General features: G+C 40.0%; 3 protein-coding genes and 1 long non-coding RNA gene across 9 annotated transcripts in view; all 4 read right to left on the bottom strand.

Annotated features, from left to right (window-relative positions):
- Positions 1-35,520: 35,520 nt before the first annotated feature.
- On the bottom strand, positions 35,521-48,476 carry SMPDL3A (sphingomyelin phosphodiesterase acid like 3A). Of its 3 annotated transcripts, none has more exons than XM_027891789.1 (8): positions 48,256-48,476; positions 46,543-46,756; positions 44,971-45,115; positions 41,957-42,053; positions 40,551-40,729; positions 39,275-39,455; positions 37,194-37,318; positions 35,521-36,044 (listed from the first exon to the last, which is right to left on the bottom strand). In XM_027891789.1, the coding sequence occupies exons 1-8, from the start codon at positions 48,341-48,343 to the stop codon at positions 35,739-35,741; spliced, it is 1,335 nt and encodes a 444-aa protein (XP_027747590.1). In that variant the 5' UTR covers positions 48,344-48,476; the 3' UTR covers positions 35,521-35,738. The 3 variants fall into 3 exon arrangements, with proteins under 3 accessions (XP_027747590.1, XP_027747589.1, XP_027747588.1); XM_027891788.1 differs by lacking the exon at positions 48,256-48,476 and adding an exon at positions 48,017-48,115; XM_027891787.1 differs by lacking the exon at positions 48,256-48,476 and adding an exon at positions 47,008-47,214.
- A 1,802-nt stretch (positions 48,477-50,278) lies between these two features.
- LOC114061361 lies at positions 50,279-63,171 on the bottom strand. The gene is made up of 3 exons (XR_003572101.1): positions 63,159-63,171; positions 60,357-60,359; positions 50,279-50,450 (listed from the first exon to the last, which is right to left on the bottom strand). It is a non-coding gene; the product is annotated as an uncharacterized LOC114061361 (long non-coding RNA).
- FABP7 (fatty acid binding protein 7) lies at positions 50,835-54,501 on the bottom strand. Its single transcript, XM_027891778.1, has 4 exons — positions 54,366-54,501; positions 53,487-53,659; positions 52,747-52,848; positions 50,835-51,198 (listed from the first exon to the last, which is right to left on the bottom strand). Exons 1-4 carry the CDS (start codon positions 54,436-54,438, stop codon positions 51,148-51,150), a joined length of 399 nt encoding a protein of 132 aa, XP_027747579.1. The 5' UTR covers positions 54,439-54,501; the 3' UTR covers positions 50,835-51,147.
- A 3,864-nt stretch (positions 63,172-67,035) lies between the features above and the next one.
- Positions 67,036-72,089, bottom strand: part of PKIB (cAMP-dependent protein kinase inhibitor beta) — a 56,319-nt gene continuing 51,265 nt past the window's right edge. For all 4 annotated transcript variants that reach the window (XM_027891782.1, XM_027891780.1, XM_027891781.1 and 1 more), the window contains exon 3: positions 67,036-68,465. In XM_027891782.1, the coding sequence (XP_027747583.1) occupies positions 68,380-68,465 (86 nt within the window). In that variant the 3' untranslated portion in view covers positions 67,036-68,379. The remainder of the gene's footprint in view (positions 68,466-72,089) is intronic.

Genomic DNA, 72,089 nt, shown 5'->3' with positions numbered 1-72,089 from the left:
TTGTTGCAGTGAACTGACTTGCCTTTTCTCTGTTGTCATCTTTCTCTGTGTAGATTTACTCCTTCTCTTCCTCTTTTCCACCTGTACAAATCCTCCACTCTTCATCTTTCTCACATTATAACTGCTCCTGAATCCAGCAAGCTGTTGCACTGAGAGAATGAACACTGAAAATCAGAATTCTTGCCTGCCCAGTAATCCCATGGCTCTGGCTCTTGGACCAATGCAAGAACTACCCTTTTGAAACCCACCATCTCCATGTAGGCTTAACTTTGGAGGAGGAAAGAAAAATCTTTTTCGTTGTACTTGGTGATGGAGAAGTAAAAGAGTTATCTCTCCCTCTGCACATCTGCAAATATTGGACTGGGAAAGAAAATAACCCATTTTCAACACCTAGTGCTTCAAACAAAGACACTTGGGACAAAACAGCCACACTGACACTAACACAATATGATTTATTACCACCATGTAGGAAAGAGGGGCTGGGTCACAGTATAGCACTGTGGATGTCATCCCTGCTCAGCAGCAGTCAAAAAATCCACTAACAAAAGGATCACAGCTTGTGACAGCCTCATATTTTAAGTACTGGGTGCGCCCCAGATTTATTTTATAATATCACAAAAATACATAGTTGATTTGAAAAGGGGCACCCAAAGAAAAAGGCAGCAAAGGCAGTGGGAAGTGTGGAATAGGTGTTTAGGGGAAGAATTTAAAAGAAGAGACCACACAGAACATGACCACACAACCTAGAAAAGAGGTAGGTGAAATAAAGCCAAAACTGAGAAAATCGCTCTTGATGCCAAAAATATTAGTGGACTTAAAAGTAGATAAATAATGAAGGGAGGGTTAACTTGTAGTTGTTAAATGTAACAGTCTTAATAAAACCTCAAGAAAACCCTATGCCACAAACTACTGGGAACCGGGCAAAGACCAAGGGAAGGAATGCTGCACATTTGCTCAGCTCCAGAGCATCTGTTTCATGGAATTGCAGGAGGAAGGATTTGCAGCTGAATGGAGCTTTGATGTAAAGGAGCAGGGCAAATATTGCACTCTTGTGAAAACCCATAACTGACTAAGTGCTTCTGCTGAGACTTGTTTAAATTCAAAACAGTATGTAAAGCAGCCACCTGCTTCCCTTTTCACCATAATGGTTGTGGTGACAATTGGAAGACTCAAAAATGAGCCAGATTATGTTTTATGCCTTTCCCAGAGGCCCTTCTTTCTCAGTGCAATAGTACTCCTCAACCTATTATGATATTCCCATCTGTCTTAGTCATCGTGCAGCCAAGCTATTTGTCTTTAGCTCCTTAACCTTTCCTCATGAATCAATTTCTCCAACATGGTAATCAACACTGTCTGACAGAGAATGAAAGTAAATCTTGGATTTAGAAATAGGGCTTTAGACAGCAACTCCTGCAACAAGAGATGCAGAAATTCTCTACGTCCCTTGTACGACTTTTGTTTGGATAAACTTGAATATTTACAGGAGGAAACAATGAAGCAAAAAGGATTGACCATGTTTGGAAAAAAAATTGGACACTGGATAGGAAAGACCACTGAAAAGTCTAAAAGCAAAAGGCAGGATTATGATGTGTTTTATTCTTTCATGGTAGACTATGAAAAAGCATCCATCCATCCATCCATCCATCCATCCATCCATCCATCCATCCATCTTTCTCTTCTGGTTCCTAACATCCTCTTACTAACTTCTATTTTGACTTTGATCTAACCAAAAGTATAATTGGGATATTCAGTTTAATGTTCATTTAGTGGACATTAAGTACTAGTGAACTAGTACAGTCTAGTCAGTCATAAGGGTCATCCTGTACAGTCTCTTGTTTATCATTGTGCTGCCAAAAATCATGAGTGACAGCTTTCAAGAAAATTTTGGGATCAAGTTGAAAGCCAAAGACATGCAAATGAACTAGCAAGTATCTGTCACTGCCCAGTAGTGTGACGAGTCATTGTTGAAGAGTTAATAAAGCTCAGTTGCTTCTGACTTTCCCAAGCTTTACTCTTCCGCATTTGTGTTCTTAGTAAGTCTGTGCTTGAGGGCTGCTTTTATGTAACTTATGGAAAAAAAACTCATTAAGTTCCAAACTGAATTAAGGAAATGGTACAAAATTGCTCTGAAGGAATTCCTTGTGTTTGAAGCAAGATCTCCTCATTTTTGCCTTTCGATGGACTCTTTGCCTATGTTATGTTTGTAGTTGTCTCAACAGGTAATGTAAGAACACTCAGGGTGAGACCTTACAAAAGGAGAAGTGATAGTCTGTCACAGATGGCACTTGCTCATATTCTCAAGCTGAAACACAAGAAACAAGAGGCATGTATCCAAGTTGTCTGTTCAGCATTTCTTGTATGCAGCCCAGGGTGCAAGAAACAAGAGCAATGGTGATTCCTCAGTGTGTCCTTTGGCTTCCTCTTGCATGGCAGTGACTAATTGGTGTTTGTGTATACCTTTCAAGGCTCCCTCTACGAGCCAAACAATTATTACTGCGGGGTCTTTCATCACATTACTTATCTCATTATCCATAAATCTTAGAGAAGGTTGCCAGGCACTACCTTTGGTTGCTTCTTCTGTGGAGCTTTTTGGCCACTATCTGCCTTTTGGTTTGGAAGAGGGAAGCATGTGCAATGTGACCTACAGCCTGAGTGTAAAACCTGTTCACTGAACAAGTTCAGCTTAAAATTGTTACACATCTCATCAGAATGAGGACTAAAGAGCATAAGCTTATGTGCAGGGTCTTCTCAACCTCTATAGATTGATCATCACATTACTAGGACCGTGAGAGTCCAGAGAACAACTGACAAGGTATCATGCTATGTTCATAACCCCCAAATGGAACAGGAACGTAAGAGACTTCATGCTGTGTTTTACTGTCTCTCAGATGCCCTCACTGAGAAACTGATGACATTTAATATATATATATATATATAAAATAAAATGTTTAGCCCAACAGGAACCCATCCTTAATTATGGACTCTCTCACCTCCCTCAGAATAGAAATAAGAATCTGATCCCACTTCATACAGATTTCTCATCCTTTAGGAATAGGCAAAATTTCTGGCATTCTGAAATGAAAGAAAATTTTATTCTTAAACCTGTTATTCTCCAAGGAAATCAAAAGGATGTCTTGAAGGACCAAGACATAAAAAGCATTTCAGTGTTAGAATTGACTGGTTTTGGCAATGTGAAAACTAGCTTTTCTTCACAACGTGCTACACTGAAGAGAACACTGGTATCTTCACAGAAATCAATGCTGCTAGCACTACTGGTCTGTACTGCCTCCCTCTCTTCTAACAGCATGATCACTGCCATAATCTTGGCAATTTTACCTGGATATTACTGGCGTAATTAGCTCTTCTCTAATGCACAGAATGAATTTGAAAATTAGTATCTATTAGTAGGAAGCATACTGTGGGCTGGGGTGATTTAGTTTACTGCAGCGTTCCTGAGATGCATTTTCTGGTCATTTCATGTGACATAAACTGCTCAATAGCTGAAAATCCATTTATTTCAATATTAAGAAATTTCCCCATTAATAATGAGTACGTCTGATAAGAAGAAAAGATGATTATATGAAGGCCAGAAAGAAAATAAAGCAATAATTTCTTGATGATAAAAACAAAATTTAAATAATAATAAACTTTGATGAAATTTTGTGCATAACAAAGGAGGAGAAAATGTGTTTTATAGAACAATACACCAGGAGGTTGAGGGGAATTTTAATAAATATAGCTTTATAAAGTAAAAGTTTAGTAATTCAGCTTGTGACAGATTACAGCTTTTAAAATCTCTCAATATTCTGCCTCACTTGCATTATTTGAACTTTCATTTGCCACTGAGCAAACAATAACGTACTAATGGACACATAAATCTTTTTTTCAGAATTATTTCAAGACACAAGGATTAGAAAGATCATTAAATACTTGATGACAGTTGCAATATCTGCCTGATTTAGAAGCAGATCTATTCCCAGGAAAATACAGACAGAATGATAAAAACAAGATCAATAAAACTCTGTTTATAGTTATCATGTGAAGGAAATAAAATGATGGTAAACTAGATTCAGTGGATTCATAGATGAAACTGCAGATGTGATATAATTTGTTTGTTTCCCTCACTTTTTTTTTTTCATGGAAAGAACAAAATCAAACCAAATTAATTAAAAACATTCTAAAGTAAAAATTTTACTCTACTAAAGTCTATGGACATTTTATCACTACCTTCAGCTGGGATGGATCATCATCATTTATTCCTAGCTCTTGCTATAATGGATCTTTATCTTTGTGGGTGCAAAAAAATTGTTGACATAATATAATTTACCTACAGATCTCTCAACAATTTTTAGTTATTTAGCCCAGAGTAGAAAGCACTGTATCATACTTCACCTGTTTTGCAGTGGCATAGCTGCAGACAATGAAAGTTGCACTACAGGTAAGATGAAGACACATCCGTTGTTATTTCATCTCATTATGCTGATGCAGCTAGATGAGATTAATATTCTTTTAGTCAGAGAAGCATGTGTTTCAAATCTGTTAACATTAGGCCTTACATTTTATTTGTTCCAGCTGTACTGAGGGCAAAACCTGAGGTAGGAAAGCAGTGTGCCACAGAGCAAATGAGCACTGGGAAGGAATCAGAATTTGGTTTCCTCATCTACAGTAAACCCAAATTTCAGAGCTCTTTCATTCATCACTGCCCCAAGATACCATTTTCAGAGTGCTGCTGGTTCATTGTTTTGGGCTTGGCTTTTTTTGCACAAAGAAACATGCTTGTAGTACATGGCTTGAAATGTTTTCTTCCTCTCTGCTTCCATTTCTCTTTATTTACCTGACCCTTCTTCAACATGGTATGTAAGCATCTTCTTATGAATAACCCAAGCCACAAAATAAATTTGTTTCCTATCTCCTAAAAATAGCAAGATTCTCTTCTTCCTTGAGCATACAAGCACTTTAATTTATTTTTCAAGTTTAGGGCAATTTCATTTGGCTGCTTTGGTTCTCAGATAATTCATAATTGACTTGGAAAAAAGTCAAATTCAGCTTGGACCTAATCCATATCACAAGAAGCAAAATCACAGCTGACACTCTTGTTAGCACAGACAGCAGAGAAACCCAGAGCCTGCTCTTATAAACAATATTCAAGCAGAACTCCTGTCCTGAGGAATTTATTGGTAAGAATTTTGCTAGCAGGAGGACACTAGAAATTGAGACCGTGCCCCCTTGAATGAGACCCTGCCTGTTCCCAAAATTACACCAGTTAAAAAAAAAAAAAAAAAAAAATTCCGTTTTTTAAGCAATTTTTGTTCAGTGCTTATGTAGGAGTTGAGGGGTTTTTTTGGTTAAATATGATTTCTTTAAATAGAAGCAAACATAAATTAAATATTTGAAATAATCTGCTTTCTATCTGAGTAACAGTGTTCCCAGTGGTTCTTGTATGGACATTGGCTGTAAATAAAAGCAACTCACCAAGGTAAGCTAAGACAGGACCACTTCCTCAGTACAAGGGTTAATATCGCCAGGAAAAGGATGATGCTTGGCCTTGTACCTAGTCAAGGGCACTGGTAAGCTCTTATTAGTTTTACTTAACCTGTAGGAGAAACTGGAAAGCCAGAATCTGTGGTATACCCAGCTGATAAAGTCATTTCTTTCCTTTCTGTGTCTGCTGTGTCTACTGTGCAGTTACACAAGCTCAGCTACATCAGATGTCACAGGAGCGTATGTGCAGCACCACTTGGTGCTAATGCAACGGATTTAAGCTCCTTATCTCCCTTCAATCCCTAACCTTAAATCCATGCTGTATTTTTTATCATTCATGTTTATTCCTGTGGAAGAGTAGAATAAAATAGCAGGTTTTTTCACTAATATGTCTTTTTTCCTTCCCTCTTCTGGTTTTAGTACTGTGTCCTCTAATTGTTGTCTTTCATTGCAGGTTTCCAGGCTTCATCATGTCAGTAAATAAATCATTTTCATCATTTATAACTCCAAATAGTCTGTTCATAGCTGTCACTAACTAATATTTATTTGACTCCTGAAAGGGCCCAAGACCAAAACCTAAGCGATATTTACGAAGCAGCAGAAGTGGAAGAATGGAATGGAAGAAGCATTTCTCTCTAGCCTGCATAATGTATACTTGTTCATTTTGCCTTTCCTGTTTCTCTGTCCTTTACCCATATTTGAATGGATTTGTCATAACTCCCTTTTCTTTAAGCATGGCACATACAGACCCCTATTTCCCCACAGATGCCACTGAGTAGGCATTCTCCTGAGAGCAGTGAGTATACTATAGGCATGGGAAGGCTTTCCACAGGTCTCAAAATTCATTGTGAGCAGACATGTAGAGCTGTGGCCCAAGCTACAATCCTATACTTCTCCTCCTGATCCCATGGTCTTATGTTTGGGGGGTACATTTAGTACATCGAACTTGGTAGTTAAAATTAGGATCTCATATACTAGCAGAGGAAACCCTTCTCTGGTGGTTCAGACCATTTGAAACTGTGTTAATTCCGTTCTGGGGGGCATCCCTCTCACTCCACTGAAAAGGTATTTTTTATTCCCTGACAGTGGACAGTAAATAACCTAACATCTTATCCTAAACATCAGACAGATACAGGTCAAGTGTACTGCATCCCATGGTGTAAATGCATCCATCACAAATCAATATATCCCCTACCACTCAGCTGAGAACTTCCCCAACTACACAGTTTCTCTGCTTGGGCTCTGGCAGCTGGAAACTTGGTCTGTCCATGCTCCCACCTCTCTAAATCTAATCCTAACAAGACAAATTCTCTTAGCATTCAATATGGGAACAACGCAGCTGAGTCTTCAATAATTTGGCACTAATTTGATACCAGCTCTCTTTGTTGGAGGGGCCTGGACTTTCTGTTGTGAGAAAAGCTTTCCCAGACTGAACTTTGTTCTCCTGCCAGGTTTTTTGTTTGTATTTCGTTTTTGAGAGTTGCTTACCAAGAAGAATTGATATGTATACACACCCACTTTGCTCTTTCACAGGCAGAATTTGTCCACATGAGTGTGAGAATATTCAGTGATCTCTATTCAGTATCCAGCACCTTGGCTAAACTTTGAACCAAGAGCCTACAGGAGAACTTCCTCACTAGACCTTAGTGCAGCCTTCCAGTACCTAAGGGGTCTACAAGAGAGCTGGAGAGAGACTTTTTACAAGGGCATATAGTGACAGGACAAGGGGGAATGGCCTTGAAAGATGATGGGTCTACATTAGATACTAGGAAGAAATTCTTTCCTGTGAGGGTGGTGAGGCACTGGAACAGGTTGCCCAGAGAAGTGATGGGTGCCCCATCCCTGGAAGTGTTCAAGGCCAGGTTTTATGGCGCTTTGAACAACCTGGTCTAGTAGAAGGTGTCCCTGACTATGGCAGGGGAGTTAGAACCAGATGATCTCTAATGTCCTTTCCAAGACAAACCATTCTGTGATTGTATGAAATTAAGCCTTTTCTGTGTTTCAAAGCTGAAATTTGTTTGTACAAGATACAGCAAATATTTTTACTGAAGCAAGCTAATGCCTTTTTCCATTGGAATGAGTTAATTATGATACATTTTTAATTCTGGTAAAAGATCCTATACTAATAGGATCAATAGAATTTATTGATTATTTTAGCATTTAAACAGATCAGTATCTTGTCTTGCTTATGCTGGAAGGGCACAACCCATATGACAGCAGACCACAGATGAAAAGTTCTTTCTTGCTTTTCAGTGAGATTGGTCATTGAGTTGTCATAAATCTGTGAAGTTCAGCCCTACTTTCTTTATGAACCTTGGACCTACTGTTCCAGTAGCACAATTATTATTTAGTTTTTTTATTTACATATAAAAAGAAAAATGTAATAAAACTGCTTGCATCTGAATTTTGTCATTCAAAGGCGTTATCCCAGAGTGAATCTCTTTGTAACTGTTTAGAAATTAACTACATGGGTATTTTTAAGATACAAGAGCAAAGAAAGAAGCTAGTATTTCTTTAACTTAAAATATTTTGTCAGGGGTTTTATTTCAAAAATAATATAAAACCAAATGTTACAGACAGGGTTTTTTTATTATTGATTTTACTACTGTAATGTAGTGAAAGGGTTCTTTCAAATAGATAACTTATTAAAAAAAATTTTTCCCATGCTGCATCTAAATAATTTATAGGTATCTCAGGCCTGAATTATCAGTCAACATGCAACAGTGCTGGTAAGCAGGTGTACCCCATCTCTGTGGGACTGTTGCAACAGGTGTTATTCAGTTTTCTGTTGTAAATTGGCTTAATTTATGCGCTTGAACACCCTTCCCTTAATAACACCTATTTATAACAAGAGCAGAAGGGCACTCTTATAGAAACACGGCGATACGCCAATACCCAATACTTTTGTTTCTATCAAAAGGTGGGTATGAAGCATCATGAAGTCAACAGCAAAATTATTTTAAAATTAATTATTTTTAAGTGGGTGTTTACAGTAACAGTTTGCATGTTTTCTTGAAGACCTAAATTTTAATAGCACACTTAAATAGAGAAAACGATATCAAATGGATTCCAGGGAGGAGGAGAAGGTACTGAAGCAGAAGGGAATAAGGACGGCACTTGGGAAAACTCTGGGCAAACTGATTAAAGCTGGGATTCATTTTCCCTACTTGTAAGGTACTAACCAAACCGGTTGTCTAGAATCCTGGTGTATGGGAAGAATTACCTGAGGGCAATTCATCTCAATCAACTATATTGGAACTGAGACATCTGGTTCAAACTAAATGTAGAACTCTTAGACAGCAGTTAGGTGAGATGCATGGCTTTTAAAGTAAAAATTGGAGCAACATCAACAACTGAGAAATAAAAGGAAAATAAACTGAAAAGGGCTTTGGGGTAACAGGAAAGAATGGGGAAAATGGGAAATAACATTATTAGGTAATCAAGTGGGGTCACACAAAAGGATTTGAAGAGCAGGACAAAATGATTTTGCAGCAATCAAGTAAATTTGACTGGGCTATCATACAGGATAGAAGCAAATAGAGAAAGTGGCTAGGGAAAAGGTTCATCTGCATGAGGACAGCATTGAAGGTGAAAATAGGTTGTATTTTACTGTAGCGGAGATGAAAGATAGGTTACACAAAATATAGTGAGAAAGAATTTTTTTTCTTTGAACCCAGTCTAGACTTCACAATGAGAAATAGTTTATTGCATGTTAGTATGGATTTTTTTCTGGTTGCCTATTGTGGCAGAATTGCTGACTGAGATACTAGAGATACTTGAAACATTTACATTGGAAATCTTTATTTGTATGCTATCAAAGGGAATCTATTTTATTGAAAGAATAAATAAAATTTACATTATTAAATAAAGAAATTTGCTCTCTGGTTATGCATTATATCACCTAGCCTTAGCAGTCTGACTATACATTAAAAATTCTCAGTCTGTAATACAACAATATATATTACATAGTCCAGACTAAGTAAGAGTGGATATTTGATTCAACCATAAATCAGAATTATGAACTGATAAATATTGAGTGCAAAATGGCTTTCATCTTGTTTGGGTGATTTTGGAAATTGTGCTAAGGTACTATAAAAGCCTGGTGTGATCATCAATAACCCGTGTTATTTGAAATCAATCACAGGGTAATTGAAGGCACTATTAAAGCAAATCACTGCTTTGTGACTCTTATTTACTAAAATATTTTTGTATTTTTCTTGTCCATCTTCCCAGCTCAAAATCTGAGCTGTACTTCTTTATGTTTTTTCTAGGAATTCATCTAGGATTCCTGTTTGTCATATTTTTTGACTGTATTTTAAGCATAAATATTATGAATTCTTTCCTGTAAACTTTTGATTTACCAAACATTTGGCCAAGTCAATGAACACATTAAGCTCACTACATAATACCAGATGGCTTTATGGGCTTGTGTCCTCTCCTGGGCAAGTCCTGCTGTCATCTCTGAGCATCTGCACGAAGCCACAAGGGAGATGAGCACTTTTCATTCATTCGGCTGGGTCACTCATCATTAATATTCGGAGGAGGAAAGGAGGTGTCAGACAATAGAATTGGTTCTGGCTTCTGTTACACATTGACATGTCAATCATTCACCCTAGAGGCTGCCAGGCCCAATTTAGAACAAAAGTAACTGCTGGGCTGAGCACATCACAAAAGGAGATGAAATTTCTTTGTGTTAACCAGTCCCTTCACAGGGTAGAAATGTAATTAGCGTCTTCCTCGCAACCAATAACACATGAAACCCAGTCATTAGAAGGACAGACTTTGAGGTAAAATCTCTGACCTCAATCACGTTATGAATGATTCTACTGCAATTGTAGGGTGCTCTCAAAATGAAATTGTATTTAAAGTGTCTCTCTTAGGAAAGCAGTCCGACCCAGCACAGTGATAACTTGAATACATTAAGTTCCCTGCAATTTCTTACATGGCAGCTTTGATCATTCGTAAAAGGTACTGTTGTTTTCCAGATTAATATAGTCACCTTTAAAAGGAAAAACAGCAGAAACAAATCAATCCTCAAGCCGTTTGATCTCAGTGCAATTCTTCAGCAGCTGCATGTGCAATAGCCTCCTAGTGCTCCCTACTGGAGTCCCTCCAGAATGCCTCCTGCTTCTGCGAGTGTCTTTAAGGGGAAAAGGTGGATATGGTGGCAAAAGCCACATGGGCTGAGCTGCTCAGACTAGGAAACAGGAATTCCTCTTCCATAAACTCTTCAGCTTTGTCTTGCAATATTTTGATCCTTTTTTTTGAACTTTGAGATAATAAAAACAAATCTAAGCATCATCAATAAGAGCATTTGCTATCACAGTTCATACCTGTTTACCATCAAGGTGCAAAAAGTTTCATTTTGCTCTGGTAGGCAGCTTCTCTTTCAGCAGATAGGCTGACATAGAACAGCCTTCAAGTTACTGCCTTTATAATAGCAGATTCAAACCCCTCAGATGCGAGGATCTGAACGTTAAAGCTGGATTCCTCTCTGGCATAAGTTGAACCAACATCCAGGCTGCAAATATTCTGAGACAGGTTAAATATTTATTGTATTGATCAGCTCCATCTCTGTGTGTAAAATCTCCTACCACCCAGTGATAATCAAAGAAACATTTTCTCAGGACAAGCTGCATGTAAAACAGTAAACCTCTGTCAGAATCAATAAACAGACACCTTTCCATACCAGCTGAAGAACTGGTTTATTTAGTTTTATTATAAAGTTGTCAAATACATGTTTTCCTCCACTGTGCTTTTGGCCATCTGCTGTTTACTATATGTTACACAAGCAATCCACCCTGAACTTCTGTCTGGGTCGGAACATGGGAAACCTTTCACTTCCATCATTTCTCATAAAAGATAGCCATTGTTTCATATACTGAAATTGTTTCCTCAGGAAAAGAAAGAAAAAAATTATTTTAATGTCTTTAATTTGTTTATCTCCTTTGGCCTCACTGTCTGTACCTGACTGCATCATGAAAAGTGTATTCTAACTGTGGCCCGGTTTTGCAGTGAAAACTTTACAGCCAGCTAAATTTAACCCAAATTATGAACCCCACATCTCTATTTCAGATCCTGAAGAACAAACACATCATCAGCCAAAGGTTGTAGCTAAACTGCAGGAGTAGCAAACAATGACAGAGGGAAACAATCAACTCCTTCTCTTTAGCTCTCATAGCTATTACTCTGCTGTTTAGTGATAAATGTATTGAAAATGGCTGCAACTCAGAGGCAGGTGAGAAGAAAGCTTGGCCTCCCTGGTCACATAGCCAGCCTGGATACAAGGAGTGAAATATCACAAAATATTTGGCTTTGGCTCTTATATATACCGCTACTTTATCCATACAGTTATTTGCTATTCAAGTACCTACAGACTGATTGTATGGCTGACTACACCAATTCAGCATCCCCAAAATCTGTCACCATGCCCACAGAAAAGAAGACAACCAAGACAGTGGTTTGATGAACTTTTAATAATGCATTTTGATCATTAGCATAATACCATTTCCCTTTTATAGTCTAAGAGACTAAATAGGCAGTACAGTGGCACTTTAATAAGTGCTAATATTATGTAAATTCCATTATTCCTTCTAATAATATCACCTTCAAATAAAATGCCTATTTTATGTAGTGTTGTAGTTTACTGAAAGGATACAGCACGCAAAATCTGACCAAAATATCTGGCAACATCAGTGAAGCATATGTCATGGCTAAAGAAAGAGATGCAGAGGAGCTTTTGTGCTTTCTCACAAATGGCCAAAAGTCACTGTGTGTCAGTCCAGCATCCCTTCTGAAGCTATGTCCTCTAAGTGATGTGAGGAGCCAAAAGGCTAATGCTCACCATTTTATTGAAAGTATTTCTTCATCAAAATGCTGATCCTTCAATATTTCAGACAAAAATACTGTGCAAAGAAAATATGTACATCTTAAGTCATCTTTAAGCCTAATTCACAACATGAAGAAACGGAGTAGAGTTCTAAATAAGCACCATTACTGATAACGTAATAGTTTTTTGTATGGTAAGTAACTCCAAGTGTAGTTATGTCAATATATGTCAAAAATATTTTACAAATACATACGTTTGGATAGTGTATCAGAGAGGAAGAGCACATCAGTGGTAACGTGTCAGAAAAGACAGATGCAATTGTTTGTTCAACAGAGAATTTTTTCTGTTCTTCATCTCTAAAACTGTATTGACTGTGGGTTTTTTTACACATTACAGAAATGTGTGAGGTCCTCAGAAACAATATTAATAACATTGGCATAAATGTCTCTGATAGATTGATTTTTGGGGGTGTTTTAATTGAAATTGTTTTTCCATAAGCAAGATGCTGTTACAGGACAAAGATGCTGTGATTTTCAACATGCTGACATTTTGATTAGTAGCATTGTATTTTCTTGCCCTTGTTTCCATCAGCATGGGTTTTACATAAGACACAACTGGTGCCTCTGTAATTCATCTCCATACATAGCATTTTGACACATAATTTTATGAATTTAGAGATGAATAGTTTGAGAAGGCTGTCTGCTTTCATTTGCATTATTCTCTGTGTGCTCTCTGTTCTAAGGATAAGTTTAGCAGCTGCCTAAATACTACAGTCCCAAGACTGAATTATTTCTGTTATTTGTAAGGAGGACAAGAACTCTTTTTCTTACAAAATATTCTACCTATCACAGGACAGTGGCAGATACATACAAAACAGGGAGATGAGCTTTGCATTATTGTTCACTCCCAGTTTTAGGGAGTTATTTTCACAAGTAAAGAAACTGCACATGCAAAGGAACTGTATCAGAGTACTGAAATAATTAAGATTTCTGAGTCAAATTTTAAAGAATGGAGTATTACCTAAGGAAACTCAGACCAAAGCTTCCATGAGAGTACACACTATTTATTTAATGTTGAAGACAAGTTTAAGAACATGTCCAATGGAGACTCCTCAGCCACCAAACAAAGCTTATGTTGAGAAAGCAATGATAGAAATAAATTGAGGAAAATATACACAATACACTGATTTTCAAAGGACTATAAACTGATTAAACCCCCTATATGACAACAATATTTAAAATCAAGTGTTTCTTGTTGTAAAAATCAGTTAAAATTCATCTATGGGACTAACAAGAACACAGCTTATTTCAGCTGGGATTTAAGAGAAAACTGTCTCTGAGAAGGCTATGCCTCTCAATTTTTGATTAAAGACATAGTCGCAGCAATCTACATCCTCATAGCATCCAGGGTGGATTAATACTCCTCATTGTACTGCTTAATTCACATGCTGAGATTAAAAAGAGCTTCAGATGATGTAAATCCCAGCAATCTCTTTTAATGGCACTAGCCATGAAGAACATGACCCCCTATCACTCTACTCCATAGCCCAACTCCAAAGCAAACAAAGAAGCCAATTAGTCTTCTGTGGTGCAGTGCTGAGCTCTATGGTGAGCTTTCTTAGCAGATGGTCCAAGAGCTCTTTGTTGGAAGTATTGTTCAGCACATTGGCAGAATTACAGGCTATATTCACAGAGGGATTTCAGCTTGGAAAGTCCCCTTCAGGTCCTTAAGTTACTGGACTTAAACACCACTAGCATTCACAGCTCTGGCTAACAGTAGGTCTGATCCCACAAAGAACATTCTCATGTAACACTGTGGATGGACTCCTTGGATTGTTTGCTGTAAAACAAACCTCACCTCAACTGACATTTCAGAGAGATTTGTGCTGCATTAAGATTGTCCTTAATCCCAACAATGCTTAGTATAGGACGGTCCTTACTACCATAAATAACTTATTTTCTTCAACCCCACTCTTTTCTTTTTAAAAAGAGAAGACAGGAGATGGGCTGTAGCACTAGTAAAACACTGTAGACCTCAGAGCTTAAAGCAGTGGGGGGCCTGTGAAATGCCAACAGTGAAATACCAACCTGTGGCATAAACCATTCAGGGAACCCAATCCAGTCATCCCACCTCCCACCATGAGGTGCCTCCCACGGGGCTGGGGGCCAGCTCAGACAGTATCTGCTCCTCAAAAGATGGGGAAGAGGGGCAGAGTGGAGTGCTCCCTTGTGCCTAACCACTGCAAGGGTCACAGCACTCCTCTTCCATGGGGATCTTCCCACTTGCCTGACTATGCCACCAGTTCTGGATGAGCCTCTTGTGGTCCTTCCCATGCACGTGCAGCTGCAGGCCTCTAGGGTTTGGGGTACAGGGGGAAGGCAGGTTAAGAAACTCAAATCCTGAGTGGAGTAGAAAGGTGGCAGGTGCCGGCAGAAAGCCCAGAGCAGTAGCCTAAAAGGAAGGGCACAAGGAATCTACAAGGAGTGACTTTCCAGAGGCCAGGCTGAAAGAAATGGCCTTATGAGAGATGAGATGGCAAAGACCGGCACAGGAGAAAGAAACCATGCACAGGGCAAAACTTGAAAGATCAAAGTTCTAAGGTAAGTACAGAAGTTTTCATGAAAAACTTCTGAGAAAGAAGCAGATCATGGAGAGGGATACTACAAACTTGAACTGTAATCTGTTCAAGATTTCAGTCTTTTGAGAAAAGGTCTTTGAAAGAAACTGAAGGGAAGAAGAGACAGGAGTTGATCCAGCACAAAAAGACAAGACACAGGAACCTGAAGTGAGTTAATCACCAGGCCAAAGCTGATGAGCTTTAGCAAAAGACTTGCTGTGGAACAAAATCTTCCAAGATCTCAAGACATCCTGGATCAGTTGATGGAGGAAAGGATTAGGGAATCAAAAGAAAAAGCTCTAAAGGAAGAAAAATGAAATGTTATGGCCGAACTCAGCACAAAAGAGAACGAGGATAAGAAGACATATAAGTATATTGCTAAATATAACTGACATGAAAACTCAGCAAGCCCCAGAAATTCTGGCCAAAACTATCCAACAGAAAGTAAAACACATCCAGGAAATTGTTTGAAAGAAACCTCTGCTCTCAGAGACAGAACTCGATGGTGGTAAAAAATGTCAACCACAGGAAATAGAAGAAACAATCAGAAGAAGAGATCAGAGAAGTGATTTAGTGTTAAGAGATTTAGAATCTGTCAGAGAAAAAGTTAGAAAAAAATACTCAGAGCATCATATGGCCTGAGTCAAAAAGAGAAAAAAAAACAAACTAGTGAATAGCTAAGCCAATGACCTCAAATACCTCTTACAGTGCAAATATTCTTGAGACTTAGAGAAAGATTACAGATATTTTTGTGTCCAAAAGATAGCTTGCAATTTATTTTTTGTGAGATTTGGCAAGAGCTCTGGGTTGTATTGAACTAAAATAGCTCTATTTTAACCTTGTTGCATCCAATGAATATGCCAATCACCATCACTCCTGGCAGCCTGGCCTACCTTCTTATTATTCTGATGCCCCTTAATGGCACAACACTTGAAATATATGTTATATATATATAATTAAAATAAATTCCAAATATATGTAATTAAATTTTACTAGATAACCTGATTTATGCATATAATAAACAGAGATCTCTTCACAAGAAATTGTTACCCTTCATTAACTTTTGAAGCTTTGAGGAGAAAGAACGACTTATATCTGTGTGGTAGTTTTAATCTAGGCCTTCCTTGGTGACCAGTTTGTAATCAAGGAAGTGGCCATGTACCCAGTATTCCATAAGATTTTTATGTAAATCAGGGTATAAATAAGAAGGGAGGGGGAAGGGGGGGCTGCTACTGTGAGTTCAGGCATTTGGCAGGGAGCCAGGTCCGAACCATCATAATCTGTTGTGCAGGTGTTTTTGCCTCAATAATGCAACATATAATACAGAAATATGCTCAGGTTATTTCTCAAACTACAAGAATAAGTGGTCCTAAAACAAGAACACAATTATATTTAATTTAACATGTAACTAGCTTATACAGAATCTGAAGTGAAATTCAATTTATTATCAACTGTCCAGTCACTGAATTAGATGACTCACTGTAGAAGCATTTCTTATTATATGATCGATATTGAGTGCCAGTAAATTATTTTTGCAGTATGTGTAATTTTCATTTTGAAAAGTTGAATTGCTGTATCATTCACAGTATGCTAGGTATAAAGCCAGCTTTTAATTTTTGAGAAAAAAGCAATCCCATGGACTTCAAACAATCAGTTATAAATACAATGGGTGGAAGGAATTCTGTTAAATTCACTGAGTAATATATACTCCATTTCAAAGGTTCCAATACAGACTTGTTTGATTGAACTCTTTTTTTTTAATTTGTGCTTATGTTGTTGAATGTACCATTAGTCAATAACCTAGGACAAGCAACAGTGTAAGAAAAGATGATGTTACCTCTTTCTGGCCTGATCAGAGAGCCAAGAATCTGGGGTCTTGTGAATTATTTCAAATGGAGGAGAAACTGGCAGAGTCCAGCTTACCTTAGATACAAATTAGTTTATTACAAAAAGTATTCAAAGTCACGTTTCCTGAATGCAAGAGAAAATAAAAAACAAGGGCAGGTTTCTCAGCACACAGGTACACGTCCCTTGTGAACAACACTTACACTAAAAATTCTCTCTCTGTTTTAACACATGCCTGTTTATAATTGTCTTTTGTAGGTTTTTCTCTCAGCTATTTCTATCATTCTGCATTCCACAGATTTGAAAAAACATCATTTTCAAAACCCATTCGTGCTTTGTCTTTATTTTAGATGGAAACTGTTTTTGTTTCAGCTCTCTGAATACCTACAGAAGCATAACCATTTCTTACCTTTATCCCTCACAAAGACCTATTGTTAAACCCAGAAGCATTTAATGACTTTTAGCCAGTTATAACAACATCCTGGTTTTGAACACTTAGCAACAGCTACAAAATTTCTCATTGCTGTGAGCAGCATCCATATACAGTTTTGTGTCCCAACATCTATCTTCAGCAAAAGACAGATAAAGATAAATTATCCTGGTCTTTGGAGATAAAGAAGTGGCAGAATAATAGTTCTCATATGTTTCAGTGCTTCAGTTTCATAGTGGTGCAGTCACAGAAAAGGAGTCGACTCAGAGTGGCTGCAGATGAACAGCACAACGGGACAAGCTGGGTGCTAGAGGATGGAGAGCTCACAGTAGTGCTGCCTTTGGAAATCCTCTCAGTGGGTGACTGCTGTGAAATGTACAACAAATAATAGTATGGATTCATGCACAGCAAAACCTTGAAATGTGATCTTACTTGTCTTTCATACTGCATTTCTGGAATAATGCTTTTCTTTGTTTTGCAATTAAAAAAAAAAAACTCTTTTCCTAATTAGCCTTATTTGAGAAGGGAATCCACTTTTCCTTCTTTTTCAACCACTTTTTCCTTCCTTTCAACCACTATGGGCAGATACCCATCTAGATGTCTGTAAGTATGTCTTCAGGGCATGTGAAGGTCTTGAAGCCATGGTCCTGAAGTGAACTTTAGACTGTCAGCCAACAAGCTTTTTCTTGGGTTTCTTTTTTAACTGAGACACAAAATTTTTAGAAAATATTTACCAAAATATTTTGAAATATAAAATCCATGAGGAACTTCAAAGCAATATTTATAATTGATTTGGATAAGCTCAGCTTTTAGGAATACTTTCTGCTACTTTTTAAAATATCTGGATTAGCTAAAGGATGAAGAAATCTTTGACCTATATACTCCAGTTACTGTCTCTTTCTTTCATTTACTTGGCTTTAAAGCATATTAAGACAAGCTAACCCATATAAATGTCTTGCGGGACATAAGATCCAATTTTAGTCATGCAAAAAGTACCTGTATACCAAAGGAAGACAGATGGACAGGCTCTTATTTTAGCACACATTGCATGGCAGAAGGAAACCAGTGGAGAGCAGGATTTAAATTTCTCTTTACCCCAGAAAATTATAATCAGAGAATTATAATGAAATAAGATACAAATAAAACCAAAAAAAAAACCCAAACAAAACCCCCACAAAACAAACACCTTCCTGCCGCCTGTATTGATAGTCTCTTTTCAGTGTTGGTTACAATTTTCATCAAAGCTATAGTTAACACATTATCAAGGAGAAATGAGAGAGTAGAGTGTGGCAGCTTAATTTATCAGTGAATTCCAGTTCCTGTAGAGAGGATGTGACAGGAAGGGGAGAGGGTAACACATGGGGAAATTTTTCTTTCCAAGAAAGGAAATGAGATAGGCATTGTGTAAGGAAATATTATGGAAGCACTGGTCCAAGGATGCGAAGCAAAAATCCTTTTGCAAACAAAGACTATTTCAGATAACATCTCCCAAAAGTCTATGGAAATCTGAGTCTCTTGACTGTGCATCAAAATTTCTTGCTCTTGCATGGGATTGGCATGCAGTGGCATACAATGAGGCTGCAGGGATGTGGTCCCAGGGCAGACAGGCAGTGGAGATGCTGTCCTGGCTATCCACAGTGCCAGTAAAACCATCTTAAAGTATGGGTGAGGTGAGTCTCCTGCACCTGCAAATACAATAGACATTTTACTTCATTCTCCTGTATATTCCCAGAATCACAGAAAATGCCAGCTCGGACAGGACCCACATGGATCATCAATTCCAACCCTTAGCCCTGCACAGGACCACCCCCAAGGTTCACACCATGTGCTGAGAGTGTTGTTCAAATGCTTGTTGAACTCCTTCAGGCTTGGTGCTGTGACCACTTCCCTGGGGAGCCTGTTCCAGTGCCCAACCACCCCTCTGGGTGAAGTATCTTTTCCTAATATCTAACCTAAACATCCCTGACAGAACTTCAGGACATTCCCTCAGGTCCTGTCACTGGTCGCCACAGAGAAGAGTTCAGTACCTGACCCTCCTCTTCCCCTCACAAGGAAGTTGGAAACTGCAATGAGGCCTCCCCTCAGTCTCCTCCAGGCTGAACAGATCAAATGCCCTCAGCCGCTCCTCATATGGCTCCCCCTCAAGACCCTTCACCATCTTTGTTGTCCTCTTTTGGGTTCTCTCTAATGGCTCAATATCTTTCTTATATTGTGGTGCCTGAAACTTCACACAATACTCAAGGTGAGGCCACACCAGTGCAGAGCAGAGCTGGACAATCCCTTCCCTTGGCCGGCTGGCGATGCTTTGCCTGATGCCCCCCAGGACACAGTTGGCCCTCCTGGCTGCCAGGGCTCTGCTGACTCATATTCAACTTGTCATCAATTGGGACCCTCAGGTCCCTTTCCATGGTACTGCTTTCCAGCATCTCATTCCCCAATCTGTATATACATCTGAGGTTGCCCCATCGCAGGTGCAGAATCCAGCACTTCCCCTTATTCAATTTCCTATGGTTAGTAATTGCCCAGTTCTCTAATTTGTGGAGGGCCTCCTGCCTTAATCAGCAGCTCCTATGAGTTTTGTGTCATCTGCAAACTTGCTTATTATCCTTTCCAGGCTCCATCACCCTTACATTCCTTCTTTCTTTGATTACTGCGTTGATTTAGATAGCACACAGAGCACACGTGTCCTCTCCCTCACGCAGGAGAAATGCAACTACGTTCAATGCCAAATGACCCAGATGAAATAATATCTGACTAACCTAGAGAGTGGTGAATTTTAAATGTTCATTTATTTTTTTTCCACTTGCCTCTCTGACATACTTCACTGAGAAGTCACCATCATTACGACCCCTAGAAAACAATATAAAACAGAAAGACGGTACACACACAGTCCTTTGTGTATACTTTGATTTCTTTTTCTCTAAATAAATTAAATGCCCCCTTCCCCACTTTTAAGACAAACACAATGATTCTGGAGAGAAAATAGGCAACAGTAATATTTAATTTTAGTAATAAAGTTACAATATTATTTTCATAACCATATTTAAAGTTTCCCTATCAGACTCGGGCATTTCCAAATTGGGACAGGGGAGGGCACTAAAGAGTTACACATGGATCTGAAAGCTGAAGCAATGCTTTGTCCAATATGTAAATTGGCTCCACAATGATTTCAGGCTCAGCATGAATACTTCTTGAATGAAAATGAAGCTTTGATACAGCCTATTTTAGTTGCTTGAACCACGTCCTTTTGGAAAAGCTGCTAAAGCCAAGCCTTGCTTTTGTGTTTAATCATCTTTCAGCCAAGTAAGGAAAAATGCATCCTTATCAATAGTTTTTTAAAAACATGTTGGTCTCTGAGAGAAATGTAGACTTGGTGTGAACCAGACTAGTGTGTTTAGGCAGTAGTTTTTTTTTGTGTCTAGTCAGTCAAATTAAATTTTAGGATAAAAAAAATATGATTATAAGGTCCTTGCTCTAACTAGGCTAATACCACGTGTTTGGTCAATGGATTGCAACCATCACTGCACTTCCAAGAAATCTGCTGAAAGGTGATTTGAAAATTTACTACACTTTTTCGGAATTTGTCTCCTATGGGAAGCAATGATTAATTTTCATGTGCAAAAGAAGTGTGTTTTGTCGACAGAAATGAACAACACATATTTATTTACATAATTAATTACCATCAAGCTCACAGCAGCCTATGAAGCTGAGACAATTCTTCCCATTTTCTGCCATTTTCTGAGATCCTTCTTTGTAAAAGTACATCTGAATGAAGACTCTTTTAATTATAAAAACTTTTTTTTTAATTAGTGGATAATGCTGTAACCAGTGGTAATATTTGTAATGGTGCAAGGCTCTAATCAGATCTCACGCATTAGTGGACAAATTTATCACTGCGGAGCTCAGGAAGGCTTTATGAACAGCCTTCAATAGTTAAACAAAGGTACAAGTTCTGTGTTTTTCTAGAGCCCTTTTATGCTATCTTTCTTACCACGCAACATATAATAAAGCAGTAGTAAACGTGGGTGTGTTGGTCAGCCTCAGGATAGTTATGAGGAGACAGTATGCAGTGCACGTGAGGAAAAGAAATTCTAACAGAGATGGAGAGGTATGAATGCCACTTTACAGGTCACTGATACAGTTCTGGTCCACTGTTCTGGTCAACCCTGATCAAAAACAGGAGATAAAAAATGGACATCAGAGGATGACTGTTAAGGAGCACTGAAACACTTGAGCTACTGGATCTCTTGTATGTAATGAACACATATATAACACATTCTTGGACTTGATATACATCCAACTCTACATCATAATTTTCTTTAAAAGGAAACCCATATGCATGGGCTAGACAAAAACCCCATTGCATGGTGGTTTATTTTGGATGACTCCAAGAGAAGTCAAGGAAGGAATGATTGCCTCCTATATATAAAATAAGAAGATAAACACTGGAAAAAGATCAGACTACTTTAACTCAGGTTAACTAAGTAACTTAGGTTACTTAACTTAGCAAAAACATATTTTAAAAGACTGATGATAACAAAAACATGGTTGTAAATCAGAAGGCATCTTCTAATAATTCTCAGAATGAGATCTCAATTCACAAATACATGTTTACAATGTCACTGTCACTTGTACAACTGCTCAACAGTAACAAATATGTTCTAGGGTACATGGGGTTCCTCCTAGCCACCCAGGTGACATCCTCCTTCTTGACATTTTAGAAGAAATATCATAGGCAGCAGAAATGGAACTAGGGAACAAAGTAAGTCATGAAGGACAATGCTCGCCTGGGGAGTCCTAGAAGACCCCGGCCCATGCAGAGGTGTCCTCCAAGAGCTCACTGCCCCATGGCCAAGCTCTGCTCTGATTTTCAGAGAAGTACAAGCTTACTTCCTGCCCTTATGCTACAAAAGGACAAGTTCCCTAATGGGTTACAAACCTTGTTTTTCTCTCCATGATTGCAGTTTCCCATGACAACCATGTTTCTCCATAGGGACACTACGCCTGGATGCCAAGAGATGGATTTTTGTGAGAAACAAAAATTTCACAGGAGCTGGACCTGTCCCCAGCAGATGGAAATGGTTCGGATGCTTACGGTGTTCAAAGCATATACAAAGCCAATCCATTTTTCTACCTTTGAAAGAAGCAGCAACCAAAACATATTGCAAGCAGAAAAATGAAGCTTCTTTTGCATTTCAAAACAGAGCAAAGAAGGAATCACTTTCTCTTAAGATAATATGAGGAGCTTGCAAAAACAAGGACTAGCTGTGCATATGTACCCATCTTGACTTTGTGGGTGTAACAGAAAACTGGAATCACAAATGCACACCATGTGTTACAATATTTTTTTTGAAAGAGATCTGGCTGCTTTGCTACCATACTGACACAGACTCTCCAAATCAATTGTAAGGACGTTGCCATGAAAAACAGGATCAAGGGAAGTGCTTGGCCTTCCCAGGAGCTGCAGTGGGCTCTGCGCTGGGGGTTACTGCAGGTTATTTCCTCCCCACACTGTTCTGCCCTCGCCCAATCCTTCCGATTACACACCCCGCTTTTGTGCGTCCCGGCTTACCAGGGGGAGAGAGCTCTGTGTGTTTGTGGTTTTGTTCCCCTCATTACCATGCAGACAATATTCGGCTGTTCTCAAGGAAGGTCTGGGATCCCTGCTCTTTTCCCAGGCTTTCTTCTCGCCCATGAAAAGAGGAAAAACAACGAGGGGCCTGTTTGGCTGCGTCTCGCCAAGCCATGGGCTGATGGTGATGTAACAGCAGGCCCAGCAGTGAGTGGCTGCGGCCAAACTGGTCATGCTCTGTCCAGGCATGGCGCGGCCATCCGCTGGCAGCCGCCTCACACCTCGCCCCACCGCCGCACAAAAGCTCCGAGCGGGGAGCATTCAGCTGCAAACAAAGTGCCAGCCAAGCATGAAGTTGAAGGGGATCTCCCCCCTCCGCACTGAGATGGCTCCCAGCCCTAATCCGAATGGCTGCCCGGAGCTCGCACGCTTCCTGGCTCGCACCCGGGGCTGCGGATATGGTGATGATGATGGTGATTATTATTAGCTAGTGGAACGGGATTTTGTAAAATTGGGGCTGGTTGGGGAAGTAATCAACTAAGGAAGAAAACTAAATTTTTCTTGCACAGACCTCAACTGATGTAAATCAGCATAACTTCATTGCCTCCAGCAGCAGATACATTCAAAGACATATCAGCACAAAAGTTGGTCCATGATGTCAGATAACCGAGGGCAGTTTATCTCTTCAACTGTTGCACAGTTCCTTGTTGGAAAATTAGTAAGCTAAATGTCTACTAACATATATTTAAACAGAAACGTTAGGACAGTGGGTTTAAATCAGTTTGTGATTTTTGTCATCTTACGAAATTTGATTTTGCCTAAAAATTCATTCATTATTTTCAAGGGGAAAATAAAATCTTTAGTTAATCCTTTGGTGATTGCTGATTCCTGGGGTAATACATTCAAACATTTTGTGGCTCACACTACTCGCAGCCTCTTGACAGACCCAGGGGAATGAAAAGCAATGGAAGTTTGCAGCTTGTTTTCAAAGGCAAGACACTGAAAGTACATGACCAGATTTTTCTGAAAAAATATTCAACCTAAGTGAAGGGGGAGGAGGATGAGGGGCAGAGATTAAACACTCCATGTTGTCTGAAACATCTCCCACCTTAAAACTGGATCAATTTTGAAAGTACCAATCAATTTACTTTTCAGATGCAAATTTCCAAGACATTGTGGTATCATTTAAACTTGCATGAGGTGTCTGAGAGAATGCAGTCTCATCCTTTTAAAAGCCTTCCAGACCCTTGAGTTTGAAACTTGCTGTGTTTAAATTTAGTTTAAGTAAAGGTTTTAAAGTAATTGAGTAATTGTTAATTAAAATGAAAATAAGTATCCAGATACTTAAGCTGCATGCCTTTATACTTGTTAAAACACAGAGTCAAAGCACAAACAGTAAGGCCATGCTTATCATCCAGCAACACAAATATTCACTAAACAAAGCCCTCCCCTCAAGTTTGTCATCAGCCTTTTTAGGAGCTTCACAATACATTTGCAATCTTCTTTCCACTACAGTCCATTTCTCAAGAGTATGCAGGTGCTGCCTATTTCTGCAGTTCAATGACATATAATGCATGCACATGAAGTGTAATGAACATTTTCATTCAGGATCAGAAGTTGTCTCACAGGCAATTCAATCTGCAGTCTCTCATTTCCAGGTATTGGCATTTGGAGATTGACACATAAAAATGATGGAGCCTAAACTGAGATATTACAGCAAGCCCCTGCACCCACCAGGACATTCAGGGTCTGTCTCTACCTTGCTGTATCTCATACATGCACACTTACACATTTTCAGGAAAGCAGGAAATGTGTGCTGTAGAGGGGCACTAGTAAAATCAGAAATTAGAAGTTTTTGGAAACTGGAAAGGATGTATCTATGAAAAAGTAAAATTAAAAATAGATAGTAAATTTCCTGAGTTTGCCAGCTTATGTTTTCACACAAAACAGAGTTGGGGAGAAGAACGTTTGGGGTTGATTTGTTGCTGAAAGAAAAATAAACAAAACAACTCACAATCTAGAAAATTTGAAAGTATTCCCCCAAGCAGTTTTCTCTGTTAATTAATTTGTCTTCATCATTAGGTTTTTTCTCTTCCTATAATAATAAGCTATGTTATATGACCTCTCCCTTTTTCTTCATGGTACTTTTATTCTCAGTGCTCTACTCCTCACTGCTGCTGGCTAGCAAAGATTACAATTAGCACAAGGAGTTACTTGCAGTCCTGTTCTTAGAATTGTCATTATAACTTGGCAATTCACAGTTCAACCTGATTTTTCCTTACTGCCAGTAATTCCTTGACAAAATCACCTTTCATCCATGAAATCCGAAAAAAATCAACAACAGTGATTTCTTGAAGTCTTGAATCTCTAGTGGATGGATGCCCTATTCCTGGAAGTGTTCAAGGCCAGATTGGATGGGACCTTGAGCAACCTGGTCTGGTGGAAAGTGTCCCAGCCTGTGGCAAGAGAGTGGAACTAGATAACCTTTAAGGTTCCTTCAAATCCAAACCATTCTGTGATTCTGTGATCTCTTGTATTTCTTCAACTGCTCCCAGTTTTCCTCTGGGTCCTCTGTGCAAAGTCAAGAATTGCTTGAGCTATAATTTTTAACATCTTAACTCTTGGAGCAACATACAGAAAATGTGTCTAGAGAGAGGAAGAGGTGAGCTGGCACGCGGCTTTGTTTTTAACTACTTTGATGTAGTGGTTACAATTGTCTTCTGTATTGTAGCAATACTTCCCAGGCAAAAACTACCCAGTTTTGATACTGATGGCGACTGAAGAACAGCAGAACAGACGGAAGGTCATGAAAACATTCAAACAAACCACAAAAGATAAATAGGTCCCTACGCCACTTGTGAATCCTGGATTGCTTTGGTTAAATTTGTAAACAAGGTTAAAAAAACAAAAAAACAAACAAACAAAAAAAACAAACCCATAAGTAAAACCTACACAGGTCTCCAGAAAGAAAAAAAAAAAAAAAAAAAAAAGGCATCTATCTGTACTTATATGAATGTGTTAGGTTGTTTTGGACAACAGTGAGCTCTATTGTGGGGAATAAACATTCTCAGTTCCAGAGGAGAAACCTTCACACTTTAGAAAGGCAGAAAGAAGAGGCTTTTCATTCTGCTGTGAGATGTTGGATTTTGTACTTGTTTTGTGTATGGGGACCCAAGCTTTCATCCTGATGGGGAAGTAAAATAGTTCTTTATGGAGTATTTTATAAAGGACTATCAATCATTCCAGTATGAGTCTGAAGCAGAAGGGAAGCAAAGGAGAGGTCATGCACAAAAATGGTTGTGTTTCAAGCCATGGAACGAAAGGAGATTTGACTGTGGGAAACCAGATTCACATTCATGCACACCCTGAACTTGGCCTTACAGAGCAGATAAGTGCTGCTTATGCCCTCAATATCCTCTCGCTGAGGTCTACCACCTATAAAATAAATCCTGTAATGAATGCAGATTACCTGATAATGCAGTCCTGGAAGGGGCTGATTCATCTCATATCTCTTGCTTACAAATGTACCATGGGGTTACCATAGTTCAGGCAGCCTCATTAAAAGCAGTGCAAAACATGCAGAGCCTGAATGGAGATGAAATAAAAGCCCTATAGATGGCTGTTACACATAATCCATTTGTTACTATGCTTCAGGCAAACAAAGGAGCACATTGTTTATAGAGCTGCTCTCTGCCAGCAGCAGGATAAATTCTTATATGATTCTAGTGAATATTTTACAACATGCCACAAAACAAAGTGTGCCTCCTTCATAATGCTAGTAATTCATAACTGGGAAAGAGATGAAGGCAGAATGGAGAGAGTAAAATCCTGACATCAGGTAATTTGCAACAGCTGTACAAGGAAACCAAAATTATTACTAATTCTGTGCACTCGGGAGACCTGCACCGGAAAAGAGAAGGAATTTTTCCTGATTTTACATGCATTGCATACAGTATACATAAAGGTTAGAATCCATTCCCTAACCACTAAAGTCAATGGTTTGTAGTTTTGCATACCAGTAGGTGAGAAGGTCTCACTAAATTTGGAAGGGCAAAAATAAAGGATATTTTTGAAATAAAAGTTGGCCAGACACCAAAAAACACAGTTGAAAGTAGAGAATGAAGCAATGAATTTAACAAGTAGAGGATCTATCCAGTTATACAACAGGAGAATTTAAAATAGAATTGCTATTTCTAGTTCTGCATTTGGTATGTATGTTGAAGGCTTTTTTCACCAAATGAATGGAAAACATAGTTTGTAGTCTATATATTATTTGCTTTCTCACATCCTGGGTCAAATGATGTAGATGATGTAGATGTAGACTTCATCCTGACCTCTCTGGATTTGCACTAAATTCTAAGCACGCCAACGTAGGTGTGCCTAGCCCAACCAGTTAGCACTGGTTAATTCACATCTTTCACCACACCTTGGTTTTTTTTACAGGAACCATGTCTTTAAGAGTACACTCTCATTGTTCATACACATGAGCAAACCAAAATTCCCGAAGTTGAATTTCTAAAAAGAGACTAAACACTCCTTATGCTGGCATAAACTGAGAGATGGACCTTGTACCCAGACAAAGGAAATGTGTGGAGATTATTCTTCAAGCTGAACATGCAATACACTGCCCCGAGCTAAAGCCTTTGCAATTTAAGCATAGGACACTGGTCTGTTACCCCACCTACACACAAAGTGTTAAGAAATATTTATCACCTGAAAACAAACCTAAGAAAAGGGGTTTCAGGGACAGAGCCAAAAAAACCCAGCTGTGAGGTTTTGTTTAACGGAAGTAAAATAGTTGTGCAACTGTAGCCAGAGATTTTTACCTCTGGTCATGATATGACTTACACAGCTCAGAGGCAAAGGGGCAGGTCTCTCTCAAATGGCCTTAGCTATCCTTCAGGAGGGAAAGCAAAGCAAAGAGACTCTGAATGCAGCTAGGGGCCTCAAAAGGGAATCAACATATCTGCAAGGAAATGGCACACCATGAGGCCCCAACTGTTAATACTATCTTTGTTCAGTGAAGAGAAGTGGTGGCAAAAAATGGCCTGGTGAAAAGACATGAAGACAGCACTAAGGCAGATATGCAAATTTCTGTGGGAAAACATCCCCTCGGAGGCATTGAGAAGCACTGACGTGTTTTCACATAAATCATTAGGCAAGACAGGATCCTATTTTCCATCCAAAATCACTTCAGAAGATGTGGGGACCTGAGAGTCACTCCTCTTCCATACACAAACCGCTTTTGCCTCTATCCACACAGCTTTTTTGCTCACATGGAAATTGCACTTCTGTATAATTGTAGGAAAGTAGCAAATATGATTAAGGTTGTAAGGAATGTATTGTTTGTGTGTACGGGGTAAATACTCATGACCTTGATACGGGAAGAGCCATGTTCAGATTTCCCAATTGCTGATTTTCTGGATTCAAAGTTCCCGAAGTCATTTGAGGCAAAGTGACATTGTTTGTGTCAATGCAGCTAATATATTCAAGAATACAAACTCCAGTGGGATGGATTTCTGCTGCAGCTGGAAGGTCTTATGGACTAAGAAAGCAAGTAAATGAAGTGAGTGAATGGGAATTTTTTGACTGTTTTAAAGCATCAAACCTTAATTGCGGGCATATTCTGAAGGACAGAACCCACTGAAAACTTAAACCGATATTATGCAAGATGCTAATAATTCATAGCTGACATTTAGCAATTAAATAAAAGAGGAAATATGATTGGGTGACAGAGACAATTGCCCAGAGAAGCTGTGGATGCCCCATTCCTGGCAGTGTTCAAGGCCAGGTTGGATGGGGTTTTGAGCAAACTGATCTACTGAAAGCTGTCCCCTGCCCATGGCAGAGGCACTGGAACTAGATGACCTTTCAGGTCCCTTCCAGCTAAACCATTCTATGATTCCATGACAGGGGAAAACATATGGCCTTAGAGGGGTGACTTTAAAATCCTGAGCAGAGAGACAGGCTGAGGAGAGTGGTGGTGGCTGCCCAGCTGGCTGCTGAGAGAAGGGAGCTCATGTTACCGCCACGAGCAAATGGCATCTGCTGAGCAGCTAGCAGGCCTCCAGCTCCAGCACTTGCACCCAAAGGAGAACTGCAGAACATAGGCCCTGAGGAGTCCACTGAATGTTTTTGCTCTACCCTGATGCTCCACTCGCCTGCCTCTGACCCTTTTGCCGGCAAACTCCCTGCTCCTGCTCCTCCTTCCCCTGACCAGACTGAAAACTCCGGTCTTCTGCTAACAGGAATCCCTCCGTCCATCCCTAACGCCTCACACACTACCAGTAACACACTCTGCTTCCCCCTGGGTCACACTTTGAGGGAAGTGCTTCACCCATACAAATATTTCAGCTGAAAATTCCCAGCATCACTGTGGGGTGAGGAGGATGTAAGTGATTAATGGGTCCTCTGCAGAACAAAACCTCCTCAGCTCTGTCACAAGATAGTTGCTATGGTTTTTTGACACTGCTAACAGAAATTTACTCTGGCCAGGGGATTGGAGGAGGGGAGTAGTACAAAAAAATACTATAGAAAAATCCTCCATTGTACACTGGCAATTATTCTGAGCAAAACCCTGTGCCTGTCTAGAATTTCAAGCTCTATATAAATACTTTCAATTAGATTTAAAAAACTAACCAAACAAAAACAACAACAGCAACAAAACACAAACAAACAAAAAAACCCCCACAAACCAAAAAGACAACAAATGAGGAGTCTTTTTTAAGAACAGACAGCTTGAAACATGTCTTGTGATCTATCAACAAGGTCTGTTAGAAATGCTGGTAGGTTTCAGCTAGGTTGATGTAAAAACAACATCAAATACCCCCTCCTGTGAGAGATTAAGTTAAATGTCTTTACAGTGACTCAATTAAGGAAGGCTAGGTAACAATGCAGGCTTCATTGCAATCAGCTGGAACAACCTCGGAATCTTTTAGCATGATATTTTACCAAAATATCAAGTTTCAGCTGGCTTAAAAAATGCTCGGTGGCAGATGGCAGTTTTCATAGGTGTAAAATGTTCTAATATATCAGACAAGTTCTGCCTGAAACATCCAGCAAAACAGGAATGAGAAACTGGCCAAGCAATGTTTTTCAAAGTCTCTAAAAATGAATGCTTCCCAGTTCATGAAACATAAAAAGGCCAGAGCAGCACGCAAGAGTTTAAAGGCACTTTGCCTATCTGGAAAAAGAGTCTTTCTGCATGTATTTTGAATGGCACAGCCATAGGCTTTTATCACCATTCCCACTTGAAGAAAGATCCTGATAGACTGAATACTGGAGATTTGGGCTTCAATGCTTGTCCAAGATTGTAGAGAAACTGCTCTTCTTTAGCAGCCTCAGGCATGCCTATATTGTCTTGTAAACTCCAAAATCCTCAAGATGCAGAGTCCCCCACCTCCCTAGAAACAGTGTATAAGGGGTTTCCATCTACAGTCAAAAAATATCAAACCAGAACACAATTCTGGGAATACAGTTCAAGTGGGTTTGTATGCTTAAGTCTGTTGGCATGTCTTTACATGTCATAAATCAACATTATACAGGCAAACACTGAGGGCAATTTGGAAGGGAAAACAGGATAGCGGTGTTATCACATCATTCTGGGCTACAGGACCAATTATTCCAGGAAAAGCAGTATACTGATACAAATACTCTGCTACTGCTACCTGAGACTGCTTGTTCGTTTCCAGGCAGGACTGTGTTATGTCACATAGAAATGCTTTTTAGGTATATTGGAAAACCCATTCCTGAATATCAAGTAGGATTATTAATTACTTTATTAATTCATCACTTCACTAATTTCAGTGCTCTGAAGGCAGTTTTTACCAGCAGATCATCTGGTCCACATGAACTATCAAAAACCTTAGACTATATAGGACTGAAAAAGCTGCTACAGTGTATCCATTGGCATATACTGTGTTGGACAGGCAAGATGTCAAACTTTATAGCATGTGGGAGAAGTTTTTAGAATTGCTTAACATTTTCAGTGGAAAATGATGTGCCACTACCAGATTTTTTTATATAAATGTAGAACTAACAGTGAAAATTTTAGTTTAGAAAGTTGTTCTGTTCCTGAAGGAGAAAGCATAGTCAACATCACAATAGATGCACACCAAATGCTTGAGGGAGAAAGGCGACAGGCTCAGGTGTAAAACTCCCCTTTGTATATCTCCCTGCCTAAAACCTCGACAAGGTCTTGGTTTTATTCCAGTGGAGAATACTGGAATCTCAAGATGCTTTTCAGGATGGGAAAAACTTTTTAGCACACCTCTACATTTGCAACTTCTCCAGCTCAATTATTCTTTATGTCTGAGTGTTTGCTTTAAAATCTATCAAAGAGTTAACAGTGTTAGAGAACAAAGTGTCTAATTTTCTTACCCAGTGCAAGGTGGAAGGCACGGTGGGGGAATATTTCAGTAATTACATGTAACATATTTGACAAGCAGATTCAGATAAAAGTCAATAAAATTCAGATAAAATTCGAAAAAATACAGATAATAGAAGGAATTTTCTAGACAGTCCTTAAATACCACTCTACCAATGAAAGTTGCACTTGATAAGCTACCATTTGGCCCCATCTGTAAGCATATCAGTTCTCTTTTCATTGCTTCATTAAATCCTTGAGGCTGGGCTTTGCCGCATTTTGAGTAGTTTTGCTTCCAACATTTTTTTTAAGTGATTCCCTCATTATATTTTCATCTGCTGCACGTCCTATTCTACATGTGACCACTCTCCTGAAACCTACTCTGGCAGGAATCAATGCACAGTAGCACACTACTAGGTTCAGTACAGTGCCTTTGCCATTCCTACAACTATCAGAAACTAATTAAGCATACATAGGATGGTTAACACTTTTGGTTATCTTTTCTCTCTGTTTTCTTTGAGTTCCTTCAGTTGTGATATTCTACACACAGTCTGAAAGCAACATTCATTTACACTAGGATTCTTTGCAGACCAGAAAACCATATTCCTTCAGCAGAACAAGAAAGCTAGGATTGACAGATGATAAGTGAATTACCTAAAGCAGTATTTTTTTGGTTGAAAGCTGTAGTGGTGAGCAGCTGTAAGCTAGTTTTCAGCTTTTGGAAAATAAAGAAGGAAAGCAATTAATCTTGTTTAGACAGTTACAGTTACTTTCTTCATTGACATTTTCATAGTTCCTCTTAACTGGGCATAAGAGGCACTTCCAAGAGGTTTGTTTTATTCTTACACCAATGTGACAACTCACCTCGAGATTGTTGTTTCCACAGCAGGAACTTAGATACAGCGTTAAACTAGATATTTATCCTTGTACATGCTGTGTGCTCATCATTTGTCCATTTCACCACAAGGGAATACATGTACTTAGTTACCTCTTTCTGGTTTTGGACAACTTAAGCTCATCAATTTTACTAACAATATGTTACTCACTGCCAGTTTTCTCCAGCCATTTCAATTTCTTCAGGCTGGCAAGTGAAAAACAATAGAAATTATGAGATCACATACAGACACTAATGAGTGCCCCAGTATAAAACAATTAGCATATGCTTCTGGGTAAACCTTCACTTTTGTTTGGATCTGAAGCACACCTTTGAACAGTTTACTGATCATCCTCACTGTGCTTTTATTCATCTTGCAGAGTGCTCTTGGAGAGAGTCCTATCAGATGTAACTGCAGTTGGCAGCTGCGTTTCAAATGTACATCTGAAGTCCTTCAAATGCTACTGAAATGTGCAGCAGTGACATCAGCTCCCCAACTGACCTGTTAAAGAAAGCACTCCTGTTATGCTGCAGTACCCATTAAAGGTAGACATAAGCTCAGACTCTTAACTCCAGTAGAGAATAAAGCACAGAAACTAATCGGAAGGAGACATCAGCTTGCTTGTAGAAGTATTTTCGGTTTCTGTTGCACCCCTTTTCTGCTGGCTAGCTGAGCTAGACTGAGGATACTTTCCATATGATTCAGTTTTCCTCGGATATGGGCTAAGACCCGTACCTACCACAGGGTTCAGGGTCCATCAAGTGCCAGGAGCCTCTAGAAGCCAGCAACCATTTAATACCCAGAGAAAGTGTGCAACAGGACAATACTGCTGAAGTATACAAAGAAGTAGTAGTACTTCCTTCAAAAACTACTTACCTTCAAAAGCTAGAAGTTAAATCCTACAATATCTGAAAAATTACTCTCCTTGTTTATATGCCTCGAGTTTTAAACTGTAGATAAATGAAAAGCTTTTTACTCCACTAGGTGGTGTAATTTGTCTTTCTGTAAAATGTGGCTTTACAAATATTCCCCCTAACCTTCATTCAAGATGGGACCATAAAATACCATCTGAAAAGTGAAACGGAAATTTGGTCTACAGAAGCCAGCTACTTTATCAGGTCATGCCTCTTTAGTGTTTTCTATGATTCCTTAAAAAAGCTTCTGTAAGGACAGGAAAACTTTTCTGTAGAACATTCCTAGATCCATGAAGGAATAAAGTAGGAACCCAAAACAAAACATCATGGTCTCCCTCTATTTCTACTGAGGCATGATGCCTGGTTATCTAAGCTGTTGATGTGATCTATCTCATATATTTTAAAGTGTAATATCTCTAGAAGCTCTCTCTGTGGTTTGTGTCCAAGTTACAAGAGAATGCAGTCAAACATATTCCTGGATCTTTCTTGGCCAGTTAGGCTAGAACTTGCATGGCTATAGTTACCTATAGGAGAGCAGAGAATGCTGGCTTGCATAAAAAGATGTATCTCAGAGGATATACCCTGGCTTGCATAAAAAGATGCATCTCAGAGGATATACCCTGGCTAAATGTAACCCTGGTGGATATAACTCTGTGGCTAAAACAAAAAAAAAAACCACACATTGGCTGGTGCCATCCAACTCTTGGCTTCAACTGAAGTCCAGATAAAAAAAAAGTATGCCTGGATCATATCTTGCTGTTTAGACATTTGCAGACGGTTATTTGTTCATATTCACTGAATAACATCTACTGACACACATACATCAAAAAAAAAAAAAAAGTAAGCAAGATGTCCAACACCCCATCAGCAGCATAGCTCTCTTCCTAGAATTCTGTTGCTACTAAATCATCACATGGCGCAGCTCTGCCTAAGTTTAGCATCAAAGGAATCCATAATGGAAAAATACAACTTGATAATTTTATAGTGCTTCCAGGATGTCTTGTAGGTATTAAGCTTAAACAGAAGCCACAAAACTCACAGAAACCAACCAGTATGAGAAAAGAGATGGCTTAAAGCTCAAGACTGAACTGAACAAAACCCATATGGCAAACTGGAGGAAGCTCAGCTACCCTGTTAGCTGCAACTGCTCTTATGCTATCCACCCACAACTCTGTCTCCTTGTCCTTGGAGAACTGCTACTGGTAAGAGGCATTTTTTTTTAATGAACACACCCATGAGAAATGCTACCAAAGAACACATCCAACACAGACAGAATCATCAGCTTTCAGTGCTGAAACTTTGTGGCACTTCCTCATAGTCTGTACAGTACCCATGTTAATTCAGGTTATTTACATATACAGATACATTTGACAGCAGCCAGAACAGTTTACATGCTCACCATATCTTCTCCAAGCACTGAATTTAAAATATAGGAACTGCCTACCGTGCATTATTAATGGCATTTCTAAACATTAGTGCCACTGAAGGATTTGTTTCTGAATGCAAATTTAACAAACCAACCATTTCCTCTGTTGATTGATGTGCACCAAATCTGAGGTATCTGCATCTGCAGTTGTGCATGACTCAGAAACTTTACCTGAAAATTTTCCGCCAAATACTTCAAGCTTGAGTGGAAACAAACCCAGAAACTTTCTCAAAGGCTACAGTGAAGGCTTTAATCTCATTAAAACTGGATTTGTCTCACAACCACTTCTACAACTCCAGTTACTCAGGGATAATATTATCTAGAGTAGGGTCTGTGCTGCATTATACTGACCAAAGCTTCCAAAAGTGTAGCTCTTGAGGTGACAGAAAAATGGGTAAAGGTCCTTCTTGGTTATACACATACCAGATAAAGGGCCATCTTAATGGCATCATCTTGTGCACATATTTAACCAGAGGAAAAGGAAGGAGCAATTCTGCAATTGTAAATTCATATGTGATAATTTTCATATTAAGTACTAGACTGTTCTGTGAAAAAAGAAACATAAGAAACACCATGACAAGTGCATGACCTGTGCCACACAGAGAATGAATGGATCTGCTATGTCCAATTACTGATGTTGATCAATTTAAACCTGATTCACAGTCTGCTGCAAAATCTTAAACCAGGAGACTCCTTGATGGCTGTATCAATATACATAGCTCTATCATGAGAAAAAAAGCACTTCATACTGGGCAAACACACACATTCTGAAAAAATTAGATTAAGCATTTACAGGATGGAGGTTTGTGTTCCATTAAGTCACTCTTATGCCATCATTAGAGAATGCCCCTAAGCAGAGGTGGGTTTGAGGGATTAAGAAGGAAAACTTGGCACAAGGAGACACCTAATACTGGCATCGCATCAACAACATAACTGCACTCAAGTCTCAGCAAATGCGGGTTTTGCTGACTTCAGTTTGCAATTTGTGACAGCAGATGGTTGAAACCTGCCCCTATGAAAATTCCATGCCTGAAATGGCATTGCCTATGTTTACACATCCTGAGAAGTAAGACTTGGATTTACAAAGAACCTAGTGAGTAACTTCTATTCCCACATGCTGGGATGCCTGTTACACAGGGTACAGGACACTTGAAAAAACAGCAAAGTATTTGGCCACTCTTACATAGTCAATAAGCTTTTATTTAGATGATAAAGGGCAACATGTTTGCAAGAAGAAAGATCTAGGTAGATTTATTGCTCCCCTGAAATTCAGAGAAGTCCCAGTTTCCCTGTCCACATATCAATGCTTGAACGAAAGAACAAGCAGGTTCTTTAAATCACAGGCAAAGTCACTATCTGCATTAACTGCACAGAGATTTCATCTTCACGTTGCCTCCCGCTGGATACATTCTGTGTATGAGGAGGAATCTAAATATTGGATGGCACATATTTGGCAGGTCTTGCACCCCTCTTCACAGACAATGGTTTTGTCATAACTCACAATGAAGTTACTGTAATACTGCTTAAAGAGTGTGCTGTGTGGCATAGACAACTGTTTGGCCATTTCATATAGGCTTTCTGGCTTCAAGTCTTCAATGCCGTAAGTTTTAGTCAGGATGTATTCTAATTTCCAGTTGGATTCATTTTTCTTATTGGCATCTCTGAGGTCCAAGTAAAATTGCCAAAGATCCTACAGTTAAAACAAAACAAAACAAAACAAAACAAAAAAAGAAAGAAAGAAAAACAGAAAGAAAGAAAAAATAGTCACGGCTGTATTGCTTTCTTCCCTGCTTCATTAAGTCTCTGGAGTGATATATTGATTAGGAAGCTGTCACTCCTCATTATTCACAAGCGAATAGAAGGTCATGTCCCACCCCAAGAGCTGGGCTTACACCCAAAGCTGGTACTTGCAGTGCGGTAATGGTGGGGGGATGGGGAGGAGAAGAAAAAGGAGACACAAAAGTATTGTAGGTCTTTCCTGTCCAAACTCCTCTGTGCTCATGCCTGCCTTCGGAGTGGGGCAAAAGGCTAAGAACCAGAAGTCTCCTTTCTGCAGGCACTCATTGAGGGGCAGAATGGACAGAAAAAGAATGGCCCAGGGAGAATTTAAAGGAAAGGAAGAGATCTCAATGCAGGAGTGAAATCCACACAAGAAAGGAGCAGCCTGTATTAGCATAGGTCTCCAGAGAGAAACCCCACTCCCAAGTCAAGCAGCAGGGCACATTGTCACTGACCTCAGTGGAGTCAAGATTTTATCCTGAATTACAGAGAGAAAGCCCAAGTCATTCAGAGTCAATATAACTATACAGGATTCACTTTATCTCCAAAAATCACGAGACTATGGAGTAAAAATATTTTATTTTTTTTCCTTCTAAATTTATCTATCATTTCCTATAAAAAGTATAAACTCTATATAGGGAGATGCATGATTACAAAAGACATCATATGGTTAAAAGCGCTTTTCTTCCTCTGCCCTTCTACACCCTTTAAAAGCCTTTCATGGACTGCATCCCAAAGCTCAGGCTATCTTCAGCAAACAACAAGCCTAGGATTTGAGGTGAACCTCTTCCACAACTGCAGAGCTCCCTGGATTTTGCCTAGAAAAATTCTGATTGTCTTTGATCTCTATCATAAGAATATGCCATTGAGAATAGAAGGTACTGGATAGTCCAGCAGGCACAGAAAGACAGATTTCCTTTCCTTTGTCCAGGAAGAATAATTAGGAGTAAGCACCAAAGTTCCACCAATAGCCGTGATACTATAAAGGCTGATATCTCACTGTAATTTTCAATGACACTATATTTAAGGTCTTAAACAACGCTTTAAAATATTTACTTACCAGCAAGCTATAATCAAGAATATCATACTGATACAATCTGACACCAGGGTTATTGGACTCCATTTGCCATACATTCTTCACTGGGGTTACAGCAGGTGCCACAAACAAGGAATTGACTGGCTTTTCTGCAGGAAAAGGGAAGGTGAGGAGACAATTTTCCTTCAATCATTTCTTTTTCAAACAAATGTTTTTGTAGAGAACCAACAAAGCAAGATCAAGAGTGACTGGCTTAAGGACATTAGCTTTTTTTTTCCCCTGAATAAGCTATATCACTGTGAACTCCTTCTATACTTTCAACAGATAGAACAACACCTGTGTCAAATATGACAGTACCCACTCCAGTGTGTACCACTTAAGTTTGCCTATACTAGAGGCTTCCCAGCCAATTCAGCTACCTGTGCAAAGTGGTGTTGCCTATATGTGAAGCCTCTGCATTTTGCATATTTCTACTGAAGACATATTCAAAATCTTTAGCTGCTGTTTCCATACTGTATTTTACATGTCACTTTATGTGTTTATGATATTATTAGAAACACCAGAGTCTCATCACCTGACCCTGACTTCACTCAGCTACATTAACTCAGCACCCAGTATATGAACACTGATCTTCACAGCAACTGAACTGTGAGGATGCACATGGGTTTTAATGAGACAGAATATGCAGGCAAGCACATTGAGAGATTCTCTGCCATTCTCTGTGGAAGAAGAAAGAAACCCTAACTTTTCCCTTCTCTGACACTGTCACAGCAGTGAAATCACAAGGTCAGTCTCCACATATGAGCAGAAGCTTTGAAAGCCTGGAAATCAGTAGAAGATAAAAGAGAGAAGATAAAACTGGAGAAGATAAAACTGAGCTCTTTCTCATTACACTGATGTTGGCTGCAATATTGCATTTATATTGAATTCTCTGGAATTTTGTCAAGAGGAAAATGTCATGAATAGAAGACAGTCTAAAACTGTACAGATAAACACCATCTGTATGTAGCTACATGCAACTTCACTGTTTAAATCTTGTTAAAAGACGCAAAATTACTAAAATAATTTGGAAGCAGTTGCACATATGAACTGTAATGACAAACACCACGATCAGTCTGTCCTCAGTGAAATTTGCAGTAGAGATGATGATTTCAAGCACAAATGGGACAAGGTACAAAAGATGTAAGTATGAGACCGCCTTAAGCACCATCAAAAAAAAATTACGAAAAGCTAGTTCTTTCATTAGTCTGGATTCTTTTTTACTGGAGATTAATTCCATGATAACACCATGTAAAAAGGCAAAAGATTTGGAATAGTGTTACCCCATTCATCATTTTGGGTATTGCTTTTATAAGTTTATAAAAACCACAGATAATGTGTTTATTACCCAATTAACATTTGTGTATTTTACATAAAGCAAAGCAACGGACCTCTCACAGTTCTGTGCTACAGGCACAACTTGTTACATATCTTCTGTTAGAGATGTTAGAGTGCTCCATATGGCCATGCCCATGCTTCAAACCAAGGGATTTCCAAGCAATAAACAAAAATTTCAGTGTGGGTGATTTTCTTGAAGGGAAATTAGCTGATCTAAGAGATGCAACAGGGAGAGACTTTCTTTCCCCTGCCTCCTGCTTACCCTTATCTTAATTAACTTTGAAGCAGCAGGGAACTCAGCAGAGAGGCACAGTAATGATGCAGGAAACACAAGAACATAGAGCATGTCTAGCTGGCCTGAGAACATTCCCTTTGACACATTACACAATAGCAACTGGCTAGTATAATTTGCCCATGTCACTGCTGAGAGTAGAGAGGAAAGACTAGAAATTCTTGTCTAGGCACAAGCATTTATTAAAAAAATAGATTAGGAAGCTCGAGGAGTCTCTTCTGACTTCAATAAAAAAAGACAGTCTGACTTGCAAGATTCTCTTTGGAAAAAGAATGGGAGTGTGTGAGACTTGAACTCTTGCAGATATAGAGCAGTATTTCCCAATTTCCTTTTCCAATTATTTATAACAGAGGTTGACTAGGAAAAACATGCAAGAAAGTATTAATTTGCTTTTAATCAGGAAGAAAAAGATTCAGGAGCCAGCAAGCATCATTACCTTCTTCATCCAGGAGGACCATGATACTATCTCTATGTGTATGTCCAAAAAACTGGCCCGCAATAACACTACTGTATTTGCGAAAAATCTTTACCAGTCTCTCATTGTAATACTCCCTTATAGCTGTAGTATTCCTTGCATATGGCAAGTATCCTACCGGTACATGACCTATTATATACACCTAAGGAATTAAATACAGAAAGCACAATTAGCACCTTCACTTGAAACTTACACTTTTCGCTGTAACCTAGAAATGGTTACTACAGTTTCATAATAATGCTGTCTCGGTAATGGCATTCTGAAAGGTGTAAATCATGACAGGTTTTTTTTATATAAAATACAAGCAGTAAGAATGTTTAAATTTATATTATCACTTAAGTACATTATTAGAGGAAAATATTTCTAATAAATCTATGTGTGATTTTAGGCCTAAGGAAAATGTTATCAATTACTTCAAATGAAAAAAATTAGTTACTAGGGCAAGACTTAGAATTTGGCATTTCAAGAGGATAGAAGGAAAAACTTATGTTCAAGTATTACAGTGCCTGCATGGTTAGAGAGCCACCAGAAATATGGAAAAACTAGTTAAACCCCCTCTGTCTGAGGCAGAGACTTAGTGGCAACTGCACACACCAGTTAATATGCTGCAGTTTCATGAGGAAAGGAAATCTCTCATTTCTCCTGACTGGACTATAATATTTTTTAAATTACAACACTGCAGCAAAATGTAAACATGTTTCAAATTAAGCACATCTTCTGCTCAGATGATGATCCAATCCCTGCACCAATCAATCAATCAATCAATCAGGAGCCAACAATTCACTTCAAAACCTCAGTAATATATGACAATTTACTATAACACTCAAAACATAGCAATTGCTGCAGCTTGGCTAGGTTTCATGGTTGACAAACTCCTTTCTAATTTCTATTTTTGATACTTTTAATTATATGAAAATGTAAATCAAACGTGCTAGCTTTTCTCTTAGTCTAAGACTGTAGATTTTAAAATTAAAGGCTATGGGTAAAAAAGGTAAGAAACTGGCTTCTGCAGTATTTTACACAATACGAAAGTAAAGGTGATTTGCTGTATACTTTGAGAAACTTCACTGAACTATTTTATTAATTGTTGTAGTATAATGTAGCTATCCAAAGAGGAATTATTGAAAAACAGATTTTAATTTTTTACTATCTTTGGCAGCATTATTATTCTTCTAGAAGCATGTTTATATTTTCATTGTATCTACTTCTTCTGATGGGTTGTGTTCACGGCCCCTACCTTTTCCTTGTTTTGTGAAGAGGTTTCAAGTACTGCCTCTAGCCAGGCAAACTGGCTGGCTGGGTCAGTGATATTCACAGTTACGCTGTTGGGACTGTAATATAAATTTGTGTTCAAACTGATTATCCTGAGTGGTTGAGAGCTGTCACCGGATTCGAACAGCTGTGTGTAGAAGCCACCTGTGAAAACAGGACCAATATCCTATGAAAAATGAATGGTTTCAAGGCACAACTTTACAATCAAAGTACACCACTGACAAATAACCCACCTTACTCTTTCTAATAGACTATGCATGCCTATTCAAGCCACATATCACCTTATCACAACAGAACATCTTAACAATGTTTTCAGCCACATTTTAGTACAAATTGACACTGGATTATTTATGAATTATTGCCTGTAATTGTCTTTGTGTTTATTTGACAGTATTCAGACGCAATTATCACAAGCAAGAAGTACCCTGTAATGTTTCTTCCACACTGAGATACAATAGTTGTTAAAAGGTCCACATTTATTGAAATACTGCAAACATACAGGCTCCTCCAGGAAGAACTGTTTGAGTTTAGTAGCCTTGTACTTTGAAAGTCATTTAACTTCAGATTGATAACATGATGAAAAGATCACATTTTTCAGTTTTAGCTCCCAAAACTCTCGACAGCATGCTGAGCTTCTTCAATGGATGTAACCTCATAGTTCAGTGGAGCTATAGCAACAGAATTATATGTGAACTTATGATCTGCCCTTTGAGTTTTATTATCCTTCTTCAAGTTTCTACTTCCATTCTTATCCCGAGTTTGTTCTCTTTCAGGGCAAAATCCACAAATTAAACTTCCAAATCCATAATGTTTGAGTGGATTGGAAACTGGGTTGCGCTTTTCAGTCCTTTGCTAAAAAGAACAATCCTAATTAGGATATCAATATTCTACCAGTCAGTAAGTCGGACACAAATGTTAACAGTATAATCACTGTGACTATGTGCTATCATAACCTGAACAAAAATGTACCTATTCAATATGCTCTGAAATACATATAGCATTTAAACAGAAACAACATTTTAACAGTTTTTTACAACCAAAGTTAAGTTTTCTTGTGCATCCATATGCCTTCATCTAAAAAGTATTAAGAGATATTAAAGGCAGAAAGGTATTTCACGTGCATTGGTACAAAGTCAGTAACACTGTACATCTCTACAAGAAGCAATAATTATTGTATCAGAAAGGAATAAATATATTCTGAATAAAGGCATTGCCATTCAAAAAGATAAGTAACTTCTTCCGGGAGAAGCATTACAGATAATCCATTGTTCTGATTCATCCTATGAGGCTTAGCTAAACAAACAGGACAAATCCATAAAAACATTAATTTCCTAAGCCCTAGCTTCACAATGCATTACTGCCATACTTTACCTTTTCTGAAGGTATTGATTGCTTCATCATTTAGCCAAGGTTTCCAGAAATCGGCAACAGCATTGTAAACTTCACTGGTAGTTACAGGAAGCTGATCCTGTGAGAGAGGAGAATCTGGCTAAGTCCTAGCATTCAGACAGACAGACAAAAAAATCACTAAATTATGCTACCTGGTCTCTTTCATAACACATAAGTGTATCCAGTCATCACCAGGAGGAATTCAAGAAAGGAAAAAAAGCAACTTCTGAACATCCAGTACTGCTGATTAGCTTCAAATGCCTAAACTTAGTCAGAACCGACTGCATGGCCTTGTTAATGCATTGATAAACTAATGTCAGAAATATGTCAAACTTTAGGAATACAGCAGAATGGAAAACCACACATTCTGCAAAATTAATAAACATATCAACTGACAAGTCAAAGTCTAAAAATAAACTCTCTTGGATGACAAGCTTGAATGTAAGCTCCTTTTAAAGAAGGTGATTTTTTCAAGAACTTGAAGTTCATAGCAGCTCCCCAAAACTCCGCTACAGCTCTCAGACACATTTAGATGAAATTGGCAAATATTACTGTGGTGTCCTGTAGTTCTAGTAATGAAGCATTTAAAATATAAAAGAAAAAGTTTTGTCAATGTTTTCTCCCACCAGCTTTAATTAGGACTGTAGCATTCTTCATCCTGAGCCACAGCCTGTTAAGAGCTTGGATCTAACCCTGACAGGAAGATACCAGCCTGGCCTAACAGGGGTTGAAAAACAGGAACAGCATTGCAGTGCATGTTTTCTTAAACATAAAATTTGACCTTTCCAAGATCTTCGAAACTAAACCTACGTTGTTAGAGGCTTAGGCAGTAAGTCTCTGTCTAGGAGCAGTGCAATCAGACGTCTGTTGAGAAATTTGTTTCTTGCAGTGCACAGACATCAGTTATTAGGACAGCTTTGAGCCAGACCTAACAGTCACTAACAGACGCAGCAAAATCTGATCTCAGATAAGAGGCCATGTTATGGACTGAAGGTGGTTTGGACCCAGGCAAGCCAGTGTTCTGTGAACTGCTAAACAGCAGTTTGTGAATTTGTTTTAAGCAGAGGTAAGGGTGTGAAGCAAATAAGACAATGCAGAAAGACTGAGGTCACAATATACGATCTGAAAGGTATCCCAATGCTTGATTATACTGAGTAGTGTTTATAGCATGTTCTGCAAGAAAAATCACTCAAGACTGTCCAGTTGTTAAGACAGGTCAGAATACAACTGAGAGCAATAAAATTCTTCCGTGCATGGTGAGCACGCAGCTCTCACACTTGCTTTGGAGCAGCCTACAGGGTGTGGCTTGCTCCACATCACTTCCAGCCTACAAGACATTTGCCAAGCATACCCATATGAAATGGACATAGAGAAGTGTCATAAACTGCAAAAAACAAACATTAAAACAATCAAAACAGTTGAAATGACCCCATGGTGGGAATATTCTTATCCCATGGCCTTTTTCAAGCAGTAACTGAAAAGCATGCCAGTTCCACACATTGGTGAAGCATGCCATTTCAAAGCAAAGTATCACACAAACACTCCTGTGTGGCTTTGTGCAGAGAAAACTGCAACAATCACCAGTTATTCTAATCATCTGCCTGCTTCAAAGTCTTATTTGATGTCCATCTGCCCCTCCTGCCCATCTTTTTTTCTATTTTCAGATTTAAATTCACAAACAAAATTCATATTTGCTGAAAAAGTCACTACATTGTTTGTCCACAAGGTTATTGTATCTAGTTTTTTTCTTCTATATCAAAGAAGACTGCTGAATGACAACTATTCTCTGTTTAGACATTTTTAAAAACAAAACAAAATGAAAACAAAACACTGAGACCTTAGTTAAGGTGTTATTTATCAAAGTACTTTACCAGAGGTTTCCAGTGAACCAACCTGACCCATCAGTGCACCTGACAAGCCGACACAAAACTACCACAGTAAAAACACAACAGACTGAAGTCCCAGTTTGGTTTGTATGCTCACATTTCCAGTATATGTCTAGCTCCTATTTTTGTCTCTCACTTTTCTTTTTCCCACTCTCTCAGCACCTCTGTTACTCTTCAGTCTCCACTCTTCAGCAGGAAACCACTAACTCCAGCAATGACACAGGCAATGATATAATTACCTACTACACCACACCAACATATACCCTGACAGGCCTAATGAATAACACAGAAAGCTGGAATAAATCCTTTGGGTTGTGAAAGGGTGTTACTGAATTGCCATGAGGCATTTCAAACAAAATATTTTAGCTGATCTGCTCCACATCCCTTCTGATCCCCTCAGATCCAATGACAGCATTTGCTTCTGAGTCCTGTGTGCTGCCAGATCAACCCACAACACGCTTTAAAGGACACATGAAGCAACTGTTTACATTTGAGCTATGCCAAGAACAATATTCACAGTACAGTCAAAGTGAAAAAGTCCTCAGCTGCACAGAGAAATATTCACATTGATGATTCACTGGCTAAGTGTCCAATAAGGGAAGAAAAAGATATATTTTTAATAATAGTGGCAAAACTATAGGGACATTACAAAAATTCTGCCATTAGTTTGGTTAAAAAAAAATAAATCCAGTGATGCCAGCACACAGATTTCCAGCAGGCCTTCCAGTGCACCTTGAAACTTATCACAGACTCACAGATCCATTAAGGATGTAATTTCTGATGCGCATGCATGACAGCAATAAAAAAATAAGCATGTATTAACTATTTCAACACATGGTAGTTCCAAGCCATGAGGAATGATCAGCAGTGAATTCACATGATCTCAGGCCATGTACAGATTTTACCTGGCATCAACCTTTCCTTAGGTATGAGCACGAAGAGAGAGATCTAGTTTCTTTTCTACAGTGGAACTAGTGATCATTTTAAATGCTAACTTGTAGTGCTAATGCTAACTAATGAAGAATTATAGAATTCTGTTTCCAGAATGATTTCTGAGGCGTTAGGAATGCACTCAGTATAATGTATAAACAAACAGCTAACTTGTTTTACCTGTGGCCAGTAGTCATGATTGCCCAAGGCTGGGAAAACCTGAAGATCTGGAAAGAAATTACGAATTGTAGAACTCATATTGCCTATGATGCTAATGACCAACTTTGTGGAGAGCTCTTCTACAGGAACATGAGGAGGGCTATCTCTGAAAAAGAAAAAGGCTTTACTAACAAAGGTTTGTTAGCAACATAAGGGAAGGCAAAAAATTCTGCAAATACATCTACATTCTAGCATGTAAGCCTACTATACTTTTTAATTAAACCCACTGAATTCCTTGAAAGGCTTACTGTAAAGGCATTAAAAAAATGCAAACAAGTAGACTAATGTTTATCCTATGTTTCATATCATAATGAAGATTTCTTACAAATTAAATTAATACCATCATTTTGAGCTACTGTGCAGTTTGGGTTATATGTCTTTCATCATCTGTATAACTTTGCAGGTTTTTTTTTTCCCTTTTAACAACATTCTGTTGAAAATTAGGTACAATAAGGTAAGTGAAATAAATTCATCACTTATCTTCATATACTAGTATATATATATATATTATATATATATATATATATATATTAACACCCTTCCCCAGCAAAGTTGACACAACATAAACAAACTAGTTCTCACAAACACTCAAAAATATTAATCTCTTTGATAAATCATCCATTGATCTATACAAAAAAAAAAAATACGTGATGGTAGAACTGAGAGTTTTCCTATGGCAGAAGAGTACATCAATGCTATCTTTCATGAATACCTAGAAAGTAACAGGGCATAGTACTATCAAGCTACTCATATGCCTCCCTTTCATACTTCTCCAGTCCCACTGTTAAGGCACACAAAGCCTCATAGGTAACACCTATGTGAGAGTATTATTATGCTCACTTTCTAATATGGAAGATGGAAACAGGAAAGGTAAACGTTTTCACTCAACAAAGGCCTGCAATGAGGGACACTTTCTTTAGAAGCACATACAACTACGAGTGACAATACTGAAGAGAGAGGCAGCAACTATGACACTGTTACCCTCCCCCTGTGAGCCTCTGATCTAGAATCCATACAGGCACCAAAGCAGACTGGTAACTTTATACACAAAAAAAAAATAAAAAATTGCATAAGCTATAGTATTGCTTGTTCTAGTTACCTTTTAAAGAACCAAATACAGTGTAGTTACAGGGTATCTTCTAAGAAAGGATGCATTCAGATTTAGACTTCAGATGCAGACCTGAAGATGTACAAAATTCACTGCCTCCCATAATAATTAATTCCAGTCAGTTATTACCCTTTCTTTTTGCTTTTTCCATTTTCCACCCTCCCTGCACCATTGCTATCAACTTACACTAACACAGCCATGTGGTAAATATCACAATGAACAGTCCAACAATTAGTACAGAGATCGAAGTCTGTTCCTGAGGCCTTATATTCTCAGTCTTCCACCTAGTAGCCATTTGGACAACTAAAGGGACAACTATCATTTGTGACATATTGAACTCAGATCTGCTGGTGCAAATATAAACTTGCGAATTACCACACTATACGGCTATCCAGCTTTCACTGCAGAGTGACTTGAACACTTACCCTGTCCAAATCATGAACGAAACCTGCTCTTTTGAATCCTTCATGAATGCAAATGCTGACAAAATAAGTTGGTAAGGAGAATCGCACAAAAAGTCTCCAAATGGGCCTGGGTTGGAGGCATTGGCTCCTTTGGAAGAAGAACAAACTTTGGTGCGATCAGGGGTAATGTGATAAGTCGGATCTAAATGTAGATCAGATACATGCCAGAACTGCCCTGTTTTCAGAAAACAAAGATTAAAGAAAATGCATTATTTGCATCTGAACTGGATATACAAGGGTAATGCCAAGTTTGCTCCACTTTGTCTACTGCTATTCCTCTCTAAAGTCTTGAAAAGGAGAATAAATTTAACAAATTGTTGATTAGCCTGTCTGATAAGCGTGGGCAAGTTCTGTAGTCAAGTCCTTCATGTGGTCCACTTAGAAAAACTGAAAACAGAAGCAGAGGCACGAGTTTACACTATTCACCAGAAATAAAATGAAGATTGGAAGGAACTGAAAAATCAGCTCTTTTTCATTAATAGCAATCTGGAAACTGTAGAGTAGAGAAGGCAATAAAAGGACTTCTCCACTTCACCTGAAAAGAGAGGGAGTTGCATTTTAATTATTTTTCCCGAGCTTCCCTGGCTGGAAGCTACTATAAAAGATCAGTCTAGAAAGAATGGCAAGAAACAGCAATGTTTCCTGTGTGTGCAAAATGTGTTGTTCTTGTTTCAGTGTGTGCAAGAATTTCAAAGCTCTTCTCTTTAGCAGTCTCAGTAGCAAAGGTTGGGCTTCTCACCATATAGCAGTGTGTCAGCCTTACCTATTCACTGTTTTCCAGGCTGACGTTCTCAGCCACGGCTACACAGCACTGCATGGATAAAGAAGCTGAGAAGTTCAGGAGTATGCTGAGCATGGTGAATGAAGACTGTATTAGTCTACAAGCCTTGAAGTTTCATGTAAAATAAGAGTAATTCCTTTCTGTCCGTTTCAAAGCACTTGGTAGAGGCTGTGATAAGCATGTATCTGGGGCAGTGGTTGTGAAACAGGGACGGATATAAATTGATTTTTCCCAAGGTCACATGCCCACTCTGTGGCTGGGCAGGCACCACGCGACTCTGCCCCGTGGAGCTTTATTTCAGGAAGCAAAAAACCAGCAGTGTTCTTTAAAACCCGCAAAACCGTGACTCCTACGATCAGGACTCAGAGAAACGCCGGGGTACTGCTGCGTGTTCGGTCCGAGGCCAAGTGTGAAGCGACATGGAATGAAAATTCTGTGGGAAACCCTTTGGGAGCACTCACCTGCGCGCAGGGCCGCACCAGGGGCCGCGGCGGGCAGGGCGTGGGTGTGTTTGCTGACAGCGCGGAGCCCCGGCGCGGTGTTTGCAGTGCGTGCCTCTGGACAGCGAGCCACAGGCAGGGCCCCGCTCACCTCACCTCACCTCGCCTCCCCCGCCGGATAACTGGATGTAAACCCCGCTTATCCCCCCCGTACCTGAAAAGCGCCGTGTTTACTGATCTAATAGTGACGTGCAGCTGGAGCCAGCTGGGACAGGGAATACCGCGGCAGGGGGCTCAGCGCGGGCAGCAGTCCAGTGGAGCGGACAGGAGGCACAAGCGGGCAGCGCGCACCCCGGCCACCCCCCATACCCACCCCCGGCAGCCGGGCCGGCAGTGCCCCCGGTCGCGCCTCCCTCCCCCGGCCCCCGCAGGCGCTGCCTCCCTCCGACTCACCCACGGCGGAGCGGGGCTGCGGGCCGGCCGGTGCCGCCTCCAGCGCGGCGCAGAGCAGCGCCAGCCCCAGGGCCACCCGCAGCTCCATGTCGGCCGTGCGGGAGAGCGCGGCCCGCCGGCGGCTCTGCTCATGTGACTGCCCGGGAAAGGGGCGAGCCACAGGCGCCTTGTGCAAGCCCCGGCCCTCCGCGGCCTCGCCGGGGCTGCCGGAAACCACGGCGCCCCGCCCGCCCGCTCAGGGCCAGCAGCCGCCCCTGGCCGCGGTTCCCCAGGGGCCCGGCTGCCGTCGCCTCCGCCCGCTGTGCCCGCGGTGACCTTCAGGGGAGCTCGCAGGAGCCAAGCCTGGCCGTGGGCAGCGCTCAAGTAAGGGCACTGGCTGGTGTGAGGTGGCCTCGAAGGAAGGCTGCTCTCAAGACACCCCACCCACACCTCAAACTTTTCTTGGAAGGATGGATCCCGGTTACTTAAGGTTCTTAAATAAAAAAAAAAAAAAAAAATTAAAAAAAAAAAAACCACCAAACAAACAAAACCCAAAACAAAAAACTGATGAAATATGCCGTGAAGTAAGTACACGTCTAATTCAGCTTAAGGGAAGTGATGAGGTGTACTGTAAATTATGAGTCTCCTCTGCCAAGGCTGTGTGGTAGCAGAGCTGCTGTTTATTGCTGAAGTCAGAGTAGTTTTGTCTTGAGGAAGAGTACTTGCCGTCAGTTTTAGGAGCAGATGACTATTGTGGTGTCACAGATCCTGTGGCTGCCCTTAAATATCACAATGCTCAGCATGCTTTTCTGTACAGATCTGCTTTCCAGGGCTCTGCAAAGCTGCTTTATTAGCAGCAGCTGGAAGTCCCATGTCACTTCACTCCTCTGAGCAGTGCTACAGGCACTACTTCTCCACTTTTCTCTAATTTGTCATTTATATTTTTTATCATTAGAGTAGCAAAAGACTTTACCAATAAGATTCATTGTGGTTTCATATTACGTAAAAAACTGATGTTTGTAGGGAAAAATAGCACCTATAATGTAAAATATTTACTGTTTAGGGTTTATCTTTAAATGCAATGTCTCTGCATCCCTTTCCTCACATTTAATAAAAAACTTTTTTTTTTTTAATTAATGACCTCACAAGTCACTTGTTGTGAAGATGAATGCCAATATTGGGGAGGCAAGTCTGTTTTTCCCAGTGAAGAAGGAAAGGCAGCTGTTCCCACCTTTCTCAGAAGGGGTGGCTGGGAAGGACAGTAATGTGGCAAGTGCACCCGCAGGCAACAGAAGGAAGGCAGATGAAAGCTGCATCAGATACTGAAGCTGAGGATTAAATGAGCTAATAAAACTGAAGGGCAGAAGATGCTGCTTAAACATAACTTGAACTGTAGCAGCTAAGCAGCCCAGAACAGCTCCCCATACCACTGTACCACTGGAGCAAGTTCTGCTTTCCATTTCTCTGATGAAAAATGTTTGCTCCTAGATTTTAAAAACTATCAATAGCCACCAAATAAAACATATCTTCAGTGGTTCATAATTAAGGGATCTCTTCTAGATGTGTAGTGTTCCCCACAAAACAGTCTTGAATCTTCCTTTCAGACAGCTTTTTTGTGAAAAAATAAAGTTAATAACATTGAATTTTATAGTTGTGTGGGTTAGGTGCTAATTATGTCTGAACTTTTATCAGATGAATGAAATGAGCTACCCACATTATCCTACCTATCCAGGGAAGTCAGCAGCCTCTTTCCATGATATCACATAGGAGACCTGAAGGATGACACAGTGCAGGATTAGGCCTGGGAGTTGGGCTCAGCTGTGCCTGTATGCAAGGCTATAGGTAGCTACATCTCCATGTGGTTCACTAACTCAGAAAATGTGTGTAGAAAACATGGACTCTCTAAAAAATCTCCTCCCTGCTGCCAACAACCCATTTCAATTTTCCTAATAATCTGAGGCATAAGGCAAGTTTTCTCACTCTACCCTTTTAAGGAAATATTGGTCAGGCATAAGGTTTTAATTTATATTTTTAAGCAGCATAGTAGCTATGAAAAAACAGCTCAGGGAAGGGAATTTTAGTAGGTTTGTCTTGTACTGTTTCCCTGCCATCCTTGTGGAGACTGAAAGTTATTTATTGTGTTGACCCTTTCATCTGACCCTGTGAAAGGCTTCAATATTTGCACATTAGCAAAAACAAACAAAACCAACAAAACACTACAAGCAAAAAAGCAAACCTATCAAAACAAATTAAAAACTCTCTTAACTACTAAACCCAAAACTCCATGATCGCCCCAGCATCAAGGTCTGTCTGTCTACTGACCTTAGCCTGCACTGGGAAACAAACTCCCTGTGAAGAGTAGAGCTGAAACTGGCTTGAGCATCTTACTCCTTTGTCTACATAAAGACAGGGACTTTATCTTTCTCCAGCAAAAAGAAGCCACTGAAGTCAGTTTTTCATTTCCCGAAATACTCTACACCACATAGAAAGGCTGCTGCATCATTGTGCTGCATGCTTTTCCATCCTTAACCTCAGAAAAGGAACTTTGAACACCACCCTCCAGAACACTGGAATATTTGCTCATTAAATGCCAAAGGAGCACAGGTTTAAAAAATGTTTTAATTTCTTTTTGATTTGCATTCCAAAACAATTCACATATTTTCCATTTACTGTAATAAAAAAAAAAAAAAAGAGGCAAGTGTTTCAGAAATTTAATGCCAAGTTTAACCTGTTTCACGATAGAGCACAAGCATGCCAATTTGATGGCATAAAGTTGGTTTTTTATAAAAAACACTCCCCAAAACTCTTTATTAACCTTTCATGCCAGAAATGTGCATTTTAGCTATGTTCGATTAGGGACGGGACATTAATCCATCCAGCAGAAGTAACATCTGGACAGAGGTCACGTAAACTCTACGCTTTCTCATAGTGGCGAACAGCAACCACATCACCAAAAGTGAGAGTCTGCAAGTCCAAGGAAAAGACAGACATGTTAGATGCTGGACCATTTTCTGTAATAACACATATTATGGGGGTCGTGCTAGAGCAAGTTTGGTTTACATTATGTAATTTATAGAAAACCAAATTGGTCTAGATTGACATTTTAAATGAAGAAGCAGCAAAGCCTTAGTTATAGTTTCCATAAGAAATGAAACTTTCTCACTGCTACTTGCTACACCCAAGAAGCACATAATGCACATTTACAAGGCAGCGCAAGTGAGGTTAGAATTTAATTTGTTTAATATAGCATTATTTTAATACAGATTTAGCACTTGTTTTCCCAAAGCTGATCACACCAAGATGTGCAGTCTAAATTTCCCAGTCCTCTATACCCCTATTCGATACCATTATGCAAAGAATCGCGTCTTGTTGATATCACCTGGGGAGTCTCTCTGCTGTACGTTCTGCAACCGGACTTGTCTATCTCACATTGGCCTTTTTAGCCATCAGCGCGCTTGTAGCAAGTGTGGGTAGAGCCCTTCTCAAATCTTCGTTCGCGAAGCCTAGCCATGACTATTATGCATAGATATATACTTAAGGAGAACCTTGCATTAAAAAAAAGCATTCTGTGCCTTATGTAGCTAGAACTAGCAGATACTATAGTTGCTGCATTCTGGAGGTATTTCCTGAAGTAGAACAGGGCACCTCAGAAAATTCCAAATTCCAAAGAAAAAGGTTTTCTGTATATGTGTAGCTATTTCAAAATGCAAAGCATGTGTTTTCCCTTGAATTGCTTGCCACATTGTGTTGCACTGACTGTATGCTTTAAAGTTTGTATTATTTGCAAGTCTCCATCCATGTAGATACTCTCCGAAGTATGCAGGAAACAAGCTAACTCCAGCAACCACCTTTGATAGAATAGTATAGCTGAAAACATTTTTTTGAAAGCTACATCTCAGTGCCAAAAATAAGCAGGAGAAGTGCTACCCTGGACATTAGCTACAGTAACTTACAACATTTATTCAACCTATACTCCTGTTTCTGAAAAGTCAGGAAAATAACATGTATTTAAAGTGAGACTTTTCTCCACACAGTTGCTGTTTATTGTAGTTTATAAACAAGATAGGAGAACTAAAGCCTTTATTATTAAATATGAAAATGCCATTACCTCCTGTAATATTGTAATTTTATTTTCACAGGGAAATACTTGTTTTGAGTAATTAATTCTTTATGTGTGCACACACAAAGAAGTCTGAAATATCACAGGCAACAGATAATTTCCTATATAATCAAGAATGTAGTATCATTACCAGAACTTTTTTTCTTGGGTACTTACATAAAAGTCTAGAAAGAACATACACATTCTGGAAATCCATAGGTAGGCTCGCCTAAAACCACTAGCAATTTTTTAGTTGTCACTAAGACAAGACACAAAAACAACTATTTGAAAAATCCCTGCTAGCTTTCCCCACCAATTAGTTTAAGGATTTGTGTCTGTTCACAAAGCTTGAGATAAGGGTAAGTGAGAAGTGTTAGCGGTGCATGCGAATGCTCAGTGAGCTTTATACTTACCATTACCATTTTGCCATCCTTTATTTCTCTCACAAAGTTTGTCTCTTTGCCGTCCCATTTCTGTACGTGCACTAGCTTGTCTCCATCCAGGGTCACAACTGACTGTGAGATACCAAGAAACACAAAGACCTTCATTTATTTGGGATATTTGGGATTCTGCTCACACATTCACCATTCTATTGAATTCTCTTCAATAGATGGATGTGGATCTAGAATTATAAAGTAGTCCTAGCCATTTTCAAGCCAAGGCTATGAATCATCCTTGTTTTAAGCATGAACTCCACACAATTCTTGTTTGTGTCAAAGGATGAAAAAGTAGTTTCCTTTGTGTTCCAGTCTCCCAAGAACCTGTGTCAGATGTGCTTTGGGATAACGTTTCATGTTAAGCCCCCAAAGGTGCAGGAAAAAAGGGAATTTAATTGTTTCGACTGGAAAAAAAAAAAAAAAGTTATGCCAAATTGTATTTGGACTGAGAGAAAAGTGGGCAGCTAACACAATTCGTCGACACTGGAAGGCAGACAGGGGACTGGGGAAAGGACACGTTCATTCAGACAAGACCGTATGCGGGCTGGGCAAACAAGATGCAATCTTGACCTTTTATTCCCCCCGTCCTTCGCAGTGCTACAACTACTAATAGCAGAAGTTACATTTTTTCCCTTTGACCCTACCAAAGATAGAGCCTCGGGGGCGGGAAGGAAGAAGAGAAAAAAGAGGCCACCGCAGACCCAGAGTTCACTTACTTTGCAGTTTCTATCATCGGGAGTAGTTTCATCAAATTCCTCTCCAAGTTTAAAGCTGATTTCTGTGTTTTTGAAAGTGCTTTGAGTCCTGATCACTACTTTGTCCCCCTCGCTGCTGATAATCACAGTGGGTTTAGTCACATTCCCCACCTGCCGTGTTGCAAACCCCACTCCTAGACCATTCAAGGACAAAGAGAAATCCATCAGATCTTCGGGTTTTTTTCTTTTTGCCGCACATCGAGGTACAGAAATCTCTCCTGTAGCTGTAAGCTACCCCTATGAAATGCTGCTTTCTGCTTCGCTTGTGCCCTGGTACCGACAGTATCCATCGGTACTGCCCCCCCCCCCCCCCCCCCCCCCCCCCCCCCCCCCCCCCCCCCCCCCCCCCCCCCCCCCCCCCCCCCCCCCCCCCCCCCCCCCCCCCCCCCCCCCCCCCCCCCCCCCCCCCCCCCCCCCCCCCCCCCCCCCCGCATCCCGGCTGTAGCTCCGCGTCCCCCTCGCCGCCACCGCACCCTGTCCGCGGTCACTCGCACGGCCTCGATCGCTTCTGCTGCTCTGAGTTTCAGTTCCTTATCACTCCAGCATAATGATTTCTTTTGTGTTTGTTTGTTTCCAGCTTATCGGCAAGCAGCATGTGCCCGTCTTTCACACGCTTCTCCTCGCCCGGGGCCATCTCCCGGAGCCTCCACCCGCAGGACGGTTCCCACGCAAGCACACCCGCCCCTCGCGGCTGAATAACCCGCAGCGAAGTAGCTCTGGGCATAGAAGCACAGCCATCTCAAGCACGCCCCCTCATCACCCCCACTGCTGCCTTTATTTTTAGTAAGGTGCAAAATTCCAAGGTCTCCTAAAAAGATGCCGCCTCCCGGCCGTACCTACCCAGTGCCTTCATGTACTCGTCGAAGTTGTGGCTGTCCACCAGCTTCCAGGTGGCGCAGAAAGCCTCGACCATGGCGGCCGGCTGCGTGTTCCGAGCGCAGTGCCAGGGAGTGGCAGAAGCGCCGGTCCTACCGCGCCGCCCCGCATTTAAAGCGAGCGCCCGGCGGGGGGCCGGGGGTGGGGGGCGGCCGCGATCCGCCCCTGACGGCCCCGCGGAGACGCCCCACGCCGCCCGGGGAGGGCGCTCCCCGCCCCGGTGAAGGGGTGCGGTGCTGCCCGGCCGGGGCACACGGCGGGACGCGGAGGGGAAGGGGAGAGGGAAGCCTGAGGCACCGTTCCGAGCCTCCCTGGGGGCACCCCCGTCTGCCTCCGTTGCTGTCCCTAAATGTAAAGTAACACGGTGGGGAAACACAGAAGCGGGTACCCAACGTGAAAGACTCTACTGGGGATCATAACGCTACTGAGTTTTCCCATGAAGATTTTCCAACCCGGTTCGGTGTTGGCCAAGTGCATATCCCTTTACCCATCACGGCATCTATATAGATGCTGTCTGAACTTGGCATTTGGTGCTGCTGGTTGGAAACAGCATCTTGCCCCCACAACTGGCAGCATTTGGAGACTAAGAATGAAGAAAGAAGGAAAATAAATTAAAACTTGGGGGGTTTGTTGGTGATTTTTTTTTTTTTGGTGGGTGTATTTTTGTTTTGGGGTTTGTTTTTGTTTTTGTTTTCACTGCAAGAGAGGGAATGTTTTCTTCCTAATTGTTCTTTTAAACCGTTTTAAGATGCTAGGTGATCATCTTGCTCTCGAATGTTTTTCAGAAAGCAGCCTGTCTTTGTGGGACACACCACAGTGTCAGCTTTTCCAGACCTATGACTTGGATGGATTCCAGAATACTGAATTAAGCACTTCAGCTCTGGTAACAAAACTCAGGGACTAAGTGAAAGAGAATTTGTGTGATTCAGGAACAAAACCTCAACAATTTTTTACCTGGTTCAGCCATACAAAATATAAATATTTATGAATATTTTCCTAATATTTTTAATTTAGCTTTTGACCATCATTTGCATTTCTTTCAGGTTCTTGTAGTATGGCACATTCTTTGAGTGTAGGGCAAATGATGATTTCTGATGGGATTTTAATTTAATTTGCCATTTCTCACTTGTCCTCATAAGGAATTAAACCTTCTCTGAATTAATCCCAGGAATATAATCCTGATTCCTTTTACCACACAACACAGTTTTCATTAGTCTTCATAACCTAACGTTACAAACTAGTGCATCAATTTCTCTTTAACCTTCCGTCCACTTACTTTGAAGCAAAAAGTGCCCTCCTGCAGCTGCTCAATTTATGTCTGACTGCCTCTTCTGACCAGCTTTTTTGAGGCTTTTCAGACAGTGCTCAGAAAGCCAGGGAGACTAGAGCATCACTTGAAATGACAGACCTCCAAGTTGTTCATCAGACTGAAAGGAATCAAATCCTCTTTTTTTTTTTTTCTGGTCAAAGTTGAGTAATGCTCTACCTCCAAAGTTTGCAGAGAATACCAGCCTTAGTGGTGCATCTCCCACAGATGTTCCCCAACCTCATGTTGTCAGTAGTCAGTCAAACCCTCTGCAATGAATGAGAAATACACTTTGTGATTGGCACTGTCACGGCACAGGGCACATGGGTTTGATATTGTGCATGCATGTCATCCCCCGCTCCAGTTCAGTTTGGGGGTTGTGTTTCCTCAATACAGTAACATTATCAAGCAAAAAATGCCCACCACTCATAGCCAGACTCTACTGTGGTGGTCTCACAGAGCCTCATTGCTGGCACCCAGTCAGCTGACACACAAGGACGTGCAAACTGACCTCATCACTTACCTACTTCACCTGAGATGCATCTGTACCTAATGCAGACTACAAGAAAGCTCGAAAGGGACTTTTTCCATGGGCATGCAGTGATAGGACAAAGGATAAATGGCTCTAAACTGGAAGAGGTTTAGATTAGATATTAACAAGAAATTTGTCTAGTGCACAGGAACATAGTCACATCTTGCCTTTAGAGCAGATTAAATTTAAGACCTGTCAACCTCAACAATGTCTGTGTCAGTTTTCTTCCTCTGCACTTATAGGGAACAAATTTAAAGCCCCTGATGCATCATTTCTACATCTCATGCTTTGAGTTATTCCCTTCCTTTAGTATAATAGGCCTGTTCCCTTCCTGAGGATGATAATTTTTCAGCCAAACATGTGAAGTTGGTGAGGCACTGGAACATGTTGCCCACAGGAGTTGTAGGCAGTTGTAGTTGTTCCAGGCCCTATTCCTGGAACTGTTCCAGGTCATGTTGGATGGGGCTTTGAGCAACCTGGCCTAGTAAAAGGTATCCCTGACTATGGGGGGGTGGGAGTCGGATGAAGATGATCCCTTCCAACCCAAATAATTTTATGATTCTATGATATTAAATTCTAAATTATTTTACCACTATCATCTTACTCTGTATAAATGCTTTGCTAAGGCTGGAATGGAGATTGCAGTGTGAAGCACACTGACCTGGTATGCATTTTAGGTTGCTGTACAAGAGACCAGCTTGGAGTTTTGTTTGTGCTGTCAGCCGTTTGATGGTTTTGACAGACTCTGTACTCCCCTGTAAAATGCCTGTGTGATGAAAGCTACCTCGAGATTCCTCTCTGAACTTGAAGGGATTCATTCTCCTTTACACTAAACTCCATAACACCTGAGCAGTCTAAGTAGGCACATTTGCATTTTATGTGCAAGGTCTGCTTGAAAGATGAAAATGCTGTGGCAACATATCCCTGTGTAATGAGTAATCTTTGCTTCCAAAGGCCATTCAGGGTGAATGTGAGGCTACTCTAACCTTCAGCCTTCAAATACTGGTCACAAACCCTGCTTTTAGCTACCTTTCCCCTCTGTTATATCCCTGCTTCACATGCCCTCAGACATTCAGAGATGGAGGCTGTCAGCCTCGTTCAGCCTTCATCCTGTACTTGAAAGAAAAAAATTCACTTGTTCGGGAAAAAGAAAAAAAGAGGAGGAAGGGGGCACCACAGGATGGCCACCAGGCTCCTGTGGTAGAAAAGTCTGACCATGAGGTTCTGTCATGTGTACTCCTCACAACCAATATCAGGAGCTGCTGAGCATCTAATCACTACAGCCAGTCACTGAAGGCTGTAAAACTGTAGTGAATTTGGTGCAGTTAGTGTTTGAAGTCAGGTTTATCTATCCTTCTGTTCTGTAGCTCACTGGATCTAATGCAGGCAGGGCACTCTTGCTACACCAATTCAGTTAAACCTCCACCCTTTCACCATCTTACAGTACAATAGCCAGGAACAGCGTATTACTCTGTCAAGTTTGATCAGTAGTTAAGGGGATACTATTTTATAAGGTCTTCAGATAATTTAGTGATGACTGCATCATTTAAACATTTCTGTGTTCCAGACAGTAAAGGCCCTGGAACTGCAGAGTATCTTGTATCCATGTGTGCAACAAAAGGCAGCAGTGATACCAGGGCCTAACTGCTCTGCTACAAAAGCAGATGTAGGCACTCAGAGGCCTTTTATGTATTGAATCCCACTGAAAACCAACAGGATTCAGGGTCCTAACTGACTTAGGTGTTTCTTTAAACTCTTAGCATTGTGCAACATATTAGGGACTATTTGCTTCTGAATTATGGAAATTGAAAATAATGTGCAGCTGAAAGAAGAAGTTTCCTCCATTTACGGACAGCCGACTAGGGTATTCTTATCAGGTTTTAAGCTTTTTTGAAGCCCCACTGTGAATCTCTGTGCAGTTTTGATCTCAGTGCAACACAGTAATGAACAGATTTTAGTAGCTATTGTGTCAGATAGGATGATGTTACATCAGGGTTGAGTGTGATTTGATTTTTGGTGCTCCAGAAAAACCAAATATCAAATAGGACAGTAGAATGTCCTTAACTAAAATTATCTCATATGCTCTCTAGCTGTCTGAGAGATTTGCTAATCCCCTTAATAAAAATAAACCATCTCGGTGCTGTTGGTGAATCACAGAAAATACCTAGGTTTATTTACTCTATTGACGAGCAGCTCTTTAGAAATCCCAATTTCAACAAATGCCTTATGGAGAAGACACCCAATTATGCAGCTGCAAAAGGAATTGGTCGCAGAATGGTCCCAGGTACAAAGCATCTGTATGAATCCAGTCTTGTGCTGCATAAATCCCCTGTGAAGGGCTTTGCTGGAGCTGCAGACCACATGATAGGCAGGGTGCAAGGTAATGCAGGCAGGAGCAGGAAAGGCATGTTTATACTATATCCCTTCAAAGAGCAGGGCATACCGTAGGCAAAATTTAGGAGCATGTTCAGCAGGCTTCCTGCCACTGTAGAAGCTCAACCAAAATAGTGCCAGGACAGTCTAACATTAGACACAAGTCATCTTAAGGTCTAATTCTGGTGTTGATGTCTAATTGGTGAAAATGAAGTGGTCTGTGATCATGCATTTCATTCTTGCAGATTCTCTCTTATGTTACAAATTGGTGTGACATGAGATTAGGAGAGTCCTGGAAAGTAAATACCCACTAATACCTCATTATGAACTATTAGACATATATTCGGATTGGTTTAAGCTAAGAGGACAGCTGGTCGACAATGGTTTAAAGAAGTAAGCAAATGCTATGAAGTATCTCCAGGGTCTTCTCTGCATGTAAAAGGCTTTCAGGACATTGTTATCTGTTGTCTAATATTACTGTATAAACTCATTTAGTGGACTCAAGTCAGGTTCTCCTCAAAGAATTAGCCTGCACTAAAGCCAGCCACCTTCCTGGCTTCCAGTTCAATTAACTGAAGATGCAGCTACTTTAACTTCGTGCCATTATGCCTTTTTAATTTTAATATTTGTCTTTGTTTTCCTTTGTATTTAAGAGTAGAAAAACTATTTAAAAGCCTCCAAAATGTAACAGAAATGTGTGATACAGGGTGTCACTTACAGTAGCAGTCTAGTTATTGTAAAATCAATACAAGTAATTAGCTTTCCAGACTACAAGTTCAGCATGTGCTAATGTTAGGTCGTACACTGAGGAAGAAAGAAATAGTCTTATAAATAAGCAATTGACTATTTCAGGGGTAATAATGACTCAGAGAAATTTAGGAGACATATGAATAAGAGGAACATACTAAATTAAAATAATCCTTATGTGGAAAGCCAGAAAAATAGCACATAGATTTAAGGAGATTAGATGACTTATATTTGACTTGTTGCAACTGATTCTGAGAGTTATGTGTGAATTTGGTGTTCAGGGCATACCAGTGAGAATATTAGTGGAGCTGAAACACACTCTGTATTAAGGTCCAAGGATTCTGTATTATAGCAAAGGAGGGAATGAATTTTATCACCATCAATATAAATTTTACAGTGTTAAAGGTACAAGTTTAAATTGACATACGTCATTAGTGTCATATTCTCTTTCTATAGCTCTAGTACACACCATGGAGGCTCTAAATACTTACTTATTGTGACTACTTGGAATTCAGTGTAATCAATCTCAAGCTAAATCCTTTCAGCATAACGAAAGACAACTGTGTAGTCTGCAGGGTTGGATTTAAGAAATTTTTGGAATAGCTCAATGTAGCTTCATTCTGTTTATCCATACTGAGGCATTGCATTTTCTTCATTATCTTGAAATCACTTGCAACACCAGATGAGATTTAGATAAAAAGTAAAATCAGGTTTATTTGACTAAATTTCAAGTTTAGGAAAGCAGCTACTGAGTTTAAAGAACAGACGCAAAATTAAAGCTCAGCTCATTAACTACCTGCATTTGGATATTTCTAAGGTCCTCCTCTGTTCCATTCAGCTGTGGACTTAAAGGACACAGTCACAGCCTGCTGGAGCCAGATATGATCCCCTAGATGCAGCTGGAGCCACCACTCCTCTCAGTTTGTGTCCTCTAAACCAAAATCTCTCCCCTGGAGGAAGCCATTTTCTCTGAAGTTCTAAAATGCAGTGTTAACACACCCTGGAGAAATGTCTGAATTCCACAGTCTTGATAAATAATTTAATTATGTTATCAATTTATGGGCTGGTCATGGATGAACAAATGCCTGACACAGATCAGGCATTTGAAATGAAATCTCATGCTGGGTTACCTAGCTGGAATTACACACCTAACTTGATTCATTTAATAGTGCAACTATATCCCTACTTTACACACTGGTTTGTGACCAAGTGTTGAGTAATTTCTGAGTTTTCATGAGTCTAAACACATAAACTTCCTGGAACACAAAATTCTAAAGCAACTTGAACCATTGTAGAGTTAAAATAGCTCATTACTAGCTTTAAATAGGGACTAGCATCAAGACAAACTTCAGGAAAATTTAGGTCATACTGGCTGTTTGGAGACTACCCCAAAGAAACAGTGGTCTCTTCAGTCTGGTATACAAAACTACAGTCATTGAAAGTTAGGCCAACAGAAATTTATAATAAATTTATAATAAAATTTATATAAATTTATATTAAAAATGAAGTGCATATTAGCTGTCAGGAGACTTAACCCTTTGATCAACTTTCAAACTGCCTTACAAGACTTTTTATCCCTGCAAGTTGTAAACTATGCTAATAACCACAGCCATTGAACATGATGCAGAAAGTAATTCAGAGAAGTTCTATATCCTGGATTATGCAAGAAATCACATGAGATGGTTGAAATAAGCAAGTCTATACCAGGAAACTTAAAATCACATCCCACTTGCTAAGTGTGGTTTTGCACTTTGCCAAATCCAGAGTCTACCAGGAGAAAAGATAAAGATATGCATAGAAAGGAAAAAAGGCATGCAGTCCCTGCCTAGGTAATCATGGGACTCACTTTCTGGACTGTACTGCAATAAGCACCAGAGGGGAAGTATAGATACAGCCAGTATTCCTTTAATTCTATACATTCGTGTGTTTCAAAACGTTTCAAAACAGTGTTTCAAAACACTGCCTCTCTGTGTGGCAGTAGTAAACAGTCCAGATCCTCTACAGCCTAAATGAATAACTAATCTTGTAACATTTAAACAAAGCTTCTAATAGCATCTTCCTCCAGACCTTTGAAACTTTCTTGAGTGGCTGATCAGCCTTGCAGCCAGAGCTCAAAACATCCAGAGTCCAGAGCCAGTGGAGGGTGCAGGAGCAGGCTAACTTGCTTGCATCATAACGGGCTCATCTGTTCTGGTAAAAGAAGGTGCTATGGAGAAGAAACATGGCACAACTTTCATGCCTTTAAGTCCATTTCACTGTTGTTTTCTCCCTGTCCCTAAATATATTCCTTCTTACACTTCAGCATTTCATTTTATCCTTTATAAATTTACCTAGAAGTTTCCACTCACAACAGGCCATGTTAAAAAAAAAAAAAAAAAAAAAAAAAAAGACACAAAGTTCAAAGGCTATCTGTAAGAAGACACTTATTTCAGCACTTTCTTACATTGCAACACCATCTCTGTATAATCACATGCTATTTGTTTTCTACAGAAGCTATTTCTCCATGTTCAAGACAAGGGCTGTTCAGAGACTGGCTCAAGGGTCTCTAATGTTTCTGTCTGATATGTAAGATTTACCCAGAACTTGGTGGGAGCAACAGTAATGGGTCATCCTTTTACCATCTCATTTTAGTGAACACAGAGGCAACTAAAGAGACTAGTTTCTTGTGTTGAAAGCAGTAATAGTTGATGTTGGGCATAAGAAGATGTGAGTGAAGTGAAGGGTGAGCACTGAAGATAAGGCAGTAAATGGATGTAAGCTTTGACTGGAGTTGGATGAGAAATTAAGAGGGAAGGAAGGAAGGCGATGGGATTGTCGAGCAATTAAAATAGAAGATGGGTACAAAATTGGTGGGAGGAACAAGAAGGTTCAACACCTGTAGTTCTCTTATGGAAGCTTTCCTGTTTTTTTCACTTAAAGGGCCCTTTTCGTTTACAGTGCCCTGCACGCCTTGGCTCATCCCCGGCTGTCTGTTGGAAGCCAGAGGATGTCCGGGTAGCTGCCGGAGAAATCCCGGCTCCCCGGGCAGCTCTGAGCGGCTGGCTGCTGGGCCATGGAGGGGCTGCTGGGGACCGCGGAGCCACAGCTCTGCTGGAGAGCGAGGCGTAATGATGTAGTGCTGCTGTTTTAGCTGCGCTGAGGGACGCCGGTGCAGTCCCCACGCGAGGCGCCTCCGAGGGGAGGTCACCTGCCCTTCACTGGCAGGAGCTGCTGGGGAGGCGCGTTTCCCGCCCAATCTCCCTGCTTTGGAAGCCTCGGGGGTTCTGACGCTCAGGGCCCGTGTGGGGATGACCCGCCGGGCCAGAGGTTGGACGCGGCGGCGGGAGCCGAGGCCGGCCCAGAGCAGGGGCGCCCTCTGCCTGCACCGCCCGGCGCCCGCGGGGAGCCCTGTCCTCCGTCCCGCAGCGCCGGGCAGGCCGAGGCGCCGGCACAGCCGCCGCTCTTTGTCGTGTTACTGATCATCCTGAAGGACAGGCGAACTCCGCCGTGTCCGAGGCGCTGAGAGCCGGCGGATGGACAGAGACGAGGGCTGAGGAAGGCGAGGGCTCGGCCGCGTCTCTGTCAAGGCTCGGGCGCCATCTTGTGCCCGCTGGGCTGGAGGTGCCGCCTGACGGCTGCGGAGCCCGTCCGTCCTTCGGGAAAAGGTGTTCCTGCAACCTCAGGAAAATGGGTGCATTATGAGAAAGCTACATCTGAAATACTGCTGAGGGTTAACAGCAGTTCACACGCTCCTTCATTTTGTGTTTACCCTGCTGGTATATCGTTTACAAATATGCCCAAGGGATCTGGGAAAAAAAACCAACAAAACACCAAAATATAAAATACACAGTAAGGTTAAACCAGCCACAGATTAGCTTTTCCATACACTGTATGGTAAGCACTGGATTTACACCACCAATCCTTGCACAGCAGAGTGCCAGGAATAAAACACTGGTAGGCACTGTCCAGATCCTCACACAGGGCCCTTGACACTGCAGGCAATTGTTGAATATATGTTTAACACAGAAAAGCCCACAGCACACAGGGGATGGGGGGGGGGGGGGACGGACACACAAACAAACCATCAAATCCAAGTCTTGCACTAAAATCCAGAGATCTGGCATTAGGACATGGCACAAGGACAACGTGAAGTGACAGCCTTCAGGCTTCCTATCACTCCCAGCCATCTTGGGATATTAACTGGTCCCATTGGGCTGAAGAGGGAAATAAACCAAAATAGCAAAATAAAGTCACAGCTCTCCGCATTTATCGCTAATTACTAGCCAAAGTAGAACAGCTTCAGGTTGGGAAGATGAAACTGAGTTCTCCTTAACAACAAGTCAAAACCAGTCAGCTGTGGCGGTATTGACACCCCAGCCCAAATCGCAGAGCAGGCACCCAAAGCTGGGTAGGCTGCAAGCCAGGCTTAGGCACCTGTTTTACAACAGAATGGGTTGGAACACACGATGCCTCCTGCTTGCCATCACCCACATTTCTGAATGCAAAGGCACCAAGGTTCTGGGCCCTCAGCAAAACCCCTGGAGTGAAACGTCTCAGATTAGCTGGAGACAGTTGGCTTCTCACCAGGCCAGTTTGCAGCTGGGTTTGAGGTCTCTTAAACTGTCTCCCTTCGCTTCCTCGCACAACCTCGCAAAGCTGAGGATTCCACTAGATGGCAGGACCGTTTAAGGCTTTAATATTTCTACTTCAGAGAAATCGCTCTGGAATCCCACGGGCTCAGCCCCACTGGTCTGTGCTGTCTGGACCCTAGGGAATCCACACTAATCACGATCTGCAGCTTATGCTCACTGAACACAGCAAATATAAGCTGTACCAAACAGTTGGAGAAATCTATGCAGAAATCTCTGTTCAATTCCTTTTCACGGGCTTTATCACACACAGAGCTCCATCAGACAGAAGAGAGGAATACGAACTAATCCTAATTTGCTAAATCTTTAAGTATTCCTCTTTGTGTGTGTGATACATAAAAGATATTTGGCTCATTTGGTAAAGTGTAGTTTAAACCTCTTCTTGCCACTGCTCTGTTATAATTTTTAAGTAATGCAAGTGGAGTTATAATTTTGTATGATCACCATTGTATGAAAGCTGCAAACTAGAGAAGTGGCCACTCTGGGTCAGGTCATAGATCCATACCACTAAATAAGATGCCTTGGATAGTGCAAACATATATGACATTTCCACTGATTAGCTTCCTTGTCTCCAAGCATTTGTGTTTACGGACTTTCTGAGTTGGGAGATATTTTCTGTATGGTTAGTAACTCATGACTTAAAACTAAAGCTAGGTATAATTCTCAGTGTAACTAGTATAGAACCCATTTTTGTCTTCAATGATGACTAGATTTGCCCTGCATATGGCTGTACTATCACTGATTTGGAAATTTCTTTTAAAATACACTACCTTGTGAACTGCTTTGCCATTCATTTCATCCACCCAAGCTCAGCCTATGCAGTACTACACCAGAAAGATGGTACGTAGCACAGGTGAGAATAGCTGTATGAGGCATCATTGCAAATAAGTTTCATTTTAAAAAATCCTTAATTACTTCAAATTACTCAAGATGTGCTTCAGCATATATATTCATCCACCTCTTACATGAAGCTTCTGATGAAGGACTGACCCAAAGAAAATTACCTTCTTAATGACATCTGGCAAATAATATGGCCAGTTTTCTGTATATTCAAAATACCTAAATTGGTTTATATATGCACAATAAAATTACAAGGGTATTTCCTTTTTCTGTCATTTTTGTTTTGTTTTGTTTTGTTTGATATTCTTTGTTTGTATTTTAGTTGTGTTTTAAATATGCAGAGTGGATAAGAATGGATAATTTTTCATTAAGTTTTAAAATTTGGAAACAACAAAGTTAACTTTTTCTTGGTACTAAAATGGAATTCTTTATAAAAGCCTCAGAATAGTGCTGTAAGATGGCGAAAAAGTTACTACGACCTGTGCCACACTTGCTGGAATGGAAAATGGGATTAATGCATTATAATACCAGATTAGCCTTAATAGAAGTTTGCTGCAGTAATTTGTCAAGGTAATTAATTATGTACCTAATTTTAGTCACCTAAGTAGTTCTGTTGACTCCTGTGAGACTAGTCTGCATTTAAAGTTAAGCATGTTTTAAAATACCCTGCTGATTCAGGGCTGTAACTTTGTAGCCACAGTGAATTAAGACAACGCACTGTCTTCCATTAGTTGAGTTAATGCAGGGTGGTACAGCCTGGATAATGGTTGAAACTGGATAAACTGGCTCAATGACAAATATATTTGGAAGCACTTCATTTGTTCTTTACTTGCTCAGCTGAAGTTTAGTAGGACTATTACCTATCTTCAAGATACAAGAACATGAACCAGAGCTTTCCCAACCTAGGCTGTGCTTAAAACAGTAACCCCTCCCAAACCCCAAGCTCCTGGACAGCATGAAATAGAGTTCCCACTGTCAGCTCTAAAAGGGCTAGCTCCCATCTGCCTGAGTCAAGCATAATGCACAACTAATAAATTCTGTGCCTGTTCAAAGATTATATGGCACAATGTCTCCCACACCAACCAGTTCGTGGTTCAGTTTATCCTGGTCAAAAATACATATCTGGCTCAGAATTGGAAAGATTTGACAAAATCCAGGCATAACTAAATATTCCTCTTCTATTTACGAATGAACTCTCTCATTAGTCTAGACTAATAATTGTTTAGACCAAAGCAGTACATGCATGTGGCAAAGAAGCATTTCTGTGTCTGTAGCTTGGTTAATATGCAGCTAGGTAATACACACGTAACACAGCATAACATACTATAGATATTTTAAAAATGTTCATCTCGCTTTCAGTTGAGATGCATTTTAAATCTTAGTTTTTACTACTTTTGTATTTTTTCAAATTTGCCGTTAAAATTCTTCTTTCCGCACAATGTATTTTCAATGACAGGTTCATAGAGCTCAAGTGCAAAGTAAGCACTGTAAGCACCAGAGTGCTTAGGGTAATCCTCCAGGGTGTTGAGCACTCTTGACTAGTTCTAAGCTCTACATTTGTGATCGGTTAACTCTATTTATATATACAGCTGTAGAATGATTTTTATATAGAATTTAGCACATGAATAATTTGCTAAATTCGGCTGGTTCATAATTGGTGTTTTAACAGTAAAAAACTTCAAATCATCTTAGGCTAACAAAGTACTAAAAGTATCTATTCCTGTAGCTCAAATTTCAGTGTCTGTATTCTATCAGAGAAGAATCTAAATACATTTAGTACTGCAACTGCAAAGGTGCAGAATTCAATACAGGTTGTGACCCAGAAGAACAAATTAGCATATGCTTCACCTAAGGCATATAAGGAATTCTGTTTCAGTAATACTCGGTTACTTGACTTCCATGGGATCATTATAGCTTCTTATAATTTGCCAATTTTATGTACTGTGATGCTCTAAAGGAGGCTGGTATATGAGAATGAGACTGCAACCCAGAGTGTGCCACAAAAATAGTTGTCTCCAAGTCCCTCTCCACTTTGGTTTTCAGTGCTGGTTCTCCCACATCAGCTAATTCAGTCTCTCAGACTCTCTTACATCACCCGTTTTTCTCCAATGGAGTAAGTTATTTTACCTTTTCAAACCTGAAAAAAACCCCTGGGCTGTTGCACTTGTTACATGAATACAGGTTAAAGAGAAGGGAACTAAATGTCAGTTCAGTTGAATGAAACTGGATCCTTTATTGAATGGTCCCCAAACAGCAGGGCGTGAGTAAATGCACAGCAGGAACGGAAGTTGTACATAGAGGCCTCTTAAAAGTTCTCTGCCAGCTGTAGAATACACAAATATTTTAAAGATGCTATACCAGTCAAATGTGGTGGCATACCCATCAAAAATGCTTCCTCTGTCTGGCTGTAACCCAATGGTGGGCAAATAAAAGCATTTGATTGCAGGTGTTGGTTAGGTTTCAAGATGTATGTAAGTGGCTGCTATCCAGGCTATAGTGAAGTGTTTGTCTGTACCTGAATCTTAGGTCTCCTACAATAAAGGAATGAATGCCAAGTATTTTCAGGAGCATGACCTCGACAATAAAACAATTCCTTTCAATAGACAAAAAACTTTACTTAAAATCCTTGTAAAATTCACAATGATTGAAACATCATCATTGTCAGTGAACAATAAAGCAAACTCCAGATGAAATAAAAGAAGTATGTATTATGGGGTTTTGTCATACAGGAGAAACATCAAGGAATCAACCCAAGACAGAAAAGACTACAGATAATTAATTTCCACAGTGAGATTAAACAATATTCATCATACACAAACATGGCTACTTTATTTTAGATACATATGAACAGCTACAATATTCAGCCTGAAAACAAATGACAGAAGTGCCAAGACTCTTAAGAGTGGGAGAACTGAGATGATCTGCCATAATTAAAGAGAGCTAAGGAGAGTTTGAAAACCAACACAGGTGTTTAAGTAGTTTACAAAACCTTTTGGAGACAGGAGAAGGAAAGAAAAAAATTGTTTCTTTTATTTTTTATTATTATTTTTTTTATTTCTCACACCCATCTACATATGTCTAATGAGAACAAAAATCTCAGGAGATAAATTACAGATAATGTCTGTAATCTAATATATATTTCATATCATGATGGATAGAGTGAATACACCTCTGCATCAGAGAGAAGAAAGCTGTTTTAGGAAATAAGGAAACAAGATTTTTATTTTGAAATAATCATTCTTGGAACATCTGCTAGATATATTAATTGTAACTGTCAAAGAGGATTAGTTAGGATGACTACTATAACCATGAGAAAACCCTAAACAAGAGATACATTCTTTAGTTCTCTTCCCATTCGGATGTGTAGAACATTGGTTTTGAAGGATGACAGTATCAAAAACAGCATGTCATCCACAATAATGTCATCTAGATACAAGTGTGTTGCAAAACCATGTCTACGCTCCTAAAGTTGCTACCACACTTCAGAAAGGGTGACACAGGGAAGCTGAAAAGTCTGTTGACGGGTTCCATTAACCCAGCAGTCCTTAGGTGTTAGGAATCATTGCTTTTTCCTTCTGCCTCTTGACTTTCCAGCAAGGCTTTGGATGATGGCACTTCTCCACCCTCTGCTCCTGCATCTAAAAACAGACAGAATTAAACATTTATACCACACACATTCTCATAGCTTTTTTAATGCAGCCAAATATTTGAGTTCATCTCTGTTTGGACTGGCTCTTTATTACTACAGTCATGGATGCCTTAGAAAGAGAAATTAACTTGAAAGATAAAGAACTTGCAGAGGATCTTCCAAAAGCAATTGCCTATTGGTGTTGATTTGCCTGCTCCTTGCACATACTGATCAATGTGCATTTGGCTTTAACAAACAGATTGGAAGTAACTTTGTATTACTGTTACTCTTTTTTTACTGGCTCATTTCCATATTCAAGTTACAATATTGCATTCCTTTGAGTACTGCTCCGTTTCAGGTACATAACGTTACAGTTTATGAACATGCCAGTTATCTGACCTTCTTGGCCAAGAAATATCTATGTGAATTCACCCTGTCTTCACAAGATGAGAGATTTTTTATTACTCTGATTGGAAGTTTGCTCTTCCATAGATTAGAGTTGAATACTTACATGGCTAATATATGTAGAAGCTCCCCAGTGTGCCTGGTCATTATATGAAGAGTTCCACGCTGTTTCTTTTGATGCTCAAGTTTACTCACTGAGAAACAGGAACTCCTGTTCCCTTGTTTGCTTTGATAACCATAATAATTTTCACATTACCTTCAAGTCCCACATGGCAGTACTAGGGGTAACAGAATACCTAAATCTATGGCAACACATAGTTTTTGGGGACAAGGGGAGACCTGCTCAACACATCTTCCACTTCACCAGCTTTAAATGTAGTCTAAGGAGTACATTTTCAGCTATTTGCCCTGGAGACTTGCTATAAAATATCACAAACACCCAGAAGAGTTACATGTCTTGATCTCTACATATCACAGCAAATATATAATGCTGTACACAATTCATCAGCTAAAGCTCTGGGCAGAAACTGATTATGTTTTAAGTCTGGTCAGATGTTTAGAGGCTTTGGAGATCTATACTGGTAAACAAAGAACTGAGTTATTTGACACCCTTCAGCATTACGTATCATAGCACTGTTGAGGTAAGGGAGACAAAGCAATCTCCTCTATTGGCTGTTTCTGTGCAGGGTTGGATGTCTAACGTCTTGCAAACAGGTTAGAAGAAAACAGTTTGTTAGAAGAAATCTAATCTCATAGTTTGCACACAGGTGTGCAAACAGGTGTTAAGCTGCTGAGCGTATTAAGATAGCTATACACAGTCACCTAGAAAAAAAAATCACCAAATAATAAAGGTTATTGGCAGAATGGTGCCCTAACGCAGATTACCTAATGTGGGAGACCAATACAGCTTCTTTGCTCTCTCTTTGCATCCTGCAGCCTCCTCTTCAACCTTTGGATCACCCGTGACACCAATCAGCTGTTTAACCTGGTTCCAGTATGACCTCCCACCAGACCACCTGTGGCAAGTCTCTGCCCTCCAAAACTTATGCACTGTCAGAGGACAATCAGACAGGATACAGATGGTCTTCATTTCAGAGTTAGGCTCCCAGAAAAACAGCTGGTGTTAGAATCTTTCCCTCTCATCTCATGAGAACATTAATTTGGTGTGGCTTGCAGAGTATATGGACATCTGTATCCCACAGCCACAATCCTTGTATAAATAAAGTAAATATCTTTTCTCTTCTAAGCCAGACAAAAGGTATTAGCACATCCTGTTCCTGACTTTTCACTATGACAGGAGCTGACAGCATTTTAGAAAGAGGAAATGTATGATCCAACGAGCATTAGCTAAATTTGAAACAAGATGGACAGTCCTCCTCATCATTTCCTGTAATCTTCACTTGAATCTGAATTTCAGAGCAGAAACAAAATAGGGCATACTTTATATAGCCACATATTCCATCTTCTGCACTTCTCTCATTTATCTAACTTCTTTGTTCTGAGCTGAAAATTACTTTCATTTTTTAGCAATTCATTATTATAGCCTGAAACAGGCAAAAAGAGATGCCTGTTTGAACCCCAAATATTTGCAAACAAACTCTTTCCCTGTCACAGTGTTTGATCTTCAAAACTGTCTTTCCATTTTGTTGAAGTCTTCTCAATTTTCTTGCTGCCTCATCAGAAGTTTAACTTACAAGACAACGAGGCTGTAATTCCCATCTGATGCTTATGGAATTGCCATCCCCAAAAAGCATCCAAGCAGTCAGTGAACCTAACTGCATCCTGTATTCATTTCCTATTATCACTGCTGCAAACTGCCGATAACAGAATCTGCTCCCTTCCAGCATGCTCTGGCACAGCTATAGTCAATGACAAAAACAAAGTACTGTTCCATGATCTTAATTGTTCTTCAAATCCCAGCAGTGCTGGTCCCTGTATTTGTAAGAAAGCATCACTACATTTTGCTAAAACTAATATAGCTGTGTTTTATTTCTTCTTCTTAATGAATTGGATGGGCACAAGGAGAGGAGGACTATTCTGTCTGGAGGGCTAAATACTTATTTTATGCTATGCCGTAACATTTCTTCTAACAAGACTTTCCCTCTTTCCTGTTTATTTTTTTTGAGGGGGGGAAGACTGAAGAGAGAATATTTTTATGCTTTAAAAAGTGTATTCTTTCCAACTACTAAACTTGCCAGAGGTGAAAGTGAAACCATGAGAAATTTATCTATAGCTGTTGTATTCTTTTGTGGTTTAACATGGTACAACTCCCTCAAGATTCACTGCTCTAAACAATACAAAGGCTAGTTACACTTAATAAAGCAATGAATATTTCAGAAGACTGGACCTCTCACTTCACTTCCACAGCTCCTGACAGTAATAACAATATAAATTCCCATCTATCTTCCCTTTGGTGATGAAAACAATTCTTTCCTGCTGAAGCCTGACCATGCCAGGCAGAAGAGCTATTTGGAACAAAAAACCCTATAACATTTGAAAACCAGAACATTAAATGTTAAGTGACTGTACTTTGGAATGGATTTCCAGTGCTTCAGCTGCACATACCAGAAGGAGAAAATCTGTAGGGACATAGCGTTCATATTCATAGGAAAGAAAAATATCTCCTTGAGACAAAGGAATTTTAACTGGACTCCCAGGACTCCCAGCTTTACTTTGAATGAACTCTGTCAAAGGAATCCCACCTGCTCTTTCAGATTCTCCGAGTTCCCCTCACTATTACTCTGCAGCCTGAAAGTATCTGACCTTGCCGTCTTTACCAATTTTTGTTTTAATCCCAGTCTCTTTTCTTTATAAATCTTTGCACCTTCCTTTCTCAAAAGTAATGCCTTCTTCCAGCACCCATTCAAATTCTTATTTTCCTCTCTTTTCCCAGTTCAAGTCAGGATAAGGTCACTCAGTCCCCTGTCACTCCTCTTGGAAATGTTTTTCCACCTGCCCAGCAGTCCTTTGATTAGGCCTATGTTTGGTTTAGATTACAGAACCCCAAATACATGAATATAAATTAAATCACCAAAGCAGTGACAATTTGTAATCAAATAAATCCTCCTCCCCACCCCAGCCTTTATGGTGCTTTAGGAAGCTGTAACCTCAACATCCTATAATTGCTTCAGGCAATGTAAAATAAGGACATGCATCCTCATCCCTCCTATAATCTACTTCAGTTCAGATTCATGGACCCTCCACACCTCAGCACAGGCTTGCCTTTCCC

Source organism: Empidonax traillii, unplaced genomic scaffold, assembly GCF_003031625.1.
Source record: "Empidonax traillii isolate 1590-97213 ecotype Southwest subspecies unplaced genomic scaffold, ASM303162v1 scaffold330:size615109, whole genome shotgun sequence".
In the NCBI taxonomy this organism is placed as follows: Eukaryota; Metazoa; Chordata; class Aves; order Passeriformes; family Tyrannidae; genus Empidonax; species Empidonax traillii.
The sequence above is the reverse complement of the archived record's forward strand: the minus strand, read 5'-3'. Positions and strand labels throughout refer to the sequence as shown.

What these genes read in the sequence shown, in the direction of transcription:
- SMPDL3A (XM_027891789.1), bottom strand. Translation starts at nt 48,343, where the DNA reads ATGGAGCTGCGGGTGGCCCTGGGGCTGGCGCTGCTCTGCGCCGCGCTG. An exon ending in AATCAATACCTTCAGAAAAG is followed by an intron (nt 40,730 to 41,956) that starts GTAAAGTATGGC and finishes CTGTTTTCACAG; the next exon opens with GTGGCTTCTACACACAGCTG. An exon ending in CTTCACAAAACAAGGAAAAG is followed by an intron (nt 39,456 to 40,550) that starts GTAGGGGCCGTG and finishes TTAATTCCTTAG; the next exon opens with GTGTATATAATAGGTCATGT.
- FABP7 (XM_027891778.1), bottom strand. Translation starts at nt 54,438, where the DNA reads ATGGTCGAGGCTTTCTGCGCCACCTGGAAGCTGGTGGACAGCCACAAC. An exon ending in CGAGTACATGAAGGCACTGG is followed by an intron (nt 53,660 to 54,365) that starts GTAGGTACGGCC and finishes TGAATGGTCTAG; the next exon opens with GAGTGGGGTTTGCAACACGG. An exon ending in CCGATGATAGAAACTGCAAA is followed by an intron (nt 52,849 to 53,486) that starts GTAAGTGAACTC and finishes GGTATCTCACAG; the next exon opens with TCAGTTGTGACCCTGGATGG.